This window comes from Papio anubis, chromosome 16 (genome assembly GCF_008728515.1).
Source record: "Papio anubis isolate 15944 chromosome 16, Panubis1.0, whole genome shotgun sequence".
Classification (NCBI taxonomy): Eukaryota; Metazoa; Chordata; class Mammalia; order Primates; family Cercopithecidae; genus Papio; species Papio anubis.
The window spans coordinates 16,597,171-16,669,259 of record NC_044991.1 but is presented as its reverse complement, the minus strand read 5'-3'; the positions used below and the strand labels follow the sequence as shown (position 1 = coordinate 16,669,259).

Genomic DNA, 72,089 nt, shown 5'->3' with positions numbered 1-72,089 from the left:
GAAATTGAGTTCTTGCAGCACTGGCAGAAAGGGTATGGTGGTTACATGCACCAGCTCTGGAATCTGATCACACCCAAGTTCTAATCTGGCCTCTGACACTAACTGGATATCTGATGTTGGAATCAGAGTTTCCTCTGGAGAAGCTGTGGGTCTGTTTTCTCTCAGGTAGTAAAATAAAGCAGATCATCTGGTTTCACTGAAGCAAGGGGATGAACTGAAATAATGCATGTAAAATCACTGGTGATGTCTAGCATATCACAGGTGCTCAGTGCACGCAGCTGTCGTTACCGTCATGGCCCCTGTTAGTAGAGCCCTTACTATGGGCCAGGCTGTGTGCTAAGTGCTTTACTTAGAGTTTTCCAGTTGTCTTGGTCTGTTCAGGCTGTTGACAAACTACTGTCAACTGGGTGGCTTATAAACCACAGAAATTTATTTCTCATAGTTCTGGAGGCTTAGAAGTTTAAGATCAAGGTGCTGGCAGACTTGGTGTCTGGTAAGGGCCTGTTTCCTGGTTCCTAGATGGCTGTCTTCTCACTGTATGCAGAAGGGGGAAGGGAGCTCTCTGGGCCTCTTTTAATAGGTGAATTAATCCTATTCATGCGGGTTCCATCTTTATTACCTAATCACTTCCCAAAGGCTCCACCTCCTATTATAATCACATTGGTGATTTTGTTGCAACATGTGAATACTGGGTGGATACAAGCATTCAGACCATTGTACAAGTGAATCTGCACAACTCAATGACAGAGGTAGTATTATTATTATTATCTACCTTTTATAGCTGAAGATGCTGAACAAAGGCATTAAGTAAAGTTCACAAGGTGATACAGCTAGTAGGTCACTCCAGCAGTGGTTAACTTCAGAACACTCTGGACAGTGCCTTGTCTCCTGATGGCCACAGAGACCCTGCTGCTCCCCTGGGCCAGGTCTGGGCATCAACTAAAGACTCACCCAATGTGACATCTGCCCAAACAAAGTCTGAGACTTTCTTCACAACTTCTGACCTCTTCTTCTGACCCTTCGGTCCACTGACTGTTACTTTAGGCCTGCAGTTTGCCTTCTGACCCTCCGTTTCTGTATCTGTCAAATGAGGGAGTTGTACCCAAGCACTCCTGAGATGCTGAATCCCTGTGTTGTGGGAGAGGCTGTTGGAATGAACTGAGCAGCAACGAGAAGGCCTCTGGGTCCTCCCTGAGAGCCTGAGCATTTGGGAGGGAGCTCCTCACCTCACTTCGTGAGTCACTGCTTGTTTCCCGGAGAGCTCTGTCTTCTGGCTCTCCTCTCCACCCGCTGGCACCCTTGTTGGAAATTCATTCCCATAGGATTATCTGGCAAAGCACATGGCCCTGGGCTCCAAGGGGTCCTCAGGACGAGCTTCAGCTTCAGGCAGAATGGGAGCATGGCTCTGTGATTCCAGTGAACAGCTGAGATTGCTTCCGGGCAGCAGTGAAGCCGGGATATTTAGTGGAGAAAGATTCTTTGGCCCTTCTTAAATTTATTGCACTTGGCGGGGGTCAGCCCCTCCTTCACCCCCAGAATCCATCGCAGTGAGGGAGGTTGTTCTCACCTCTGCACAGACAGGACTCAGCAAGGATGTCGCGAGCTGCCTCAGACCAGGTATCTGACCTCAGGTTGGAGGACTTGAATTCCAGTTTTGACTCTTTCATGGCCAGTGTGGTGGTGTTGGCCAAGTCACATTGTCTCTCTGTGACTCAGGTCTCATCTGGAAGATGGAAATAATATTTTTCTTACAGAGTAATTGTGAGAAACATGAAACAAGGAGCAGGTAAAAGCTTCACACGAAGCACCCTGGACCTGTGTAAGTGCTCAGTGCATGTGAAGAATGAATGAAAGTAGAGGGATATTTGGGCCCAATGGGGAAGACTCTTGGAGGAGTCAGACCTGTCCCAGGAAGGGGTCTGCTGGCTCTGAAGGTCATGAGATATCATTTACTTGGTCAGACTGAGGTAGGACAGCCACTTGGCACTTGGATAAGTTTCTTATATCTGTTTTGTTCATGGCTCTGTGTTGCGTATATTTCAGCACCTGGCACAGCACAAAATAGGTGCTCAAGAAATGCTTGGATGAACGAATGACTTGGCAGAACGAATTGATGCAGTGGATGGGGTGCAGGGTTAGGCTGGAGAGTGTTTAAACTTGCTTGCAGTTCAGAGACTTCATGAATGTTTGAACTTTAGACGGGTCCTTAACAACAGTATTCTCTGTGCTTTCATGAATTAACCACTGTCCCGCCTTAGCCATCTCAGGCAAATGCTGGTCTGAGGGAGAAAGACAAAGAACATCTCTTCCTCTGAGTTACCTGGAGAGTGTGTTTGGAGAAGGAAAGAGGGCTTTTTATGGAAGAAATGATCTTTTCTGCCCTTTGTGCCACCTGCCCACCCCCACTTCTGAGGATCAGGACTCTGAGACAGGGAGAGGGGAGGTTCCTTCCTGTTGGACACACTTGACCCTCTTCTGTTAATTCTCTTGGGCTTTCTGAGACTGCTGAACATGCTTCAGTCTTCCCCTACAGCTGGCATTTGTGTCTATGCAGACAGCATAGTTGGAGAGATTAGAGGGAGGAGATACTGACAGGAGGGCAGAAACAACAGCTTCCTGCTCATCTCTACAAGGCAGAGTGATTTCCAGCCAGCTTCTTCCTCCCAGATGCCCCAGCCCTCCTAAGTTCTCTCCCTGGTCATCCACTCCTCTTATCTGTATTTCCTCAGGCCCAGGGAGTATCTGAGAAAGGAGAACTGTAAATTATGCTGTCAAATTGGATGGTACAAGAAGGTGGCAAGGAGATGAGAGGCAGGGCCTTTCTAGATAGCAGCCAGATGAAAACAGGTTATAAATAAGGCATGGGGGTCCACTATCTGCACACTCTGTCCTTGACATCCGTACGCAGGCTCCATGTTCTTGGCAGTCAGCCAAAGGCCAGTCTACAGATTTATTTCCTTACCTCGCCTGGCATGAAATTGTCCTCTGGATTGCACCTGTGAGCAGCCCATTCACATTGCCTGGTTTTTGACCCAGTTCTCTTTTTCCTTTTTGTCTAAAAGGATGAGCTGTGTGATGAACTGAATGTTTGTGTTCACCCCACACCCCCCAATAAACCCTGAATTCATATATCAAAACCCTAATCTCCAGTGTAATGGTATTTGGAGATGGGGCCTTTGGGAGGTAATTAGTTTTAGATTAGGTCATGATGGTGGAGTCCTAATGATGGGATTAGTGTCCTTATATAAAGAGGAAGAGACCACAGCCCACTGTCTCCCCACCTAATGAGGATACAGCAAGAAGGTGGCCATATGTAAGCCACAGAGAGGACCCTCACCAGACACTGAATCTGCTGGCACTGTGATCTTGCACTTCTTAGCCTCCAGAACTACGAGAAATAAATGTATCATTTATGTTATCTAATGTGTGGTATTCTGCTCTAGCAGCCGGAGTAGACTTAGACAAGCTGCAAATGCCACCTGGATTGTGGGCTTCATGAGGTTGAGTCTGATTCATCTTTGAAACCCTCTGAGTCTAGCTCAGTAGATGTGGTTACACAATAAGCATTTGTAAAATGAATGAGTGAACAATTTTTTTCCAAAGGCAATTGCCCGTTCTTACTACCATCTTCTTTCTCCAGAGTGTTCCCGATCTTCTTTAGCTTCATGTAAGTATGAATATGTAAACGTGCATATGGCTGCAAATAAAAGAAAACCTGGATGATCATGGATGACACCATTAAGCATTTGTTGTTTTCTTAACAAGACAGGAGATAGGTAGTCCCAAGTTTAGTGCATTGTCTCAACAATGTCATCAGGAACCCAGGTCCTTCTGCCACTTCCTATTTTGCTATCCACTGGATACTTCCCATGAATCCTGTTGAGTTATGTGAACCTTCTCTTTTTCCATACAGATTTTTTTTAGGATGAAGATAAGCCTTTAGTGCACTGGTTGTAAACTGATGGCTTCATGACATGTGTGTTTGGCTTTCAATATTTTTTAAAAAATTCAGTTAACTTCCAACATTAAACTAAAAAGCTTCCACACAGCAAATGAAAAAGTCAACAGAGTGAACAGAAAACTTGCAGAATGGGAAACAAATATTTGCAAACTATGTAACCAGCAGGGATCTAATACTGAGAATTTATAAGAAATTCAGACAACTCAACAACAACAACAACAACAACAAAATCAATCTCATTAAAAAGTGAGCAAAGGATATGAATAGACATTTTTCAAAAGAAGACATACAAATGGCTAAAAAGCATATGAAAAACTGTTCAACATCACTAATCATCAGAGAGATGCAAATTAAAACCACAATGAGATATGATTTTGCACCAGCCAGAATGGCTATTATTAGAAAGACAAAAAATAACGGATGTTGGCAAAGATGCAGAGAAAATGGAACGTTTATACAGTGTTGGTGGGAGTGTAAATTAGTACAACCTCCATGAAAAACAGCATGGAGATTTCTCAAAAAACTGCAAATAAAACTACCATTCGGCCCATTAATCCCTCTACTTAGTATCTACCAAAGGAAAGGAAATGCTTGTATCAAAAGTATACCTGCACTTTTATGTTTATTGCAGCACTATTCACAATAGCAAGGATATAAAATCAGCCTAAGTGTCCATTAATGGATGCTTGGATAAAGCAGATGTGGCACATATACATAATAGAATATTACTCAGCCATGAAAAAGAATAAAATCATGTCTTTTGCAGCAACATGGCTGGAACTGGAGGTCATTATCTTAAGTAAAATAATTCAGACACCAGAAAAACAAATAGTGAATATCCTCAGTGATAAGTAGGAGCTAAACACGTAACACATGGATATCGAGTATAGAACGACAGTGGAGACTTGGAAGGGTGGGGGTGCAGGAGGAGGGTGGGTGATGAGACAGTCCTTCATGGGTACAATGTAGGTTTTTCAGGTGATGGATATACTAAAAGCTTTGGCTTCACCATTATGTAATCTATCCATGTAACACATTTGCACTTGTACCTCATAAATATATACAAATGCAACCTTTTTAAAAAATACGGAATGTTTTACATAAAACTCCAGAATTTTGAATTCACTTTAAAAATTACAAAATCTGGAAACATGGCATGGCCACAGCAAACAGGAACTGGTGGTGGTTGCCCTCTTTAAATAGGATGAGTGTGGTCCAGTTGTCCCAGGTTCCACCGCTCCCTATTGGTTACCCCAGATCAGCTTTACTCATTCATGTTACCTAAAAAATCCCTGCAGGTAATTGAGTCTGAACCCCTACTTTAAAGGATTTTCACTCCTTTGGCCTGTGGTTTAAGGCCATTCATGCAAAAGCTTTGGTGGCTACTTACCCCCAGATTGCTCTAGACTACATCGCCAAATCTTCAATTGCTGGTTCTTTGTGAATTCCACCCATTGGCTCTATAGGAGTCTCTCACTGTCCCACTCTTTGAACTGATGTTTTAAACATCCCACTTCAAAATGTGAGGCACTATCAAGGTTTTGTATGCATGAGACTATAAATTAATACACTAATGTTGTAATAGATTCGGAAAATGCAGAATAATGTAAAGCAATGAGAATCAATCATCTTTTCACCACTCATAGAAGCCTATTAATACTTATGAATGTATATATTAATATCATATTGGATTTATTGGACACTTACAATATGTTAAGGTCTATTTTAAGTGCTGTACATACATTATTTTATTCAATTCTCCAAACATCCTTACAAGGTAGATATTATTCTTATCTTCCTTTCACAAAGGGCAAAGTTGAGTCATAAAGAAGTTTAATACATTTCCTAAGGACACACAACTAATACATGTTGAAGTCTTGCTTTAAATCAAGCAGTGTGGCTCCAAGATGCACATTCTTGTAGATGACACCACACTACTCAGTATGTGCATGCATGCCTATTTCATTCATAGTTTACTGGAGATTGCATCAACCACTCTGGGAAATAGTGCAATGGAAATCCCCTGCTGAGTTTTTAAGGAACTCACTGAAATGACCCAAGTAAGCCCTAGTATTTGGGAGCAGTTCCCTTTATTTTTCTATTTCAATTGCTATTCCCTCTTAGCTTCCTCCTCGGCAACCAGACTCCTTGTCTTGTTGACTCAAGGGGTCAAGACATTGGCAAGGCATACCTTTCTACATTTGGTGTTCCTTATTAGTAATTTGCTATAGTACCATTATGATCTTCTATTACATGATATGTACTTTTCAAGCACAAAGGCAACAAATAAACTTCTTTTGAATGAATGAATTTAGTGAGCAAATACTATGTGACAAGAATGAAGGTCTGAAGGGAAGACAGATAAGTAAACACACATATACAATAGTGTGATCTATATAACAAAAGAAATGTTCTTCTATTGTCTATTATCCATTGACAAACATGACAATGTTTTTGGAAGTTTTTTCATTATACTTTAAGTTCTGGGATACATGTGCCCAGTGTGCAGGTTTGTTACATAGGTATACACATGTCATGGTGGTTTGCTGCACCCATCAACCTGTCATCTACATTGGGTATTTGTCCTAATGCTGTCCCTCCCCTAGCCCCCCACCCCCTGACAGGCTCCAGTGTGTGATGTTCCCCTCCCTCTGTCCATGTGTTCTCATTGTTCAACTCCCACTTATGAGTGAGAACATGCAGTGTTTGGTTTTCTGTTCTTGTGCTAGTTTGCTGAGAATGACGGTTTCCAGCTTCATCCACGTCCATGCAAAGGACATAAACTCATCCTTTTTTATGGATGCATAGTATTCCATGGTGTATATGTGCCACATTTCTTTATCCAGTTTATCGTTGATGAGCATTTGGGTTGGTTTCAAGTCTTTCCTATTGTGAACTGTACCTCAATAAACATATGTGTGCATGTGTCTTTATAGTAGAACAATTTATAATCCTTTGGGTATACACCCAGTAGTGGGATTGCTGGGTTAAATGGTGTAGGGTCAGGGGAAAGAAGCAAAGGAAATGAACTTTTATTTCAGAGCTATTGTGTGTCTGGCACTTGACATTCATGATCTCACAATGCCCTGTGCAAATGGGCATTATTAGTTTCCTTTTTTTTTTTTTTTTAGATGAGGAAAGAAAGACAGAGTCATGTGTCCAAGGGCACACAACCAGAAGCAGCAGACTGGAATTCAGATCCATGTGGAGCTAACTTTAGAGTTCATTTTTTTTTCAACTCTTCCGTAACATGCTATATTAGATAATGTCACTAATTATAATTGAAAACATAGCCATCACATAATTTTGTCAGAAGAATTATGAATAATCTGTTGAGAATGTTCTGTGTCCTTTCTTATGGGCATCACTGGGAGATACACGTCATCATGTAAGTGGTTTAATTTATGGGTACACTCACTTTATGTCACCGAGCTGACCTTGATAAAGCTGGGTAAGTTAAAGTTTTGAACATAGAGTAACTTGGAAGCACATTTTTGTCCACTCAATTTAAAGTTGGAACCCTAATGTATTGTAAATCAATTTAAAGGGGGAACTGTATTGTATTCCTTTGTAACACACGTGTATTAGTTTGTTTTGTGTTGCTACAAGGGAATATCTGATTGGATAATATAAAGAAAAGAGGTTTATTTTGGCTCACAGTTCTCAGGCTGTACGGGAAGCATGGTACAGGAAGCATGCTTCTGGTGAGGGCCTCACAAAGCTTCCAGGCCTCAGTGTGAGCTTTTCTCATGCTGTGAGAGAGGGGGCAAGAGAGAGGAGGACGTTCCAGGCTCTTTTAAACAACCAGATCTCATATGAGCTCACAGAACAAGAACTCACTCATGACCATGAGGAAAACACCAAAACTCATGAGGAATCTGCTCCCATAACCCAAACCCCTCCCACCAGGCCGCACCTCCAACATTGGAAGTCACATTTCAACATGAGGTTTGGAAGGGACAGAACATCCAAACTCTATCAACATGGAATATAATTGCGTGTCAATCACTCTTTCGTGAAAAATCTGATTTTCTTTTCTTTTTTTTTCCAAGACAGAGTCTTGCTCTATCACCCAGGCTGGAGTCCAGTGGCATGATCTTGGCTCACTGCAGCCTCTGCCTCCTGGGTTCCAGCGATTCCCCTGCCTCAGCCTCCCAGGTAGCTGGGATTACAGGCACGCGCCACTATGCCCAGCTAATTTTTGTATTTTTAGTAGAGACAGAGTTTCACCATGTTGGTCAGGCTAGTCTTGAGCTCCTGACCTCAGGTGATCTGCCCGCCTCGGCCTCCCAAAGTGCTAGGATTACAGGCATGAGCCACCACGCCCAGCCAAGATCTGGTTTTCTTAAAGGGAGTTACCCCTGTTGTTATGATGTATAACTGTACACAACTACAGTTCTAAACCATCTTTGATTTAAAAAATTCTCCCCTGATTTATTAGAGCAGCATTATAGTACCATTTATGATCTTCTATTACATGATATGTACTTTTGAAGCTCAAAGGCAACAAATAAATGTCTTTTGAATGAATGAATTTAGTGAGCAAATACTATGTGACAGGAATGAAGGTCTGAAGGGAAGACAGATATGTAAACACACATATACAACAGTGTGATCAATATAACCAAAGAAGGCTTCTTCTATTGTCTATCATCCATTTATTCAAAAGCGTTTAATATTTAGCTCCAACTATGAGCCATGTTGTAATGTAAAGGCTGGATACACAATGAAGAGAAAAAGATATGTGCCCTTGTTCTCTTGAGCTTATGGTTTTTCCACACATATCTGCACAAGAGGCAGCATATTATAGTGTCCACATGCGTAGGTACTAGCCCCAAACTGCCTGGGTTCAAGTCCTCCTACTTGCTAGCTCTATGACCTCGGGTAAATTATTTAACATTTCTGTGCCTTAGTTTTCTCTGGTGTCTTATGGACCCCAAAACAGTATAATACCTACCTCATAGAGTTGTTATGAGGATCAAATCAGTTAGTATTTGAAAACACTTAGATTAATGACCTTCTCATAGTGAAGGCAAAATGGCATTTGTCAATGAAGCAAGTAGAATGGTATGGAATAAACCTGAATTGTTCTACTTTTGTCAGATCCACATTCCACCTGTACTATCTATTATCTTTAAATGGACACATTTTAAAACTTAAATATTTATGTACTACCAAACATCACAACTAAGCCTCATTTTGCCAGGTGGGATACATTGTCATAAATCTAGTGATGGCACAGGGCACTTCCTCTGTGAAGCCCTGTTTGTCCTCCAGGCAAGATCAGCAATACTGTCCTCTGTGCTTTCACAGTGCTTTGTGGCAAGCTCTAGTAAGCGCTCATCAGAATGCCTAGAGCTCAGTCCTTACTCTTGGCCAGTTGGCCCATAGGAGGCTGATCCTTTGGTTTGCCCTACCCTTGTGGTCCCAGACCTATAAATATTGGAAATCAGAAAAATTCCACTTTATGAAATTTTTAAGACATAGGGACAACTTGGAAAAGCTCTTTGTATGAAGCGTTCAATAACTATCAGATATCTTTATAGGGGTATCTGTGTGCTAATGCGTCCATCAAGAGAACATACACAGAAGTGACGCTTGCCAGGTGAGGAACACACCCACCTGAGATTGAGGGGGCTTTGGAATGAGCATGGGGCAGAGCTAAGGAGGGTGTGTGTCTGGAGAAGGTGGGAATGAAGGGTCATGGAGCTTTGGAATAAGCATGGGGCAGAGCTAAGGAGGGTGTGTGTCTGGAGAAGGTGGGAATGAAGGGTCATGTTGTGAAGCTGTTTCTGACTCCATCTTCATGAGGTAGGAAGGAAAGGAGCAGAAGCTCATGCATTCTGCCTGAATGGCCAAGAGTGGGGGCTGAACTCGAAGATGTTGCTGCAGAAGAGAAGAAATGAATACCTTTTATCTTGGGGGTCTGGAGGAAGCCACGTTTCTGTTTATTTCAAAGGGTTTGGAAAGGGGTTCACCAGGTAAACAGTAACAAAAATTCATCCTAGGTAGAGGGAACAGCACAGAACAAATGCACACACCACCATGAAATATTTGGTTGATTATTGACATTTTGACAGTATTTGAATGTAACAGGTCACCTGAAGAGTTTCTAGAGAAGAGAATATAGAAGTAGAGAATTAATCACCAAGGTCCTTGAGGGTCCCAAGATGCTCCTGGATGTATTAAGAAGTTGAATAAGAACGAAAAATTCCCCATGCTGAACCACTCCTGCTGAGTGCATTCTGAAACAAATTTTTTTAAAAAGTAGGTTTCTTTTTAATACTTCTGCATTAACCAGTCTGAGGAATCTGGCATTTAAAGACATAAATGTTTCTGAAATACCCCACCACTGCAAAATATCTGAAAATGTTTCTTAATTGTTAGAAAAAAACTATTTCTGTACGTGCCTGGAATGATTTTTTTTAAACACCACCCTTCAACAGACCATCGTTCCGGCCCCAAGTGGTTGAGGATGGTGGTGCTAAGTGGTTTAATAGAGATGCTGTTGTCTCTCTCTTGCATATCACGCCTCCACTTCAATGTATAATTTTACTTTTTTGCTGGGTAAGTGCCCTAAAAGGTTGCTATAGATGTATATCCCAACACGTGAAAGAGTGTCAGATGATCAGTCAAGCTGCCTCTATATAACCGGCCTGGCAAAGGCATTTGAACATCCTTTTGCCAAAATCTACTTGGATCCCTCCCATTTGAATGAGCTTCACGCACAATCACCACAGCCATCACCTTTTCAATCTGCCTCAAGCAAATACATGTCCTTAAACAGCTTCCTCTGGAAAGCAAACTTCCCAAGGGGAAGCAAGAGGAAGGTCATGCTTACTTTACGGTGGAAGGCAAATGGAAACGTGTTGGATTCCATTCTGAGCCTTGGACAGTGGGCCTCTCTGCTGCCGTACCCACTCCAAGAAATACCCCTTGCCCTGGCCCTTGGTGTTCACTGACCTTGTCCTTTCTTGAATGCACATATTGATTAGAGTTGGTACTGGGCAGTTTAGTTCTTGGATATTGGTTGTCTTGAAGTTCTCTCCAATTGTCGTTGTCATTGCTATAGGCATCAAAAGTGCTTATAGCTCCAGAACATGCCAAACTCTCTCATCTGTCTGGGACTCTGCTACTGCGCCTGCACCCTCTCACCCCTGTGTGCTGCTCCTGCTACTTGAAATGCTCATTCCCTCTCTCTGCTGCTAGACTGTAGTCGTCTGCCTGGGTTGCTTCAACAAAATGCCATAGACAGGGTGGCCTCAACTACAGACACTTATTTTTCACTTTTCTACAGAAGAGAAATTTCAAGATTAAGGTGACAAGAGATTCAGTTCAGGTGTCAATTGTTCTGGAAGGCCTTACCTAATTCCCTCGACATCGGTTGCATTCCCTCTCTGCAAATTCCTCTATCACAGCTCAATTGAGCTGTGCCACTGCAGACCATTTATTTGCCTCTTTTCCTCACTAGATTGTGAGCCACTTGAGGGTGGAGGCTTGTCCTTCATTTTTTGTACTATGCAGTGTACGTAGGAGGTAGGAAGTGTTCAAATAACGACTTAATGAGAGTAGGAGCAATTACTTTTAGAAGAAATGCATAATGGATGAACTACTGTCCACTCCTGGTAATACCGCCAATCACTACTCTTTGTAGGGCTTTTACTGTTTTCCTTGTTTCCTAGGGAGATAGAATTCGTGATGCTCGATTCCTCCTTGGATGGCTGTTTCTAACCCTTGCCTGGTCAGACCTCATGCAGCTCCCGCTATGCCTCTTGTTCCATCTGTGTCAATATGTGTATGTGTAAGTATGTGTGTGTGTTTCTATAAGTTCTTCATGGGCTGTATAGCAGTGGTTCTCAACCCTACTTATATGTTAGAATCACTTAGGAGCTATTATAAAGTTAATGCCATTAGCAGAACAGATCATGAATGTCAATTTATATTCCAGATACCACGAAAGCAACTTTCATTTGGGCTTCCTAGTTAACCAACCTCCTAACTAGGCTAGAGGAAGGAAAATAGCTCCAACATCTGTTCAGTGAGACCTCGAATTTTCAGCCAATGTGTTCAATTGAGTCCTTGTTTGATCACCCCAAAAAAGTCATCAGTTTAAGTCAAAGTATATTTCTGAGTTCAGGAAAGCAGATTCTTGGGACAGACTCTCTAAGAGTGACTATTCATTGGGCAGGATGGGAGAATCCTTTTATTCATCAGTCTCCTACAGTTTGCAACTTCTTGTTGTTGTTTTTTTTTTCACTTTTTCTAACAATCTTAGATCTCTGGGCAATATGCATGCTTCTGGTGGACAGGGAGGAAATTCACATACATCGAGATGAAGAGAAGAAAAGTACAAGATCAAATGCTTGTGCTCTGTTCACAGCTTTATTCTGGCATATAGTAGCTGCTCAGGAAATATTTGTTGAGTGGTTGAGTGACTAAACATTTTCTCCTTACACTTCTTTCTTTGGCAAAATTTTGTGTTTCTCCCTTCCTCAAGAACATTAAGGTTTGTCTAGGAATCCCCATTACCCTAGACCAAATATAGGGTGGTGGTTCAGGCAGGTTACTGAACTGTGGTTTTTAAGCCTGGAAGCAGTTTTCTTTGTGGATGGCACTTTCACTAAGTGTGGTTAGTATGTGAGCCTAGACACCTGATGAGTGTTCACCTCCTTCATTTGGAGCTACCCACCCATTTCTGTTTCTTCCATTCTACATTGTAAGCCACATACCCTGATCACTGCACTCCAACTTCCTAGGGTCTTTACTGTTCTCCTAGTCTCCTAGGGCGATAGAAGAAGTGATGCTTGATTTCTCCTTGGATAGCTGTTTCTAACCCTTGCCTGATCAGACTTCATCCTACTCCTCCTGTGCCTCTTTCTCCATCTGTGTCAATATGTGTATGTATGAACATGTGTGTGTGTTTCTTTTCTTTTTTTTTTTTCTCAGGCAGAGTCTCACTCTGTTGCCCAGGCTGGAGTGTGGTGGCACAGTCTTGGCTCACTGCAATCTCTGCCTCCCAGATTCAAACAATTCTTAGACCTCAGCCTCCCGAGTAGCTGAGATGATAGGCACATGCCACCATGCCTGGCCAATTTTTGTATTTCTTTCTTTCTTTCTTTCTTTCTTTTTTTTTCTTGAGACAGAGTCTCACTCTGTCTCCCAGGCTGGAGCGCAATGGCGCGATCTCAACTCACCGCAACCTCTGCCTCAGCCTCCTGAGTAGCAGGGACTACAGGTGCCTGCCACCATGCCTAGCTAACTTTTTTGTATTTTTAGTAGAGACGGGGTTTCACCATGTTAGCCAGGATGGTCTTGATCTTCCGACCTCGTGATCCGCCCACCTCGGTCTCCCAAAGTGCTGAGATTACAGGTGTGAGCCACCACGCCCAGCCTAATTTTTGTATTTTTAATAGAGATGAGATTTTACCATGTTGTTCACTGGGGCCTGCTGGGGGTGGGGTAGGGGGAGAGAGAGCATTAGCAAAAATAGCTAATGCATGCAGGGCTTAATACCTAGGTGATGGGTGCAGCAAACCACTATGGCACATACTTACATATGTAACAAACTGGTACATCCTACACATGTACCCCAGAACCTAAAACAAAACAAAAACATCTACCCTTTGTTTCAGTGCAGTTGACTTCAGATTGAGTTCTGGCCTCTCTTCCCAATTGCAATAGGCTTGACTAAAGCGTGCCTTGCTGGGTTTTTTTTTGTTTGTTTGTTTTTCCCAAAATATTGATATACCTAGTTGAATTTCTTCTTTTCTGTTTTGTTCCAGGTTTCTAGAACAGGCACGGCAAATGAATTACTTGGAAAATATCACACAGTTAATATCGACCATAGAAGCCATGTTGCACGTCAATAACAGTGCAGATGCTTCTGAAAAGCCAGGTGTTTCCCCATCCACATTTTATTTATTTTACTATTATTATTATTTTAAATTATTTTTTCCACAAGTTATTGGGGTACAGGTGGTATTCGTTACATGGGTAAGTTCTTCAGTGGAGATTTGTGAGAACCTGGTGCACCCATCATCCGAGCAATATACACTGCACCATATTGATTGTCTTTTATCCGTCACTCGCCTCCCACTCTTCCCCCCAAGTCCCCAAAGTCCACTGTATCATTTTTATGCCGTTGTGTCCTCCTAGCTTAGCTCCCACATATCAGTGAGAACATACGATGTTTGGTTTTCCATTTCTGAGTTACTGCCTTTTTGCTGAACTTTACTCAGTGCACTTTTTAATTCTGACACCAGGTATACAGTAAGTGTTCAATAAATGTTATGTAGTAAGTCTATTATTATGCTGCACTTTCTGACCTCAAGAACTTGTTATGGTCTTCAGGTGAATGATGTGTGACATGACCAAGGTAGGGCCTGGCACCAAGTTAGGGCTCATTAACGGTTAATTACCTGTGATTTCTCCATAACTGTGTGCAGGATGTGTGTAAATCATGAGCATGTAGAGGTACGTAAGAAGTAATCACTGCACCCACCCCATGACCTCATAGTCACAAAGACTGTCACATAACAAGCATTCTATAATCATGTGGCAAGAGTTTAGAAGAAGTTGTACAGTCAGCTAGGGGAGTACACAGGCAGTGACAAAGCTCAGCCTGGTGACTGGGGAAGACTTCATTTCACCAAAGAGGGAACAACAGGAAGAGGAAAAGGGAGGACACAGAGTCAGAAAGGCGTGTGGCACGTTGGGAAGCAGGGAGCTGTTTCCTGTAGCTGGGGTTCAGTGTATAGAATTTGGATCGGGGGCCGGGAGCAGTGGCTTATGCCTGTAATCTCAGCACTTTGGGAGGCCAAGGCAGGTAGGTCACTTGAGGTCAAGAGTTCAAGACCAGCCTGGCCAACATGGCAAAACCCCCATCTCTACTAAAAACACAAAAATTAGCCAGGGTGGGAGGTGCCTGTAATCCCAGCTACTTGGGAGGCTGAGGCAGGAGGATCACTTGAACCCAGGAGGCAGAGGTTGTGGTGAGCCAAGATCACGAGACTCCGTCTCAAAAACAAAAACAAACAAACAAAAATTGAATCAGGGAAGTGGGAAGAGATGAAGCTGGAAATGCCAATTGGAGCCTGATTGGTGAGGTCATTTTATGGCCACAGCATTCGCAGTTGATAAGCAGACATGTTGCATGGAAGGCTTTTAAGTAATAGGTGCTATAGCCAGTGTTTGATTTAAAGAGGTCAATGCTGACAGTGTGTAGGTTAGATTGAAACGTACAGGGTTTTCATTAGGAACAGGAAGGTTAGCCAGGGGGGTTATTGGAATTGTTTGGATAAATGATGACACAGGACTCAACAGTGGCCGTGGAGGTGGAGAGGTGGGGAGGGATGTGAGAAATTTATAAGATATTGGCAGGGACGAAAGTGGAGTGTAAGGTAGAGGAAGGGATCATGCGAGGTTGGGAAATGGCATAGATTACAGTAACATTAACCAGAGCAGAGAGCGCAGGAGGAGAGGCTGCATTGGAGGCAGAAGTGAGGCAGGGAGAGAGATGATGGATTCAGCTTTGGACTTACTGCATTTGAGGGGTTTGTGGTATATTAAGGTGGAGTTGACAATTAGACCTTTACATTTGAGTCTGGAGCTTAGTTTAGAGATAAATGCCTGGGATTGCTTGGCATTCAGGTTACCACTGAAATTCCAGGCACGATTGAGTTCTCCAGGGGGAGTATGATGAGAATAAGAGAAAAGAAAATATAAAGGGGCTAAGATAGGTGGACACAAAGAATCCAAGTTTATGAGACTATGTCCCCATAATTGGAAGCACTACTAATAAGAACCATTCTTCCAAAAGAAATTGACACAGTTCAATGGGACCAAAAGAGACCACATCCTTTTAGGGAGTCCCGTTAGACTACAAACTCCATGAGGTCAGCCAGCACATCTGCCCCAGTGCATAGCACAGTGCTTGGCACATAAGCATCCCTCCTCTGTGTTATGAATGAATGAATATTCATTATAGTTGGAATACAGAAGACCAAGAGAGACCTGAAGGCTGTATCCTGAAAGGTTTGAAGAGTCAAGTGGACACCACAAGGGTCTTACTGGTTTGAAAGTTCACAACTGTGGCGTGGACATTAGAAAAAAAAGTAAATTTCAGCTGTTACATCAAAGAAGAGCTTTCTGAAAAATGAAGGATTGAGGGCCAGGTGCAGTTGCTCACGCCTGTAATCCCAGCACTTCGGGAGGCTGAGGCGGGTGGATCGCCTGAGGTCAGGAGTTCGAGACCAGCCTGACCAATATGGTGAAACCCCGTCTCTACTAAAAATACAAAAATTAGCTGGGTGTGGTGGCGTGTGCCTGTAGTCCCAGCTACTCAGGAGGCTGAGGCAGGAGAATTGCTTGAACCTGGGAGGCGGAGGTTGCAGTGAGCCAAGGTTGTGCCACTGCACTCCAGCCTAGGCAACAGAGAGACACTACATCTCAAAAATAAATAAATAAATAAATAAATAAATAAATAAATAAATAAATAAACAAAGGATTGAACAGTGAGTCATGAGTTTGATGTCCCCAGAGGCCATTAAGCCTGAGGCTGGGTGGTCTTCAGGGATGCCAGAGAAAGGATTCCCTATTGCCTGAGGGTTTGAGGTAAGCCCCTCTGAGATCCTTGCTGCCCTGAATTGAGACCTAACTTGCAGGATTAATGGAAAAGACTTGTATATTAGAATGAAGTTCATCAACATTCAAATACCAGGTTGGTGGCTTTTTAGCTGTGTAATCTTGGGCAAATTATTCACTCTTCCTGAGTTCCAAGTTCTTCATTAATACCGTGGGCTTACGATGCCTATAGTAAAGGTTAGGATTAGGTTTTGCTACTTATCACAGAAAAGCTCAGATACCACTGACTTGAATGAAATAGAAATGTGGTTTTTATTACTCCCAGAAATGTAGTGTGCAAGTAGGGATTCTAGGGCTAGTGTGCAAGTTTATTTTTCTGCCCCATCATCCTCATGTTCATCCATCCTCATGTTCACCTCAGGATTCAAGCTACATTTAAGGACCATCCCTACCCCTACCCCCACATTCTAGGTTGCAGGCACTGTGGAGTTGGGGCGGGGGAAAAGACAAATATAGGCCTGTTTTCCTGCTGAACCAGTTTCCTTCTGCTTTATCTAATTGGCCACAGCTTAGTCTCATGGCCACAACTGACTGTCAGGGAGGCTGAGAAATGTTCTCTTTGCCCCTCCTTCCCCACACAATTATGACTCTGTCACTGAAAAAGAAGGTAGAATGGACATGTGAAAAATAGAGGTTCCTCTTCAAAGATTTTCCTCCCCGTCTAATTAGGAATAAATAGTAACGTCTCTTAAAAGCAAAATTTATTCAAAGACCTGTGCTAATATTCTTAAATATCTGCTAGCCGTAATCAATAAAGTCATGTGCTTTATATTCTTAGTTTCCACAATGTAGCCTAAATATTTGCCCTGGCATGCTCATACAGTCCAAGCAAGCATTAAGTCATAGCCTGTTCCTCTTCCTTATTTGAAGGTGTTTTTACCTTTCTCAGCATTCCACAAGTTACTTCCTCCTTCCTTTGTTCTCCTCTGCCTTTGCCTGTTTTAAAAAGTTTGAAGTTGCTAGCCAATCAAGACAAATACAGAATGTGAGGTCCTGTTCCAGCCAATGGAAACCGGACACAGCAGTAAGGCTGATGCGTCAGGTTATAAATGACCCTGTCTCCTTTGTTCAGTGTACTCTTGTGGCAAAACTGCTGGCGAGTGTACCCTTTCTGCAGAAAGTACAAAAATAGCCTTGCTGAGAAAATTAAATTTATGTTCAAGTGCTATTTCTTTACGGCACTGAAGAACAGGCATTTCAAACAGATATCACGGCACAATTGCCACTGTCTGCTCCTCCCCCTGGCAGAGTTCCATGTGGGTGAGAGAGATAATCCAGTATATATCAAATGCCTGAGCATAGTAGCTGCTCATTAAATTGTCATTCTATTCTTACTCTACAGTAATTTGCAAGCAGATGGAACTTCAATATGGCAATAGAGAAAGAATCAATTAGACCAGAGTCTCCTCAGGAAGACTTTCTATAGGTAAGACAGAAAAAAGAATTGTAGTTTCCATTAATTGGCAATAGTAGGAAGAATATTACAGAATAGGGAAAAATAGGAGGATAATCGTAATGACCATTTGCTGAGGTTATGTGCCAGCCACTGTGCTTAGTGCTTGGCCAATGTTGTTCTCATTGAATTCTCATAACGACCTTATGAGATAAATGCTATATTTGACCCTGTTTTACAGAAGAAGAAAATGAGACTTTGAACAGTCCACTGACTTGCCTGTGGTCAGGTGACTACTAAATGTTCAATCCAGAATTCATACTCAAAGATATCAGGTTTTGAAGCCTGTAGTTCTAACCATGAGGCTGTATTACCAACACCATTCATTTATTCCTGCAAGCATTCATTCATGCAATGCATATTTATTGAATTTCTACTCTATGCCAGGTGTTGTTTAGAGCCTTCAGATACAGAGGGGAACAATACAGATAGGGTGTCTGTTTCAACAAATTTATATGTTGGTGGTGGAAATAAGTAAGTAGAAAAAAGTAAGTAGAGCCCTAAGTGAACAATATAATTGCAGGCAGTGATAGATGTCATGGAGGAAATAGAACAAATCGAAGACTTGGCTGGTGGGAGAGGCTACTTTCAACAGGGTCCAGGAAGGCTTCTCTGAGCTGGGGACTGAATGGTAAGAACCAAACAAGCAGCCAGGCACAGTGGCTCACGCCTGTAGTCCCAGCACTTTGGGAAGCCAAGGCAGGTGGATCACCTGAGGTCAGGAGTTCAAGACCAGCCTGGCCAACATGGTGAAACCTGTCTCCACGAAAAATACAAAAATTAGCCGAGTGTGATGGTGGGTGCCTGTAATCCCAGCTACTCGGGAGGGTGAAGCAGGAAAATTGTCTGAACATAGGAGGCAGAGGTTGCAGTGAGCCAAGATCATGCCAATGCACTGCAGCCTGGGTGACAGAGAGAAATTCCCTCTTAAAAAAAAAAAAAGAACCAAACGAGTAATGATTTAGGTCAGGGAGATCCAGATAGAGGGAGCAGTGCATCCCAAAGGAATGTACCTGGCTTGTTTGAGGAAGGAAAGGAAGACAGCTATGCCTGGGGCAGGAGAAGGAGCACCTGTGATCGCAGAGCCTTAGCCATTGCAGAAAAAAAGATTAGATTCTTTCTGGAACAAGGACGCTGGAGAAAAGGACAAGGCACTGTTTCTTTCTTGTGTTTTTAGAGTAGTTCCCTCTTATCTGTGGTGAATGCATTCTAAGACCCTCAGCGGATGCCTGAAACTGCTGATAATACTGAACCCTGTACACACTGTCCTATGTTTTTCCTGTATATACATACTTTTGACAAAGTTTTTAATATAAACTAGGCACAGTAAGACATTAACAACAATAACCAATAATTATTAGTAGTGAAGCAAAAATCAAGTAAAATAAGGATTACTTGAACACAAGCACTATGAAACCTCAAGAGTTGAATTGATCACTGAGATGACTATTAGATGACTCTGGGGGTGGTAGCACCTGCAGCATGGATACTCTGGACAAAAGGAGGATCCATATCTGGCCAGGACCGAGTGACAATTTCTTCATGCTACTCAGAGCAATGCACAATTTAAAACGTACAAATTGTATATTTTGGCCAGGCATGGTCGTTCACACCTGTAATCCCAGCACTTTGGGAGGATGAGGTGAGAGGATCACGAGGTCAGGAGTTAGAGACCAGTCTGGCCAAGCCCACATGGTGAAACCCGATCTCTACAAAAAAATACAAAAAAGTAGCCAGGTGTGGTGGCAGGTGCTTGTAATCTCAGCTACTTGGGAGGCTGAGGCAGGAGAATTTCTTGAACCCAGGAGCCGGAGGTTGCAGTGAGCTGAGATCGCACCCCTGTACTCCAGCCTGAGCGACAGAGCAAGACTCCGTCTCGGAAGAAAACAAAAATGAAAAACAGAAAACAAAAATTGTATATTTCTGGAATTTCCCATTTAATATTTTCAGATTGAAGTTGACTGAGGGTAACTAAAAACCTGAAAAACCAAAACCATGGATAGATAAGGGGAGACTGCTGTATTTTTAATTTTTTCTTTATTTTTTGGTGTTGGGCATGTCAACCCATGAGACAAGGAGAGTGACGTTTTGTTCTGTTTAGGAGTCCATCTGATTGCACGTGGCCCTATCTGGTTCACCTCATTAGTGACTATACCGGGGTGGACTTTTCCTCTTTCCAGGTTAAACAAGTGTTTGTGGTTGTTGTGGAGAGTGTGAGAATGATGGAAGGAGGTCAGCAGTCACCACTGAGGACTGAGCACACCCTGCATGCATGTTCCTGTGCAGGACGAAGCTGTCCCTGGTCAGGGAGCTGCAGAACCACAGCTCCTGCAGAATGGGTAAACGCTAAGAGCATCATTTGGAGCTGTCCAAGGTACAACACCAGCGTGTGGCTACTTCAGCATCTTACCCTTGAGGGGTAGACTCTGAAGTTAAGGAAACACAGGGTGAAGGTTTTGCTTAGCAGATGGACTTTAGATCCTTGGGCAATCCCAGAGTCTGGAGCCCAGGACCAGAGTGTCTGGTGGGAGAGCGATGAAGCCCAGAAAGGGAGCCAAAAAATGTCCTTCAGAAGACCTGCAATGAGACCATCTTTATTGCATTTTGTGTGGTCCTGGATCATGACAGTTGAAAGGCTGCAGAGACAATTGAGAAGAAAAAGTGGGCAAGATTGAAGAATGTGAGAGGTATCAGTCCTGAATGCCAGAAAGGGTAAAGGGACAGAAGTCAGCTGTTCAGGAGAAGGAGCTGACTTTGGACTTCAGTGTAGAGTCCTGGCAAAGCACCCGGGTAACATGATGTATTTTGGAAATGAAGCAGGGCTGATAAATGCAGCTTTAGGAATCTCCTGGTGAAAATTTCAGGTCAACAGTAAAGGTTTTTGCAGTCTAGTGAGCCACAGGGTTCAATTAAATCAGGTCTCTAAGGTGGTGACCTACTAACCCACACCTCATGCTGGCCTTGAAAACTGTCTGAACAGGGCTAGGCTGGGGCAATGGGAGCTGCTGCTTTGGGGTTGGGAATGCAGGGACTGTGAAGGGGCTTGGCTCTCTGAGGGATGCAGGAAGGTCACACCCTCCTCTTTGTGCCACCTTCTGTGTGGCTGACCCCTTCATCTTTTAACAACCCATTTTTCTTAAGTACTAAATGATGGAAGACAGACAATTAAGCCAGAACCCAAGTACTTCGTCTGCTGTTAGTTTCCTTAATTGTATTTCCTACACATTCTTTATAAATAGATTTAAGCAAGACACTATGTTCTTTAAATTGTGCATTTTTGTTGCTATGGAAACGGTTGCTTTTATTTCCACCCCCCACCCCCCAGCCTAGCCATAAAGTAGAAGTTAGCACCTGTTTTTATAGACAGGTGAATTATCTACTAATCCCTTGTCTTTTAAGGAAGTCTCAAAGAGCGGGTCAGAATAACCTGCTGCTGATGTCTCTTCAAGAGAACCATCCAGTAAGCAGCTGTGATTTTCAGAAGATACAATCCATTATTGCTAACCTTTCATATAAGCGACTCATAGATTCATAGACTGTAGGAACTGGAGAGGAATCTCTAAAGAGATAATTCTCATAAAAACAATTTGGAATCACCTTATAGTATGCATTCAATGTGTTAATTAGTTTCTAAAGGAACTCTGAAATCAAATCATTTGTTTGAAAACATTTATTGAACATTAGTACTGAACTGGAGTAGATACAGGTAATCATCCTGGAACACTGCATTGTGCCTGTCACATGAAAGAGACTCAGCAACTATTTCTCTGTGAATGAATAAAGTTGCCCCCTCCGCCAGGCTGGTGGGAGAGATGGACATTTTACAGGTTATAATGTTCTATGCCATGTGCATGGATATGGCATAGGAGCATACAATGGGTCACATCTCTGACTCCTCTGTTTTTTCGCAAGAGATGAGGAAATTAAAAGTAGAGGATTGGCCGGGCATGGTGGCTCACACCTGTAATCTCAGTACTTTGGGAGGCTGATGTGGGCAGATCACCTGAGGTCAGGAGTTCAAGACTAGCCTGGCTAACATGGTGAAACCCTGTCTCTAAAAAAAAAAAAAATTAGCCAGGCATGGTGGCAGGCTCCTGTAATTCCAGCTACTCGGGAGGCTGAGGTGGAAGAATCGCTTGAATCTAGGTAGCCGAGGTTGCAGTGAGCCGAGATTGCACCATTGTACTCCAGCCTGGGTGACAGAGTGAGACTCGTCTTAAAACAAAAAGTAGAGGATTAGAAGAGAAGATGTTTGTCAAAATCTTGTGGCTAGTCAGTGTCAGAACCAAGTCTAGGACCCGGGTTTGCTGAATCCCAGTCTGACAGCATTTTCCTACATCACATGGACTTTACAACGGGGCTTCTGATACATCAACAGCCACAGGGTTGACTGGGGCTATGGACTGATTCTTTGTGGAAAGGAAAGGATCAAAGCAGCCTCAGGGTCTGGCTAGCAGAACTCATGGGCAGCCCCTTCAGGGGACAACGGTCAGGGTGAACCTTTCCATTTTAAGACCTATGTTGCTCTACTGAAGAAACAGTTTTCCAGGGAAGAGAGCCTCACTGACCAAGCTGAGGTCCAGGGCTGACTCCTTAGCCAGGGGAAGTTTGAGAATTTTGAAGGACAGTTCCACGCATACTGCGTCCATTGCAGCAGTGTAGTTCCAAATGTGAAGCAGAGATACTTTCACCAGAAGAAGCAGGAATGCATGCCAGACTGTCAGGAGAAACGGGTGTCCGATAAAGACTTTCTCCAGCTACATACCCGTACGTCCACACTCAATTAGCAAGCAGCCCTATTATCTCACCTTATCCATTGCTAACTGCTTGGTCCAGGCTAGCCTGTCTCCCATGGACCACTACCTTGCTCCCAGTTATCTGCCTGCTCCACGTTGCCCCCTGCAGTCTGTTCTGCACACAGCAGTTTGACAGAGCCCTTTAAAACACAAATGCGATCAAGTTACACCTTTACGCACAACCTCTCCACAGGAATTCTATCCTAGCAATTAAATCCAAATGCAAAGTCCACACATTTCTCTGCAAGGAGCTACCTGCCTTCCCCTTAATCTCTCTGCCCTCCTCTCCTGCCGTTCTCTCCGTGGCTGTCTGTACTGCAGCCCCACTGGTCTTCTTCCCATTTCCTGCACCTGCCAAGATTTTCTCATCTCGGAGTCGTTGCATTTGCTCTTCCCTCTGCCTCCTAGTGGCATTGTTTATTCCCTTATTTAATTCGAATCTCTGTTCCTATTCCATCTTCTCAGAGACAGTTTCCATTTCGTGTTACCTGAAAAAGCTGCCTGCCAGCCTGGACATTCTTTAGCCTCTTAGCTTTATTATTTATAGAAATATATATTCTTTCAGTGTTTCTTTTCTCATTAGAATGTAAGCTACACAGGATTTCTTTTGTAGCTCAAGAGCCCAGGAAGGAGTTGGCACTAGTGGGTATTGTGGGAAGAATAAGTGAGCATACATCTATGTTTAACACACACATACACACACACACACACACACACACACACAGATCTTTTTTCCTATGATTTCAGGTGGTCCAAAGAATTTTCTTACTCCAAGTAAAACTAAAGTCCTGGCTGGGTGCTTCCAGGTCCTCTGAAGCTTGGGAGTCCGTGCATCTTAGGTTAGAAACCTCTGCTATGATCCAAGTATCTCCATTGCTGAGCGAAAGGGGTCCTAGTGATTCAGGAACTCCCACCACACTGTTCTTCCTCCCCAAGCTGGCTTTTCAAAGGGTCATTCCATTTTCTACCCTTGAGTGACAGTGACACTAACAGAACTACAGAAGAATTACCGTATTAGGTTGGTGCAAAAGTAATAGTAGTTTTTGCCATTAAAATCAATGGCAAAACCACAATTACTTTTGCACCAACCCAATAAAAATAACAAAAATTAACACCTGTCCAAGGCACATAATACAGTATGTTCATTATAAGGGGCCTAGAATATCATTTGCTAAATACAAGGGCAGGACAAAATTTCAATTCAATTCAACAAATATTTATTGAGCAATCAATGTGTGTCAGCTCATCTGCTAGGTGCCAGGAGAATGGCAGCAAAGAACAGTAGCACTTACTCAGGAGGCTTACATTCAGGAGGGAGTAGCAGACAATGCCATAGAACTGGTTATAGGTCTACTGGAGCATGAATAATAAGGTGACCAAGACAACAGACAAAAATAAAATCAGGGAAGGGGAACCGGCAATGTCACTGATGGAGAGTGTGCAATAATAAATAAGGTTTTTAGGGAAGACCTTGCTACTAGAACAAAGGGTTGAAGAAAGCGTGGGAGGATGTGAAGATAATCTGGAGAAAAGCATTCCAGGAAGAAGAAAGAACAAAGGCAAAGGCCCTGAGGTGGGAGTCAGATTCGCCAAAGCTAGGAGGTACCTGTGGCAGGGATGGAGGGAGCAGTGAGAAATGAGAAGGAAATGTGGTCAGTTGAGAAAATGTATGGCTTTTGGTGCCTTTGCAAAGACTTTAGGGTTTTTTTTTTTCATTTGTGTTTTGTTGTTGTGTTTTGTTTGTTTGTTTGTTTTTGTTTTTGAGACACAGTCTCATTCTGTCGCCCAGGCTGGAGTGCAATGGTGCGATCTTGGCTCACTGCAACCTTCGTCTCCCAGGTTCAAGCAATTCTCCTCCCTCAGCCTCCAGAGTAGCTGGGACTACAGGCACGCGCCACCACGCCTGGCTAATTTTTGTATTTTTACTAGAGACGGGGTTTCACCATATTGGTCAGGCTGGTCTTGAACTCCTGGCCTCATGATCCACCCGCCTCGGCCTTCCAAAGTGCTGGGATTACAGGCGTGAGTCACTGCGCCCGGCCAGGACTTTAGTTTTACTTGGAGTAAGAGGAATTCTTTGGACTTCTATGAGCAGAGGTGCAACATGTTCTGACTTGTGTTTTAACAGCAGCATCCTGGCTGATGTGTTGCGAGTAAACTGTAGAGAGCAAGCAGGGAAACGGGGAGATCATTAGGAAGATCAATCATCATCAAACAAACAAAACCCACCTTTATTCTCTTTCCTGCTCTGGTGGGTCTCCCTTGTAGTCAATATCCTGGGAACTCAGAAAGATTTCATTAGTGTGGATGAATAAGTTTAGCTTGGGGAAAGAATTGCCGTTCCCTCTGGGTATGTCCCAAACTTCCCATACAGAGGAAATCAAGATGTGTGTGTTCATTCCTTCCAGGTGGATGGTCCCCTGGAGAATCCGCTCCGTTGGAAGATGTAGAATATTCATGTAGGTATACAGCTGGCGAGAGACTGGGTGATGGGGAAAATGATAAGAAAGGGCTCTTAAATCAGGAGCCATCTCACAAGTGGAAATTAGTTAAATTCAGTCAATTGCTGACTGATTTTATGTTATGGAACTCAAATGCTCTGAGGCCCAGTCAATCGAAACCCTGTTTCGAAAATGAGCCAGTTATGGATGGATCTGCTGTTCTATTATTAAAAGAAATGGATCTGTTCAGAGAGTTACATACATAACACCACGAGCCTGCTTGGTGGATGAATGTACTTGGTTTTTCTTTATTGCCTAAGAGCTGGGATTAAATTCTGGAGAAAGTCAGAGACCTGCAGAATTTTTACTGATGAGGCATCCTAGGTATCACGTGATCACCTTCATTTACTAATCCTAAAATTGAGGCTCAGAGAGGGCCAGTAAATTGCTATGGTGAACACACCCCAGATTTTGGTGGCTTCCTGCAATAAAGTGTTATTTCTTGCTTTCATCACAGACCAGTGTGGCTAGGCAGGGGCTCTGTTCCACAGAGTCCCTCAGGAACCCAGGCTTCTTCTACTATACCTCCTGGTTCCTCCCATCTGCAAGTCATCAAAGACATCTCGGTTTAGCTGGAGAAAGAGTGTAAGGATCATGAGAGGTTTGTATGAGTCAGACTTAGAAGCGGCATGTATCGGCCAGGCATGGTGGCTCATGCCTGTAATCCCAGCACTTTGGGAGGCCGAGGTGGGTGGATCACCTGAGGTCAGGAGTTCAGGACCAGCCTGGCCAACATGGTGAAACCCCGTCTCTACCAAAAATTAAAAAAATTAAAAAAAAAATTAGCCAGGCATGGTGGCAAGTGCCTGTAATCTCAGCTACTCAGGAGGCTGAGGCAGGAGAATCGCTTGAACCTGGGAGGCAGAGGTTGCAGTGAGCCGAGATCACACCATTGCACTCTAGCCTGGGAGGCAAGAGCAAAACTCTGTGTCAAAAAAAAAAAAAAAAAAAAAAAGGAAGAAGAAGAGAGAAGTGGCACGTATCATTTATGCTCACTGGCCGAACTGAGTGTCGTGACCACAACAGGAAAATACAGTCTAGCTGTGCATCCCTGAAGAAGAGCAGGTGGATATTGGTGAGCACTGGCCATACCCACCAGAATCAGTGGGTACTAAGCACTAAGTGACGGTGCCAGGCCAGAGAAATGCCACAACGGACAACAGAGGATATGCCCAAAGCTTCTTTTGATTCTGTCCTTTCTTCCCTTTTCCCTTTCTCTCTCCCCTCCTCCCTCCCTCTCTGCTTCCTTCCTGTCTGTCTCCATCTATCCTTTCCTTCTTCCCCACTCCTTCTGCTTATCACTCCCTTTCTTTTCACAGATATTTGGTGAGCATCTGCTAGATGCCAGGGTTGGCGAGAGTCAAGCTGAAGCAAGCATGAACCCTCAAGGACTTACCATTTCAAGGCAAGAAGTAGACACAAATACAGTTATGCATAGCATAATAATATTTCATCAATGACAGGCTGTGTGTCTTGATCCCATAAGATCATAATAGTGTGTTTTTACTGTCCCCTTTCTATATTTAGATATCTCTAGATACACAGATACTTACATCGTCTTACAACTGCCTATAGCATTCAGAGCCGTCACATGCTCTACAGGTTTGTAGCCTAGGATCCATAGGCTACACCATACAGCCTAGACGTGTAGTAGGCCAGACCACTGAGGGTTTGTGGAAGTGTGCTCTATGAAGCTAGCACAATGACGAAATCTCCTAACGATGCTTTTCTCAGAGTGTATCCCCATTGTTAAGGGAGGCATGACTGTCCTTAGAGCTGAGGTGGAAGTGACAGATGCCACAGGGTGGCCAGGGTGCTCTGGAGAGAGCCGGAGGTGAGGAACAGGAGACAGTGGGTGGACTTCCAACGGCGTCATTCCCTAACTGTGCCTTCTGGACCCGCGTAACCTCTCTGAGCTTATTTCCACACCTGTGCAATACAGACAGCAATATCCTTCAGGTGGTGGTGGGATGGAATGAGCATTTCTGAAGAGGCTGCTACAGTGTATTGTTCTGCTCCATGCATGTTGGTATTTTCTTTGGCCAGGAGGAGGGGGAGATAACTTCCTCCCGTTGAAGCAGAGAAGGCTGAGGATGCAGGTGGCATCTGAGCTGGGTCTTGAAAGATCAACTCTTCGCTGTACTGGGATATCTGAGGGTCAGCTCTGGGCTGATTGAAAATTTCCACATCCACATGACAGTGGCTTGGACCATGGCATGTTAATTTCCTATTGCCGCTGTACCAAATTGCCATGAATTTCGTGGCTTAAATAATGCAGATGGATTCTCTTTCAATTCCAAGAGTCAGAAGTCTGAAATGGGTTTTGCTGAGCTAAAATCAAGGTATTAGCAGGACTGTGTTCCTTCTGGACACCCTGGAGGAGAATTCAGTCCCTTGCCCTTTCCAGCTTCTGGAAGCAACCTGAATTTCTTGGCTGCTAATCCAGCCTGAAAACCAGCAGCATGGCCTTGCAATACTGTCTGACTCTGACCCTCCTGCCTTCCTCTTACAAGGACCCTTGTGATTGTGTTGGGCCTACGTAGATCACCTGGAGTCATCTAATCTCTGCGATGTAAGGTAGCATATTTACAGGTTCTGGGGATCAGAATGTGGACTTTTGGTCAGGTGTGGGAGGGCAGTGTTATTCCTTCTACTACATGTGGCGAATCTGATTTTCACAGAGTTCTCACTCTATTAAATGCCTTGTACTGACTTGGGTACTGGGAAGAGTATTTCATGCCTTGTTAAGTACTGAAGAATCTGTACTGGGTACCACTTCAATGCCACGCAATACAAGTTTACTTCTGTAATTTCCTAGGTGCAGGATGGGGACAGAGAGGCATACAGCTGATGCCTCACCACCTGCTAATCATCCCTCCCCCCAGTTAGCTAATCCTGGAAATCCCACACTGTAGATATTTATTTCTTTAATTTAAGCCTTTGATTCTTTGAAAAGAATGTGTGGGAAAAAAAGGAAATGGTGGAGGGAGAAAGACAGTAACATTATTTGTTGTTATCAGTTGTTTGAATTTCAGTATGAATTAATTTTTGATTATTTTTGTTGTTGAGAACAAATATAATGGAGATAAGAAGAGACTAAAAGGAACTTTAGTGTTTAGTTGTGTAGAAGGAATGGAATCCATCAGACAATGTGTTGGGGGTGGGTTTGGGTGGAGGTAGGAGCTGGAGAACGTGATGCTGGAGGCTGAAGATCACGTAGCTCTTTCAAATATGGTCTCTACCAACCAGTCTTGGGCTTCGGCTTTTCTGGACTGTTTTGACTGGCATTTCTCACTAAGTGCACCTTGAATCAATATGTTTATCCAGAGTCTGCCGTTTGAGTGTGTAAGGTGCCTCTTCTCCACTGCTATGACCGTCACCATTGGATGCCCTCTAGTGGACAGGATCTAAACAACTCAAAACACACACCCGTGTCTCAGGATCCATACTCAGGTTGAAAGGGATCTGGAGGGGAGAACCCTCGGGTGTGACCCCTTCCCCTAACATGATTACCCAGGCAAAGGGACCCAAGCCACCTCTCTGTACTCTGGAGAGCTCCACAGTTCTGCCATCCTTTTTGGCACAACCTCAGGGTTGCATTAATGGAAACAGGACACTCATTATTGAGCTGGTTTTGCAGGGCTAGAGTAATGGAGAGCTGCAAGCTGGAAAATACATTGGATTAAAGACAGCATAGTCTTTCATCAGCACAAAAAGGAGCCATAGGTCAATATAGACTTTCTGCTTCTGCGGAGTTAGCCCTTAGTGTTCCATGTGGGGTGAGCAGGGCATGCCTTTGAGTGACCAGCAGAAAGTGGCCTAAAGGAGAGAGGTTATCAGTGATTCGCTCCAGACCCCAAAATATGATACTCAGGAACTATATTAGATGGCTCAGGCTGCCATAACACAATACTAGACTGGGAGGCTTAAACAACAGAAATTAATTTTGTCAAAGTCCTGGAGGCTAGAAGTCCAAGTTCAAGGCGTGGCAGCGTGGGTTTCTTCTGAGGCCTCTCCCCATGCCTTGCAGATGGTCACCTTCTCACTGTGTCCTCACATGGCCTTTCCTCTCTGTGCAGGCACTCCTGGTGTCTCTCTCTCTCTTCTTATAAGGACACCAGTCCTGTTGAATCAGAGACTCGCTCTTACGACCTAATTTAACCCTAACTACCTCCTAAAGACCTTATTTCCAAATACAGTCAGATTGGAGTTAGAAGTCCAATGTGAAAACATAAATTTTGAGGAGGATACACAATTCAATCTAATAACATGGATGGTATTTCTTAGGGAAAACATATATAACTTGTAAGACAAATGTCTATTCAGGAAAAAAAAAAAAAACAGCTACTGGAGAAAAATTTCTTTCTGGAAAAAGTATCCTATGGAAACACATACTTTCCAGCAAAAACACACTGGAAAACATACACATTGGAAATTTTTTTAAATTAAAAATGCCCCCTCCCAATAAAATAAATTCTCTGGGGAGAATTTTCGTTATGAAAATGCTCACTGTGAAAGTATTTTTTTGTTGTTGTTGTTTTTTTTTTTTTTGAGACGGAGTCTCGCTCTGTCGCCCAGGCTGGAGTGCAGTGGCCGGATCTCGGCTCACTGCAAGCTCCACCTCCCGGGTTTGCGCCATTCTCCTGCCTCAGCCTCCCGAGTAGCTGGGACTACAGGCGCCGCCACCCCGCCCAGCTAATTTTTTGTATTTTTAGTAGAGACGGGGTTTCACCGTGTTCGCCAGGATGGTCTCGATCTCCTGACCTTGTGATCTGCCCGTCTCGGCCTCCCAAAGTGCTGGGATTACAAGCTTGAGCCACCGCGCCCAGGAAAAGTACCCATTGGAAAAATCATTGCCATAAAAGCAAGGGAGGGTGATGACATGCTGGAGAAATATTCTTTCTAGGAAAAATGCCTACCAGGAAAAATTTTACTAGGAGAAATGATGACTCAAAAAAGATGCACGAGGTGGGCAGATCATGAGGTCAGATCAAGACCATCCTGGCTAACATGGTGAATCCTCGTTTCTACTAAAAATACAGAAGAATTAGCTGGGCGTGGTGGCACGTGCCTGTAGTCTCAGCTACTTGGGAGGCTGAGACAGGAGAATCGCTTAAACCCAGGAGGTGGAGGTTGCAGTGAGCTGAGATTGCGCCACTATACTCCAGCCTGGGTGACAGAGCGAGACTCTGTCTCCAAAAAAAAAAAAAAAAGGATGCACAGAAACATAATCCTGAATGGAACAAATACCCACTGGGAAAATATGCATAGAAAAATGTTCATCGTGAAAACAGCCTTTGTTTATGTACCTGTAAAAATCAGGAAACTATGCTTTATTTTGTATATACCATGTGTCATGCATTCTTCTCAGAGTTTCCCACCTATTAAGTTATTTATTCCTCATGAGAGCTCTATGAGGTAGGTACTGTCTATGCTCCAATTTACATATGAAGAAACTGATGCGCAGAGGTTGGGTAACTTGCTCAAGTTTGCACACGAAGTAAAGGGCAGTCCTGGCTTTGAACTCAAACAACCATTCATTGATGCAACATTTACGGAGCACCTCCTGTGTGTCAAGCACTGTGTTAGGGAATGAGTTCTAACACTGGCTGAAACATAAGCCTCAGTTTTAAGAAATTAACATGGGAGACAGATTCATAAGCAGACTATGAAACTATAGGGAAATGAGTCTTTGTACATGCACCTTCACATTGGAAATTGAAGCAAAATGCTCCCACTAGACTGAAATTTCTTTGTGTGTTTATGAAAGAAGCTGCTGTCCTGGGTCTGCAGCAAACCACAGCTCCCCTGAGAATAACAGCCACTGGGAAAACAAACACTCAGGAGAACCCTCATGGGTGCATTGGGAAAACATAATCCCAGGAGAAAGTATTCATCAAAACATGTACCTGATGGGATACTTATTTGAAACCTAGTCTGGTAGGAAGTCTTCTCTCCTCTTTCCAGTCCAGGTCTTTGCTCTTGGCCACATGAGCTCAGAGATGGCCAAGTAATGCAATGGCTTGAGTAGTGAAATGGGCTGCAGGAGCCTTGTTGCGAGGAGGGAATTTGGATGAGATCTGGTAGAAGTTCTGAGTTCTCTTAATTTTTAAAAACCATTACTGGTTTATGGTCTAACCCCACTCATATGTTAGCTCCATGAGGTCAGAGCTCCCTGCCCATGTAGTTCATCTATGCATCCCCAGTACTTACAAAAGTTGGTGCTCAATAAATACCTAGTTCCAAAAGAGGGGATGTTGATCATAGTTACAGCAGAGATGTTAACTGCATGGATGCTGGAGATGACCTAACCTGAATCCCACTTCTACCATTTCCTGGCTGCACAGACTTGGCTAAGATACTTGCTAACTCTGAGTCTCAGTTTCTTCATCTGTGCTGTGGGGACAATAATATTGTTTTGGTACAGCTCTTGGAGAGATTAAATGCCTGTTGAGTACTTAGCCTGTACTGGACACTAGGTAGAGGGTCAAAAAATAATCGGAACTTGTCCCTTCCTTCAGGAAGTTTATGGTCAGGTGGGCTATCCCCCAGCTACCAGCCCTTCCCACAAAGCTTCAAATTGGAGGCAGGGTCCCAGCAAAGCTGGTTATTGAAGTCTGGAATCTGCAACTCAAGTTTTCTTTCTTCCTTGTTGTCTCTAGAGATTAAGTGTGCTGTAGGGTTCCATCTGCTTCTGTAATAAAACATAAATTATTAAAACCATAAAATATTGATGAACTGTTTTATAAAACAGAGAGACTTTAATGTATTGATTATGAATTGAGAAAGCCTTAATGAGTTTCAGGAGGAGAAATAATTGGGCAATGATGCTGTGCCGATTCCTTCTGTGCCCCTGAACCAGAGGCAGTTACGAAAATAAGTTCCTCTTGTCCCATTTTGCATCACTGTCATCTTGCATTTGTGCCATGGTACATTTAAAACCTATGCTTCCATGAACATTAAAAGCTAACCAGAGAGAAAGAGAGAGAGGAAGAGAGAGAGAGAAAGGGAGAGGAAAATTCCTTGTTAAAAATCAACAAAGTATTTTAAGTGGAAACTTCCTTGCTTTTATTTAGCTCCCTAGGTGGCTCCCAGAGGCTCTGGAAAAACTGACGGTTAACATTGTAGCGGTTTCAGTTTTAGATGGTTCATCCAGCAACAATCTCTTATTAAAGTTCAGGAAGATTTCTCTCTTCCTTTCATTTTAGGATGAAGGATCCAATAGCCAGAACTGAACTTGTAATAAGGCAGGACAACACACTTATTTTACAGTCGAGAAAACTGAGTTCCACGGAGAGATAATATCTTGTCCAAGATCCCACAGTTCATTAGTTTTTAAGACTTGGCCTGGCACCTGGGTCTTCTGACTCTGGTGTTGGTGATTCTTCTTCTGCCACTTCTTGAAGGAGGACTTTCGGATGATGAGAGTTGTTTCAATGTGGAGCAGGTTTTTGGGTTTTAGTCTTGCTGAATAGCATGGAAGCAGACAGACTAAATGGCCTCTTGACCTCTTGGAAGGCATGTCACAGGGGGATTTGAAATTCCATGGACTAATACAGTCACTGCATCAGTCATCCATAACTGGCCTGCTGGTCTTCAGAATCTCCCAGGTCAGGCTCAGGCTGGCAACTGCAGACACAACCACATCGTTGTGATTCTCAGGAATATCCAGTGAGGGGAAGAGGCTGCATTCATTACTGATGCATCCTTCACAGCTCCTATGTGAGATGGGAAGGATAAATGTAAGTATCCATGAAGGACTCTAGGCTCAGAACGTCAATGGAGTCGCCCAGGTTCATACAGCTCATTGATGGCAGAATCAAGGGCTAGGACCATTATCTCTGGAGAAGTAGGTTACCATTACTGTACAAATGTTAAATACCATACTGCCTTTTTATTATATTTGGAAGAGTTCACTGCAAGGGCAAGAGGGATGTGTTTTCAATGAGACCGGCCCCTGCTGGTCTCATTGAAAACACATGAGGTGAGGGGTTGGTGGCTGATTTCATTTTGCCTTCGCTTGTTAGGTCTGATGTTTGTCAGAAAAGTTGTTGGGAAGGACACGGTAACATTTGCAGCTAACATTCATTGAGCACTTTTGCTGTTCCTGACAACTATGCCAAGTGCCTTTGCTCCCATGAGCTCATCTCTCTTTCATAGCAACCTTTGAACTAGGGAATCTTATCAGTCCCATTTTATAGAGGAAGGAATTGAGGCACAACAAGGTTAACTGAGTTAGACTGTGAAGCGAGGATCTGAGCCCAATGACACAGGCTTGGGAGCCTACGGGCCTAACTGGGTAATAATTGCAGATATGTTTCTTCTTGTCTTGAATCATGCTGCTTCGTTTGGTGGTACTGACCTCTTGTTTCTTCTTGAAGCTGTTGCTTATTTTGGCCTCAACTGTGACCACTTCTGGGTCTCTTTCATTTACCTCCTTCCTGCTGCCAGCCACAGCCTCTGGTAGTTCCGCAGTGTTCTCTCATAGCCTCCAATTACTTTCACTAGACGTGGGCTCCTTGGGCAATCCCAGCAAATTGCATGCATTTTACATTACCTTGCTATTAACGACACTGCTGACTGTCAATTCTGTATTGCCAGCCCTGAATTCTTCCTAGTATCAGGGTAATCCTGGTCTCATAAAATGAGTTAGAAAAGTGTTCCCTTTGCTTATATTTTCTGTAAGAAATTGTGTAGAATTGGTGTTATTTCCTCCTTAAATGCTTGGGAGAATTTGCAAGTGAAACCATCTGGGCAAAGAGATTTCTTTTTTGGAAGGCTTCTTAAAACTCTGAATTCAATGTCTTTAATAGTTATAATTCTGTTCAGGTTATTTCCTCTTGAGTGAGTTGTAGTAGTTTGTGGTTTTCCAGGGAATCGGTCCATTTTTGACGATTAGTCAAATTTATGTGAGTTGTTTAGTAGAGTTGTTCATAATAACCCCCTTTTAATCCTTTCAATGTCTGTAGGGTCTGCAATGATATTCTGTTTTTTATTTCTGATATTGATAATTGGTGGCTTGTTTTCTTAAAATCAGTCTCACTAGAGGCTTATCTGTTTTTTAATCTTTCAAAAACAGTTTTTGGTTTCATCGGTTTTATTTTTTTCAATTTTATTGACTTCTGCTCTTTGTTTTTTCTTTGTTGCTTGCCTTGGGTTCATTTTGCTTTTCTTTTTTTTTAGGGTTTTAAGGTGAAAATTATTAATCTGAGTCTTTTCTTCTTTTCTAATGTAAACATTTGATATTATAATTTTCCCTCTAAGCAATACTTTAACTGCAGCTCACAGATTTGGTATAGTATATTTTTATTCAGTTCAAAGTATTTTACAATTTTTCTTGACACTTTCTCTTTGATCTATTGATCATTTAGAAGTGTACTGATAATATGCAGATGTGTTGAAATTTTCCAGACTTTCTGTTATTGTTTAATTCCATTATAGTCAAAGAATATAACCTATATGATTTCAATTCTTTTTAATTTGTTAAGGTTTGTCTTATGGCTTAGAAAGTAGTCTACCTTGGTGAAAATATTCCATGTGCGTCTGGATAGAATGTGTATTCTACTGTTGGGTAGAATGCTCTATAAATATCAATTACATCCAGTTATTAATGTTATTGTTCAGTTGTTTGACATTCTTGCTGAGTTTTTGTCTATTAGCTCTAGCACTAGAAGTTTTAAAATATCAAACAACAGTTGTATATTTGTCTATTTCTATCTCCAATTCTGTCAGTTGTACTTCATGTATTTTGAAACTTTTTGGCTTGCATATACATTTCGGATTATTATTTTTTGTGTTGAATTGACCCTTACGTCAAGCTTTGCCCCTGTTTATTTCCTGATAATTTTCTTTGCTCTGAAGTCCATTTAGTATAGCCACATCAGTTTTCTTTTTATTAATGTTTGCATGATATATCATTTTTAGTTTTTTTTCTTTTTTTTTTTGAGACAGAGTCTCGATCTGTCACCCAGGCTGGAGTGCAGTGGCTGGATCTCGGCTCACTGCAAGCTCCACCTCCCGGGTTCACATCATTCTCCTGCCTCAGCCTCCTGAGTAGCTGGGACTACAGGCGCCCATCACCATGCCTGGCTAGTTTTTTGTATTTTTTAGTAGAGGCGGGGGTTTCACCGTGTTTAGCCAGGATAGTCTCCGATCCCACATTGACCCTGGTGATCCGCCTGTCTCGGCCTCCCAAAGTGCTGGGATTACAGGCTTAGGCCACTGCACCTGGCCAGTTTTTTTTTTTTTTTTTTTTTACTTTTAACCTATCTATATCATTATATAAAAAGTGAGTTTCTTATATACAGCATATACTTGGGTCATGTGTTTTTATACATACTGAAGATCCTTGTCTTTTATTTATTGTATTTAGACCATTTACATTGAATGTAATAATTGATATGTTTTGGTTTAGATGTGTCATTTTATTTTTTTATTTTTTGTTTCCTTCATTTTTATTCCCCTATTTCCCCCTTCCTGTCCTCTTTTGGGTTATTTGAACATTTTAAAATATTCTATTTTAATTTATATGTGTAGATTTTGACTGTATCACTTTTTATAGCAATGTTAATGTTCAAAAAAGGGATAACAATATACATACTTAACCTATCATGGTGTACTTATAATCAAGATTTCATCACTCCAAGTAGAGTGTAGGAACCTTACCATCATATAGGTCCCTTTACCCTCCTACCTTTATTTTATCTCATATATTACATCTAAGTTTATTAAAATTTTCATCAGAAAAATGATTTAGTTTTACTTTCAACTGTGAAATACATTTTTAAAAATGCAAAAGGAGAGAATTGTATATTATATTACCCTGATATTTGCTATTTATTTAGCCTTCCTCCATCCTTTTTACTTATTTTTAATTGACAAAGAATAATTGTATGTATTTATAGGCTATGGTGAGAGGTTTTGATATATTTATACATTGTAGAAAACTTAAATCAAGCTAATTAACATATCCATCACCTCACCATCTTCATTCTTAATATTCCAAGATTCTCTGGGTTCATGTCACTTCTGTCTGACAAATTTCTTTTAACAAATAATCTGTACTACAAACCTCCATAACACAAGTTTACCTAAATAACAAACTTTCACTTATACCCCTGAACCTAAAATAAAAGTTAAAAAAAAAAACCCAATTAACAATTCCTTTAAAGCAGGTTGCTTTCAAAAAGTGTTATAGAGGAATTTGGTTTGTCTTCATCTGGGAATGCCTTTATTTTCACTTCATTTTTGATATAGATCACTAGCTGTAGAATTCTAGATTGCCAATTCTTCTCTTTCAGCATTTCAAAAATATTAGAGAACTAATACTACAAAAATATATATTATTACTGTATTAGTAGTACCACATACTACTATTAGTAGTATTACGTAAGTAGTAATATGATAGTACTAATATTATAATACTAAATATTATAGTACCAACATTAATAGTGCTATTATAGTTCTGGTCTCCATGATTTCTGATGAGAAATCTTGTCATTTGAATTATTGTTTCCCTTTAGGTAATATGTTGTTTTTCTCTGGCTTCTTTCAATATCTTTATCTTTGCCTCCAGTTTCAGCAGTTTTTTGTTTTGTTTTGTTTTGTTTTTGTTTTTGTTGTTTGAGATGGTCGCCCAGGTTGCTCTGTCGCCCAGGCTGGAGTGCAGTGGTGTGATCTCAGTTCACTGCAACTTCCGCCTCCTGGGTTTAAGTGATTCTCCTGCCTCAGCCTCCTGAGTAGCTAGGATTACAGGTGCATACTACCACACCCAGCTAATTTTTGTATTTTTAGTAGAGACGGGGTTTCACCATGTTGGTCAGGCTGTTCTCAAACTCCTGACCTCGTGAGTCACCTACCTCGGCCTCCCAAAGTGCTGGGATTATAGGCATGAGCCACTGTGCCCGGCCCAGTTTCAGCAGTTTGAGTGTGATATATCTGTATGTGGATTTCTTTGCATGAATCCTATTTAGGATTTAGTGAGCATGTTCAATCTATAGGTTTTAACTTTTGCCACACTTGGGGAGATTTTTAGCCTTTATTTTTTCAAGTATTTTTTTCACCATCACACTTTCTCTTCTCTTTGGACTCTGATGACATGAATATTATACGTTCTGTTTTGCTATGGTGCCACAGGTCTCTGAAGGTCTGCTTTTTTTTTTTTTCCCAATCTTTTTCTCTCTCTGTTTTTCAGATTGGATAATTTCTACTGATGTGCCTTCAAGTTCACTGAACATTCCCTCTGTCGTCTTCAATCTGCAATGGAGTCCATCCAGTGAGTTTTTCTTAAAAAATTCGATTATTATATTTTTCAATTCCTATGTGATTCTTTTATATATCTTCTATTTCTTAATGAGGCTTTCTTTTTTAATTAATTTCGAATTTTTTTATGATTGCTAGTCAGAACATTTGTGTAATGACTACATTAAAGTCTTTGTCAGGTAATTCCAACATCTGTGACATCTGGGCATTGACATCTTGCCAGATGTCAATTGATTGTTTACCCCATGAGAGTTAAGCATTTTCTGGTTCTTGGTATGCTGAATAATTTTGGACTAGATCTGAACATTTTGAATAGGATGTTATGCAACTTTGGGCCTTATGTAACTCCTACATATATATTTTTTTTCCAGCAGGAAATCAATCTGGTTAGCTTCAAGTAGCAAGTTTCAAACCCCTTCTGTGGACTGTGGTTCCAATATCAATTCAGTTTTCAAACCTTGGTAGTGTTATTTAAATACACCAGATGTCTGTACCACCCAGTGGTCAGTCTAAGAACCTGGGGTGTGGTATGTTAGTTCAGTTCTGAGATCATTAGGTATGCCGATTAGGATCAAATCCATGCAGGTACAGCTTGGATAGGAGCACAGAAATTCGTGAACCACTTTATGCAGTCACTTTCTTGAGCTCCTCTGTCTTATGTCTCTGGCACTTTACATTTGCCTCAGACTCTCTTTTTCTTCCTTTAGCTGGAAAGCTGGGGCTTTCATTACCTTGTTCTGTCATGCACTTAGCTGTGCCTGTATCCAGGGTTGAGCTGCAGGAGGACAAAAGAAAGGAGACTAATGTAAGATTCTTTCTTAATAGTAGGGACACTGGGTGTGGAGTATTTAGAAAATATAACTTTTCTGTAAATCTAAAAGTATTCTTTTTTTTTTTTAAGCAATCAGGGTTTGCCTCATCTCTTGAGTCACAGGTCCCCTCCCTCAGAATGCTGGCTCCTGTGACCTCCTGTAGAGGCCTCTGTCCCCAACATCACAGGATTGTTTGTGGACTGGGTATGAGCAAACAGAGAGAAGGAAGAAGTGGAGATCTCCACATTCCCTCTGAGTGTGAGCAGTTCTCTTTCCTGTGCCTGGAGCCAGAACTAGAAGGTCTCTATTTGGAGCTCAGTCTGTTCACACACATGCTCGCTTCCCAGTTTCAACCTGCATTGCATTCAGGTGGAGGGATACTGGAGGAAAAGCAATGGTAGACTCACCTTGGTTTGGTGCTGCAAATTCCCGTCTTCTCCAATCCACCTGCTGAGACTTACTTTTCAGAATCTTTAGCTGCTCCATGAATTCTGCGTTCAGTTGAAGGAGAAAGGGGGAGTGTGTTGTTTTCATCTTTTTTTTTTTCTTTCAACTTTACCTCTTTAAAAATGTTTTAATTATTATATATAATACAGATAAGAAAAGTACATACAGTGTAAATATATTGTTGTGTGAGTATAAATTGATAACTGCGAAGCAACCACCCAGATTAAGAAAGAAAATATAAATGATAGTCCCAAAGCCTCCATGACAACTCACTCCCTTTCTGCTAGAAGTAACCATTATCTCCTGATTTTACAGTAGCTATTTCCTGACTTAACTGTTATTTACCGCCTATACCATACCTTAGTATGATTTAGTTATATCTTTTTGAACTTTATATAAATGAAATCATAGTTTATGTAATCTTTTGTGTCTGGCCTCCTTTCATCATTGTTCATGAGATTCATCAATGTTGTCTGTAGCTGCCATTAATTAATGATCACCTTTGTATTCCATCAAAAAAAATATATAACAATAGATTTATGAATTCACATGTCAATGGGCGTTTGGGTTGTTTCTAGTTTGGGGACTGTTATGAACAATGCTTCTGTGACATTTTTATACATTTCTCTCGAAGTGCATGAGCTGGGTTTCCCTGAGATAAATACTGACCCAGTGGAGTTATTGGGTCATATCATATATCTTCAGCATCAATAATAGTGGCAAACTGTTTTCTCAAGTTTTGTTCCAATTTACACTCTTATCAGTAGATGAGAATCCCTGTGGCTCCACTGGGGCTGTGTCTTAGTCATGTCTGTACCTATCACGCATGACACAAGTGATGTTCAATCTGCATTTGTTAAGCCGTTGAACTGACAGCTGGCTATGACTGTGTTGTGTGTGACTGGGATGCAATTCTTTTGTTCAGATTTTGAAAAGCTTTGGGTTACGCTCTATTTTCATTAGAAAGAAATCCAGGACATATCACAACAACGATCTCCTGTGAAAAAATGTGCCTAAGAAAGCTAATGATGATTTGTGAAGGGGAATGAAGATGTTGAGTCTTCTGAAGACTTTGATGGCATATCAAAGGCCATCATCTTGTTACTCGAGAGTGATAGGTTTGGTGGAAGACCGTGGACAGAGGGATAGAAGCAATATAAAAGAGGAATGATTTCAAGAACCACAGGACAGGAAAGAAAAGAATAACTGAGTAAATTCCATGGTTAAGGAATAGCATGGCAGGATTGGTTGCTGTGTGTCAAGAATTACAATTCACTCCATCAAAGCGATGGCATTCAAGACTAGATGGAAAGAATTCAAACTGTACAGTGTTGGAACAGATGAAAACACTCCATTTCTGGACTCCAATTTTGGGCATTGACTTTGTCTCAAACTATTTTAAACAGATGAATCTGAAAAATCTTTGAAATCTGGGTGACAGTTTAATATGTAGGCATAATCTTACATAGGCCTTACAAGGTAAACTACTAAATATATAAAATCCTTCTGAATCTGGTTCACATGAAAAAGTTGCTATCAGAAATAGGATGTTCAGAATTAAGTGAAAATTATCTTAGAAACTCACTGAAGGGATAAGTGTTTGGACAACTAAATAAAATCCATTCAATGTAGCAGCTGGACTAAATAATGACAGTAAACATTCATTATTATTACATTTATTTTAAATGCCAAGCTCTGTCTGCATGCTTTTTGTGGATTTTCTCAATGAATCCTCACAAAAACTCTATGAAGTTGAAAATATTATCCCTATTTTACAAATTGGGAAAGGGAGGCAAAGAGGGGTTTGAGTGACTTGCTCAAGATCACACGGCCAGTTAGTGATGCAGGCAGACAATATATAGGTAAAGAGATCCCGGAGCCTACATTCTACTCTCTCTCTCTCTTTTTTTTTTTTCAATTTAACTCCATTTATTGAGATATTGCACACAGCCAATGGAAGTGGGGATCTACTTGCTCACCTCACAGAACAACCAAATCACTAAGAAGAAACATGATAAAGACTTTTTTTTATTATTATACTTTAAGTTCTAGGGTACATGTGCACGACGTGCAGGTTTGTTACATATGTATACATGTGCTATGTTGGTGTATCGCACCTGTTAACTCGTCATTTACATTAAGTATATCTCCTAATGCTATCCCCCCCCCCCAACCGACGAAGACATTTTTTTAAAAAAAAATCTGAAGGTTAGAAATAGTGATGTGTGCTGCCTTTGGATATTACCATTATGAAATGAGAAAAAAGTTCAGGTTTTTTAAAGAATAAACTTCAGAATTGCAATTTTACAATATATACTTGGCACTGCTATCTAGTACTTGATTAAGAACAGACTCTGGCGTCAAACCCTTTGGGTTCAATGCCCAACCCTGCCATCTACTACCTCTGGTGACCTTGGGTAACTTTTATGACCTTTCTATGTCTCAGTCTCCTCATCTGTAAGACGGGGATGTTGGGGCTCCGAAATGAAGGCGCCCCCAAAATGAAGGCATGAGAAGCAAAATTCTTCTCTGACCTTGTCCTATTCTCCATCTCTCAGTCTCGTTTTCCCCTGAGGCTAGTCATAGAAAGTAGAATCCCTTTTCTCCAAAGCCAGCCATAGAATATAAAATTATTACTCTAATTTTTCCTCCTCCTTTCTGTGCAAAATCTATTCATAAATTGTCTGACCTACCTTGTTCGATTGTAGGGCAAAAGACCCCCATTCCAGGGAAGGCCCTGCGCTATAGCCAGAAAGATGCAATGCATGCTCAGCAAAGCCAAGGAGAATCTAGACAGACAGGCCTTTCTGGGTTCCCCAACTCAGTCTACTGCATTAGATCATAGCCTTTTTGTCCAGTCATATTTCTACAGGGCTATTCATTCATTACTGAAGCTAAGCATAAAAATGGACAATTTCCTCTGTATCGTTGGGCCTTCATTTTTTTACAAATTATATTTTAAGTTCTGGGATACATGTGCAGAATGTGAAGGTTTGTTACATAAGTATACACATGCTATGGTGGTTTGCTGTACGCATCAACCCATCATCTACATTAAATATTTCTCCTAGGCTCCCTACTCTTTTTTTCCTGGTTTTAAATATTAATATGTATACGGTAAAACTCACTTTATTTTGCTGTACAGTTGATGAGTTTTAACACATACACAGTTTTGTATAGCCACCATCACAATTGTGACACAGAACTACCTCATCATCTCAAAATTATCTCTCACGGTGTTCCTTCATAGTCCCACCCTTCCCTGACCCCTGGTTTTTGGTTACCACTATAATTTGTCTTTCTCCAGAAAGTTGTAGAAATGGAATCTTATGTAACCTTTTCAGATTGGCTTATTTCACTTAGTATAACACCTATGAGATTCATCTAAGGTTGTGACTGTAACTGTTTATTTTTAAGTTCTGGTTGGGTGTTCTGTTGTGTGGATGAACCACAGTTTGTTCCTTCATTCTTCTGTGAAGGACATTTTCATTGTCTCCAGTTTTGGGCAATTTTGAAGGAAGCTGCGATAAATATGCACGTACAGGTTTTTGGCTGAACATATTTTCATTTCTCTAGGGTAAATATTAAGAGCGTGATTTCTTGGTGAGGTGGTATATGTTTACAACTTTATAAGAAATTGTCAAAATCTTTTCCTGAGTGGTTATATTACTTTTCATTCCTACAAGCAATGCACAAAATATCCAATTGTCTCACATGCCCATCAGCACTTAGCAGTGTCAAATTTTTAAAAAGTATTTTATGTTAGCCATTCTCATGGGCACTAACTTTCTCTCTTAAACTAGTATAAACAAATGAATCTGAAAAATCTTCAAAACCTGGGCAACAGGTTAATAAATAGGGATAATGTCATGGTCTTACAAAAGTAAACTACAAAATGTGTAGGTGTGTCTCATGATTTTAATTTGCATTTTGCTAATGACTAATGATGTTGAGCATTTTTTCTTGGGCTTATTTGCCATCTAAATAACTTCTTTGACAAAGTGTTTGTTCAGATCTTTTGCTCATTTTCATCAGTTGGGTGTTTTCTTCTTGGTGAGTTTTTAAATTTATTCTAAATACATTTTTTGGTATGATATGTGGTTTGCAAATATTTTCTCCTGGTCTCCAGCTTATTATTTCATTTCTTAACACTGCCTTCAATGGATCAAAAATTTTTAGTTTTAATGTAGTATAATTTTTCAATTTATCATTTTATGGATCATGCTTTTGCTATTGTGTCTAAAAATGTTTTGTCTAACCAAAGGCCAAGATGGTTTGTTACAATGTTTTCTTTGGGGCTTTATATGATTATGTTTTCCATATACATATATATTTATGTATATAATCTATTCTGAGTTAACTTTTTATAAGGTAAAAGATATAGGTCAATGTTTATTTTCCTTCATATGGATACTTAATTGTTCCAGTTCCATTTGTTGAAAAGACTATTATTTGAATTGCCCTTGAAACTGGAATTGAAGAAATCCACATAAATTTACTCACATTTTGTCAAAGAAACAGATGACCAAATTTGTGCACATCAATTTCTGGACTTTATTTCAGGGGTTGGCAAAGTTCTTCTTAAATGACTACATGGTAAATATTTTAGGTGTGTGGGTCATGAAGTCTCTGTTGTGTGAAAGTAGAAACAGACAACAGATTTAGGAATGGGACGGGCTGTGTTGAACATGGGAATTGAGAAAAAGGGAAGAGTTGAAGGTAACCCTCAGATTACCTTTTAACCTAAAGTTATTTGAGCTTTCTGTTGCTGGAATTCTGGATAAAGAGTAGTTAACTATATTAGCCACATATGTGTCCTGTTCCACAATACATAGGCTAGGGTTCTCAAATTTGAGTATGTATGAGAATCACCTGGAGGGCTTGTTAAAATAGACTGCTGGCCCGACACTGTGGCTCACGCCTGTAATCCCATCATTTTGGGAGGCTGAGGCAGGCAGATCACAAGGTCAGGAGATGGAGACCATCCTGGCTAACACGGTAAAACCCCGTCCCTGCTAAAAATACAAAAATGTTAGCCGGGTGTGGTGGTGGGCACCTGTAGTCCCACCTACTTGGGAGGCTGAGGCAGGAGAATCACTTGGACCTGGGAGGCGGAGATTGCAGTGAGATGAGATCACGCCACTGCACTCCAGCCTGGGCCACAGAGTGAGACTCAAAACAAAACAAAAAAACAGACTGCTGAGCCCCAGAGTGTCTGACTCAGTAGGTCTTGGGTGATGCATGAGAATTTGCATTTCTCACAAGTTCTCAGGTGACATTGATGTTGCTGGTCCTCGTTCCTGCACTGACTGCCCAGTGAATGCACCGTGCCATGTTTTCCACCCTGGGGCATCTCTGGATTTGTGGCATGGGATTGTAGGATGCTTGTGGGGAAGGTGCCTGGCATTCAAACATGTGCTACCTGGAAGTGCAAGGCAATTAGTACCCCATGGCGTGGCGGACTCTTGAACCACAGGGGATACGAGCTGGTGAAGAAATGGTGGTGGACGATTCTGAGATGCATTCTCCAGTCCTCCTCTGAAGGTCCCAGGGGTATTGTGCCCCAGTTGTCCGCGGTGGTAACCAACTTGATATCACGCATCATGCCCTTGTTCTGTGTTTCATTATCTGTAGCTTCCCATTCTGCTCCCAGGATCACTTTCCAAAACAAACTGCCTGCACACAAGTCCTTGACTCGGGGTTTGCTTTCCAAGGGGAGCTCAATCTAAGGCATTTGCTGTGGTTCCCAATCTCAATCAATGAAACATCCTAATAGTTACCTGGCATGAGAAACACAGAGTTCCTTAGACTTGGTGGGCAGGGATTAGGTATTACTCATTTTTGTACTCACTGCACACATGGTAGTGACTGGCATGTAGTGGTGTTCAGAAAAGTATGGAGAAATGAAACAGTTGAAGTATTCTTAGACTTATTAAATGAGAGTCGATAGACAGGGATGAGCAGGAATGAGTGGCAGATGTGCAAGTCTGGGTGGAGAGAGAAGGCTAGCTTGCGTGCATCCAGTGGAGCACCAAGCAAGATGGCAGCTAACAAAATGCTCATTAAGATTTGAGGCTATGGAGATCTCAGCTGGAATCCAAACTCCACCATTTCTTAGCTTTGTGGCTGGGGGCAAGTTTCCCTTTACACTTTGTTTCCCACATCCATAAAATAGAAGAATAGTAATACCCACCTCATTGAGCCACAAGTGTGAGGATGTATAGAAAGCACCTAGCATGCATCTTGGCATATAATAGGTATTTGAGAAAAGTTAATTCCTTCTATGTCTGGCCACTTACTCATCAAGGGTACAGTGGCAGCAGGTTGGAATGCAGGACATCTAAGATTTGTTTCACTTCCAAGACTGTAGGAGATTGTGACAGGGGCCAGGTACAGGTTATTAACATTAATAATGAAAATAAGAATGCTTATCTGTAGTAGCTAATGTGAATATAGTGCTTGGTAATGCCAGGCACTGTTCCAAAATATATATTTGATTCTAATTTAATTCTCAAGCTACTCTATGAGATAGATTACAGTATACAGTACTCCCAATTTTACAAATGATAAAACCAAGGCACAGAGACGGTGAGTGACTTGATCAAAATCACATAGCTAGTAATAGGTGGAGCTAGGATTGAAGTGAGGCAGTGTTTCTCTTAATGTTGTGCCATCTTGCTGGGGGTTGACTGCTATTCCTCTCAGCACCTAGACCAGTGTGGTGCATTACAGGAACTACTACGGTTTATACGGCAATTTTATGTGTATCATTTAACTGAACATTACAAGTGGAGAAGGGGAAGAGTGTTACAATATCTCCTATGGAAGATATGTACAAAAAATAGCTTTTTCCATAGCTGGTATGTTCATGCCACTTGACCCCACTCCATATTGTTAAATGCCTCATGTTGAATTAGCTGTGTACTGAGTTACATAGAAGTGAGAAGGACATCACCTCTGCCAATGAGGAGCTGCCTCTACCCTTAAGAAGGGTGTAAGAGTGAACACATGTGTAGAGAAATGCTGTGTATAAGTTGTGGAGGTCATTGTGTGGGGAGAGCACAGCAGGAAGAAGTCGACCATGCCTGGGAGGTCTGGGGTGGGCTCCAGAGGAGGCCACCATCATGCTGGTATCTCCAATGCCACCCTTCTTCCTCATCTGCTCTCTGTTATTGAAATTGCTCTCTTAGCCTCTTCACCTTCCCCCAAAGAAGGACAGGTAGAGAGAGACAGAGAGAGAGAGAGAGAGAGAGAGAGAGAGAGAGAGAGAGAGATTATAGCCTGAACATGTCAACAGGTAAGAAGTTAAAATGAGAATTATTGGTGTTTGCACAAAGCATTTGCCTCCTGTTCATCCCTGGCTATTTATTTGAAAAATTGCCCCAAAGAATGTCAGGTTGTGGAATGAGCAAGACTGAGATGCCCAGGCATTGCTTGGCCCCTTTCGTGCTATTTGTGTACATGGGAAATGCAGAAATCCAGTGAAAAGCCTTTTGTTTTAAACTGGTCTGTTTGATGCATCTGAAATGGATAGATTATGCTGCTGGCTTAATACAGACAAAAATCTGTCTCTGTACTCCTCTCACAGAGCCTGGGCATCACTGTTTCCTTTTCCATGAAAGGTAGGGGGCAGGTAGACAAAAGCAAGAGGTGACTGAACCCTGCTCAGGGGAGTCCTTTTTCTACCGCTGTTTTCTTGATAGGGACTTTCAACGGCACCTCCAGACCTTTTACACCTCCTACCTCCAGAGCGATGGAGTGAATGACTGGTTGGGGGACCACATTTCTGCTTAGATGGATGTAGCCAAGGGGACTAATTTGATCTCTCTCCTTCCTCCTCCACATGATCAATAGAAGACGAATGTCTGGGTAAATGCCTCTGCTCCTCAGATGCAAGCATCCTGCTGACGTACTGGTCCTAGTTCTGGATTAGGAGGTTAGAAGATAATGGATCCATGTAACAATCCCGCCTAAACCCAGATCTCCCAAAATGGGTTTTGTGCCAGATGACTTTTGTTTGCACCTTCAGGTTCATTTCCTACCCTTTTCTATTCTTGCTGCATCCCAAACTACATCCTGCATCAACAGACTACTTTGCCCTCTGGTTTCAGACTGAGGAAGTCTGGAAGGAGATTAAGAAGCAGGAGGAGAGTAAGGTCAGGGGATTTATTCCCTCAGCTCTCTCTCTCTCTTTGCCTGTCACCATGGGTTGGCTGAGTCTCTTAACTGGAGTCTGTGGCTCTATCAGGTAACCTCCCCCTCCCCGGTCTCTTCCCTCCCAGGCATAGTACCAGCTTCTAATGTACCTGGTTCTGGTTGCTTTTTCCTAAACCTTTCCCACACCCTTGGAAATAGTCACTTCATTAAACTCTCCTCTGTAACTTAGCCAGACTGGTTAGCTTCCATCAGTGGGACAGATTGCATTTCCCCAATATGGCTACACCAATCTATATCTCATCCCACATGTGCCCCTACAATGTGATGTTGAGACTCCTCCAGCAAGAGGTGGGAAGTCTATGCTCCTTTCCATTAAATCTGGGCAGGACTATGAAAATAGCAGAAACGATGCCATGTAACTTCCAAGGCTAAGTCATAAAAGACAATATGCCTTTAGTCCTCTGGGGGTGCTTGCTCTTGACCCCAGCCAGCATATGGAGACAACAGGTATCAGTATCCTGGCCATGTGTCCCAGCTGACAACAGCATCAACTGCCAGGTATGTGAGCAGATGATTCTAGCTCTCAAACTTTGAGTTGCTCTAAATGATGTAGAGTAGAGCAGCACTGAGCTGTCCCCAGCCACCATCCAGGCCTGTCCAAATGGCAGCTTTATGGGCAAAAAAGATACATATATATATTTTGAAAGTCACTCAAGTTTATAGTGGCTTGTCATATAGCGATAGATAACCAGATAGTCGGCAGTAAAGTTAATATTTGACCTCTATTTCTATTCTTGTGTTTTATTTCTCTCCTTGTTTAGAAATCTGGGCAGGGAAGAGAAGTAGATTTATTGGGTGGCCTCAAAGATGCCAACATTCACCTGCCACATTCCAGTCCCTCTAATGGAGATTTTACAACGTCTCCTCATGTATCCCTCACCACAAACCCAGGTGGGAGGCGTTATTGTCCACATCTCCCAAGCCAAGAGATCGTGGAGGCAGGTGAAAGATGAAGTAACCAATCCAAGATCACTCTGAGAGTCAGTGAAAGAGTCTGAGGTATAACCTAGATTGGCAAAACTCCAAATCCCCTGTTCCTCATATGGTGCAAAGCTGTTTTATCTTCTTATAATATGTTATAAGAAGTGCTATTCTCTGCCAGGCGTGGTGGCTCATGCCTGTAATCCCAGCACTTTGGGAGGCTGAGGTGGGCGGATCACGAGGTCAGGAGATCGAGACCATCCTGGCTAACACAGTGAAACCCCATCTCTACTAAAAATACAAAAAATTAGCCGGGCGTAGTGGTGGGCACCTGTGGTCCCAGCTACTTGGGAGGCTGAGGCAGGAAAATGGCGTGAACCTGGGAGGCGGAGCTTGCAGTGAGCCGAGATTATGCCACTGCACTCCAGCCTGGGTGACAGAGTGAGACTCTGTCTAAAAAAAAAAAAACCAAAAAAAAAACTATTCTCCATTGTGACTCGCTCACCAGTTTTTGGTCTGTAGACTCTGCATCCTTTTTATTTTGAAGGGAAAGGAATACTTTCTGATGTCCTGGCTGTCATTTATTGAACCCTGTTTCACCAAGTCGTTGTGTGATGCTCTTGGAGTGTGTTATCCCACTGGGCACCCCTGCTTTCCCAAGTGGCCCCTCAGAACCTCAGGCTCTCAATGTTCTTCATATACACTAATGGTGTGCTCCTTGAGGGCAGAAGCTATGACAATTTGTTCTATACCTCCACCTAGTGCCTATAGTTTCACTTAACAAGAATCTACAGAATGGACGGGGCGTGGTGGCTCATGCCTGTAATCCCAGCACTTTGGGAGGCCAAGGGGGGTGGATCACCTCAGGTCAGGAGTTTGAGACCAGCCTGACCAACATGGAGAAAACCCATCTCTACTAAAACATAAAAAACTTAGCTGGGCTTGGTGGTGCTTGCCTGTAATCCCAGCTACTCGGGAGGCTGAGGCAGAAGAATCGCTTGAACCTGGGAGGTGGAGGTTGCAGTGAGCTGAGATGGTGCCATTGCACTCAAGCCTGGGCAACAAGAGCAAAACTTTATCTTAAAAAAAAAAAAAAAAAAAAAAGAATCTGCAGAATGTCTGAATGCATGTTTGTTTGTTTTCATCAGGTAAAAGGTTGGATCTGGGCATTCTTTCCTTCTTTCATTTCTCATCTTAAGGCCTCCTCCGTCATTGTATCTGACCTCTAGGCAGACAGAATTCACCATGCTGGGGACGTGTGCTTCATTCTTGGGCCAGAGAGCCCATCCTGCCTGGCGTATAAGCTTCAGTTTGCTGACACCATAGTCCCAAAGTGTCTGTCACTCACCAGCTTAGAATCTAATTTTTAGTCTTTTTCACTTTTTCAATGGCTGTCTCCACTATACCAAACTGCTGCTAGAGGAGTTTTCCTGAAAAAAACACATTCGATAAGTGTATCGTCCTGCTTCATCTGCCATAACCCATTAGTTTCTGCAAGAAACACCCATCACTTGCCAAATGTATTAGGATTCTCTAGAGGGACAGAACTAATAGGATATATGTATATATGAAAGGGAGTTTATTAAGGAGAATTGACTCACAGGATCACGAGGTAAAGTCCCACAATAGACCATCTGCAAGCTGAGGAGCAAGGAAACCAGTGGTGAATCAGCCAGAGTCCCAAAACCTTAGAAGTAGGAAAACCGACACTGCAGCCTTCAGTCTGTGGCCAAAGGCTCAAGAACCCCTGGCAAACCACTGGTGTATGTCCAAAAGTCCAAAAGCCGAAGACCCTGGAGTCCGATGTTCAAGGGCAGGAAGCATCCAGCACAGGAGAAAGATGAAGGCTGGAAGACTCAGCAAATCTGCTCTTTCTACTTTCTTCTTCCTGCTTTCTTCTAGCCCCACTGGCTGCTGATTAGATGGTGCCCACCCAGATTGAGGGTGGGTCTTCCTCTCCCAGTCCACTGACTCATATGTTAATCTCCTTTGGCAGCACCCTCGCAGAAATACCCAGGAACAATACTTTGCTTCCTTCAATCCAATCAAGTTGACACCCAATATTAACCATCACACCACACATAAGATCCTTCATGAACCCTCTAATGCTCTCCGGAGTTGAGGGCACCCTGGACTTCTCATCACGGCCGGGACAAAAACCTGACCTCTGTGATTTTGTGACTTTGTTCTTACCGTAACATTCTCATCCTTTCTTCTCTGCCTGGCGAGTTCCTCAGCTTAAATGTTACCTCTACTGTGATGCCTAACTCCACCAGGCAGGTAAGCTCTTCTCCACTCTGTATATTCACAGCGTTTTGTTAATGACTCTATTCTAGTACTTAGCATATTGTTTAGTCACTTGTGTGTTTACATATCTTATGCCCCCATTAGTCTGCAAGCTGTTTGAAGGCCAGGATTGTGGTTTTGTTATTAATGAAGCTGGATGATCCTGCTTCTGCTATGAACCATAATTTCATAATAATTAAGAGTTGAAACTTTGGAATCAAATTACCTGAGTTGAAAACCTGGTTCTAGCCTACACTTACTGGTTCTGAGACCAAAAAAAGTTACTTAACTTCTTTAAGCCTCAATTTTACCTCATTTCATTTTCTCTTTTCTTTTCTTTCTTTCCTTCCTTCCTTCTTTTTTTTTTTTTTTTTTAGAGCTAGGGTCTTGCTCTGTCACCCACACTGAAGTCTAATGATGGGATCCTAGCTCACTGCAGCCTTGAACTCTTAAACTCAAGCTATCCTCCTGCCTCATATTCTCAAGTAGCTGGGACTACAGGTGTATGCCATCATACTCGACTAACTTTTTTTTTTTTTTTTTTGAGATAGGGTCTCACTATGTTGCCCAGGCTGGTCTTGAATTCCCAGCCTCAAGTGATCCTCCTGGATCAGTCTCCCAAAGTGCTGGGATTACAGGCATGAACCACTTTACCAGCTTTCTTTTTAAAAATAAGAATAATAGTACTTATTTATAAGATTGTGAGTATTAAATGATTTATCCCATATAAAACTCTTGGCACACAGTAAACACTTAAATATTACCTGTGAGTATTATTATTCACACAGAACAATTACCATGTGCCAGTTCAGTTCATCAAATCTCACAGAAATTCTCTTAGGTAGGCAGCTATTATTATTCCCATTCTACAGCTAAGGAAACTGAGCCTCAGGGAGAGTAAGGAACTTTTCCAGGCTTGCGTGGTTGATAGGTGGTGGCATATCCAGGCTGGGATGCTTACGAGGGGCTCAGTACAAGCTTGTCAAATCTATTTGAGGAGACTGTTCAGTCTTTATCCTTTCTTGTGACCAGTGCAGACTTCCAACTGCCTTTGTTGCTGGAGCCAGAGTTCAGCCCCAGGGAGTCGGTCCAGTTTTTCTGCACTGTAGCCTTCCACGTTGTTCAGGTTCTGAGCCTGACTGCGTATGGGCTGGGTTTGTTTGTTTTTGACTCCATTGAGAAGATATCTTCCGGCCCATTCCCGGGTCGGTACACAATCTCATTTCATCTGCCTTACAATTAAGATTCAAAAGCAGGCGGCAAGTAAATCCCTCCCTGTGTACCGATTCCAATCAGCAATTATGCTCTTAATGACCAGCTAAAAAGGAATTCACAAAAGCAAACCACAGTATTAAATATAGAATTGTATTGATGCTGATCTGCTGAGAGCACTTTCTGTTCCTTTTCCAGAGCGATGTCTGAGAACAATGATACAATCTTCCTTCCCCAAACATTTTTTGCCCTTTTAAGTAGAGTCATCTCTAAAATAAACATTTGTGGGCCAGGTGTGGTGGCTCATGCCTGTAATCTCAGCACTTTGGGAGGCCAAGGCAGGTGGATCACCTGAGGTCAGGTGTTCAAGACTAGCCTGGCCAACATAATGAAACACCATCTCTATTAAAAATGCAAAAAATTAAACTGGGCAGGCACCTGCAATCCCAGCTACCTGGGAGGCTGAGGCAGGAGAATCACTTGAACCCAGGAGGCGGAGGTTGCAGTGAGCCGAGATCGTGCCATTGCACTCCAGCCTGGGCAACAAGAGTGAAACTCCGTCTAAAAAAAAAAAAGAGAGATTGTAAGGAGGTAGCCATTCCCCAGAAGACATGAAAACACCATTTTAAAGCCACAGTGCAGGGTCACATCATATTCTCTGTGAATTGTCATAATGTGATGAGGCTGCAAGCTCTTCCTCCTCAGACCCACCCGTCTGGTGATTAAGACGTCGTCTCTATGGATGAGTCCAGGTGAGCTGGTGCTTGTGCCAATGCATTATGGGAAAATGGAAGAAGAGACATTTGAAAACCAAACCAAAAATTCTAACAACCTTGTTGATGAACACTTATGCTAGGCCAACCTCTGTGCTGAGATCTTTGGGACCTAGGAAGAGTCCTTGGAAGGGAACCACTGCCATTGTTCCCTTTTAACAGATGAGCAGAGTTCAGAGAGCTGATTTAGCCAAGGTCACCTAATGATGGCCTAAAAATCTCCACCCAAGTGTAACTGATTTGCAAACTTTGACTTTTGACTACAAACTCACAAGAGAATAACCCTGAGTCCCCCAGTTGTGGTGATGGGAATGCTATGAGCATGTTTTGACTGAGTGTGTCCCGGAATGGTATTTAGTGCTTTCACAAACATTAGGCCACCTTAGCCTAACAAGCACCTTCTTGGGTAGGTACTGCTGAATTTTTTCATCATGGTGGCCCAGCTCCTAAGTGGAACAGCCTGGGCTTGTCCTAGTAGATCACACTGCCTCTCTGGTAAGGCGATTGGGGTCTGCAGTGGGGATGGGCAGGATGAAGCTTCTGCTCTTTTATGGGGTGAAGTGGGTGAGAGTGGCCCCTTCTTCACTGAAGTTGCATTCTCCATTTGCAGAAGGCCAGCTAAGAATAGAAACTCACTCTCCACTCTTTCCCATGGAGCTCAATGGCCCAGGGAATAACATCAGAGAGACTATATTAGTTTGCAAGCACTTCTATAATAAAGTACCATAGACTAGGGGCTTACACAACAAAAATTTATTTTCTCATAGTTCTGGAGGCTGAAAGTGTGAGATCAAGGTGTCAGTAGGGTTGATTTCTTTCAAGACCTGTCTCTTCCTAGCTTGCAGATGGCTGTCTTCTGTCTGAGTCTTCACCTTGTCTTTTCTCCATGCATGTCTGTGTTCAAATGTCTTCATCTTACAAAGACAGCAGTAGTATTAGATGAGGGCCCACCCTCATGACCTCACTTTACTTAATTATCTCTCTTTACAGACCCTATCTCCAAATATAGTCACATGCTGAGGTATTGGGAGTTAGGGCTTCAACATACAATTTAAGTCATAGCACAGACCCAATAGAGTTTTTTTTTTTTTTTTTAATCAAACATCCGTAACTTAATTTTTAGTAAGTCCATATGGCAAAAATCCCCAAATCTCTCTAATCGTCAGGTTCCACATTTCTGAAACTAGCAGATAGTTGTGAGAATAAAACGGGACAATATATTTCAAGCACAAAGCTGTTTAGGTTCTCAAAGCATTAGTTCCCAGCACTGCTGTACAGACTCTCTCCCCAACACCACAGCTGTGGCTAAGTCCTGATTCTACTCCCAAAATGTTTCTGGCTGTTCTGTGGGTGGCTAAAGGCTAGGGTCAAATGCATTTCATTTGGGGAAAAAATGCTGCTTGAATTTGTGGTAGTGAACTTTTTCTTGCCCACTCTCTCTGGCTTGCACTTCTATGGTGGTAGAGACAATGCTAAGTATTCACAAAATCTTGTTTAATATTCATCTTCTTGTGCATGCAGGCAGAGTACCATTCCCCGATATCCTGCAGGTAGGTTAGAGACACATGACTGGGTTCTCGCCAACAGCATGTGGGCAGAGGTTACATGATCTACTCCCAGGCCATGCCAATATTTTGGATCATTTCTGACTAACAGAAAAGTTATAAGGATACTACAGAAACTTCCCATGTATCCTTCACCCAGCTTCCCCGGATGTTAGCGTCTTGCGTAATCAGGGCACATTGGTTAAACCTAAGACATTAACATTGGTACTTTGCTCTTAAACAACAGACTTCAGATTGCGCTTGTTTTTCCAGTGATATACTTTTTGTATATTCCAGAATCCAATCCGGGATAACATATTGCATTCAGTTATCATGTTTCCTTAATCTTCTCCAATCTGTAACAGCTTCTCATTCTTTTCTTCTTTCATGACTTTGACAGTTTTAAGGAGAACTGATCAGATATTTTATAAAATGTTCCTCAGTTTTAGTTTTTCTGATGTTTTGCTCATTGTTAAATTGGGATTATAGGATACAATCTTATAAGGAAGAAAACTACTGATGTAAAGTGTGTTTCTTATTGCTTCGTGTAGGGGTACATGAACTCCACGTGACTTAGCACTGCTGGTGTTAACCTTAACCCCTTGGTTAAGGTGGTATCTGCCAGTTTTATCTAGTTTAAGGGTAGTACAGATACTCCTTGACTTGCGAGGGGTTATGTCCTAATAAACCCATTGTAAATTAAAAATACTATAAATTGAAAATGTGTTTAATACACCAAACCTACCAAAGATCATAGCTTAGCCTAACCTGCTTCAAACATGCACAAAACACTTATGTTAGCCCACAGTTGGACAAAAGCATCTAACACAAAGCCAGCTTTGTAACAAAGAATTAAATATCTCATGAAATCATGTAATTTATTGAATAGTGAAAGTGAAAAACAGAAAAACTGTATGGGTACTTGAAGTACAGTTTCTACTGAATTCATATTGCTTTTGCAATATCTTAAGTCAAACCATCATAAGTTGTTTCCCATCTCCATAATTTAATCCTAGGAGATGAGTCAGTACGTCCAGCCTACTCTCAAGGGTTTATTCTAGCCTCCCCTCTTTGCTTATTTTTAACTTCTTTTCTCTGACAGTAAAAAATGTAGTTTCCATTATTTACAATTTATTTACTTATTTGTTAATCCCAGTATGCAATCAACACACCATTTTTCAAGGTTAATTAGGTCAACTCCCTTTTTTTCCTACTCCCATCAGTGAGGTTATATGATACATTTGTATATTTGTAATACAGTTAGATTTATTCTTCTTTCTTTCCTTTTTTTTTTTTTTTTTTTTTTTTCCCCCAGGTTTTTTTCTTTTCCCCCGCTCTCAGTACACTGCAACCTCTGCCTCCTGGGTTCAAGTGATTCTCATGCCTCAGCCTCCCTAGTAGTAGCTGGAATTACAGGCCCCTGCCATCATGCCTGGCTAATTTTTGTATTTTTAGTAGAGACGAGGTCTTGCCCTTGCCATGTTGGCCTGGCTGGTCTTGAACTCTGGACCTCAGGTGATTTGCCCGCCTCAGCCTCCCAAAGTACTGAGATTACAGGCGTGAGTCACTGCGCCTGGCCTAGATTTATTTTTCATAGCCTGGATTCCATCCTGGTTTCCCTGGACATCCTAGTTGCTTTAAAAAAATACTGTGTACAGTACGATTGACTCCGTAAGAATTTTGACTAATACATACAGTCATGTAACCACCACTTCAGGGCCACAGAGAATCATTCCACAACCCTGAAAAATCCCTTCTGTGGACTCCATGTTGTCATCCCTTCCCCTTCTCCTAACCCTTGGCAACCATTGATCTGTTTTCTGTTCCTAAAGCTTCGCCTTTCCTATCATATAAATAGAATCATATGATATGAATGCTATGAAGTATTTTGGTTCTGGACTTCTTTCAATTGACAAAATACATTTAAGATGTATCTATGTTGCTGTTGAATCAACAGCTTGTTAACTTTTTTTTAGAGCTGAGTAGTATTCTATTGTATGGATGTGCCACAATTTGTTGATCCATTTAAAACTTTGCATATTTTTTCCTGTCCAATAAAAACATTGCTGTCATTATTATTGTAAAGACCTCATGAACGTCCTGTTTTTGTCTTGCCCTAATCTTGAAGTGGGACTCAGTACCTCTTTATAATCCGCCCCTGAAAAGAATCCTCTTTTCAAAGCATTAGTGAGCAATGAAAAATTTTGCTCAAGATTTTGTAGAGGGAATTCAGAAGGGCTTCACATGGTACACTCTACAGCAAACACCAAATTGTTTGGTATTTCCAGATACCCCATCAACTGTGTGTGTGTGTGTGTGTGTGTGTGTGTGTGTCTTCTTTCTCTTTTTTTTTTTGAGATGGAGTCTCACTCTGTTGCCCAGACTGGAGTGCAGTGGCACCGTCTCGGCTCACTGCAACCCCTGCCTCCCAGGTTCAAGCAATATCCCTGCCTCAGCCTCCCGAGTAGCTGGGTCTACAGGCACCCGCCACCACGCCCAGCTAATTTTTTGTATTTTAGTAGAGACAGGGTTTCACCATGTCGGCCAGGATGGTCTCGATCTCCTGACCTCCTGATCCAACTGCCTCGACTTCCCAAAGTGCTGGGATTACAAGCATGAGCCATCGTGCCCGGCCTCTTACTTTCTCTTTTACCCTACTCAGGGCTCCAACATCTAGGTGGTGCCTTCCAACTCCCAGACTTTCTTCCTCTCCCCTTTCCATTACTCTCTCTCATTCCCTGTCTCCTGATAATCTAGAATAATTTAGCTCTGATTCCTCCAAGCTTACCTTCCACAACCATCACCCTGCTCAGCAAACACAAAACCCTGTATTCACCAGATTTTGTCTTTCTCAGTAAGTAATGCCCATGTTTTCTATCATATTATTTTTTACAACTTCCTACTGTTGATGTGAAGGCTACCTGAATGAATAAGGCAATGTCTATGAAGCCTTTTACACAATAGCTGGCATATAACAAAGCATTAAATAAATTATAATTTTTATTATTGTCATTTTATTATCACTACTCCTGGTAAGAGATGGCTAATGTAGGAAGTTACGAAATAAAGATGTATTCCTTAGATCTTTCATGGCTTGTTTTACTTTTGACAAGAAAAGAGACTTCTAGAAAGAGGCCTGTTCAAGGCCTCAGAAAGACTTCAGGAAACCAGGAACCCCTACCTCTGAAGCAATTCTTGAAAGCCTTGGTAGGAGTGATTATTGATTAAGCCTCTACAGTTGATCGACCCCAGGGGTGAAGGTTGCCTGCTTACTAAGAAGAAAACCTGCTGACCACTGGCCTTGCTAGACACTGTTAGGTTCCTGGAGAGGTTTCCTGGCCGAGGGTGAGAGACAGAAATTTGCCCATCTGTTAGAAATGTTGGAGGCCCAGCCCAGCTTGAAAAGCAGGGCCATGTACATAACCTTGGGCCTTTGCTCACATCTTCACTATTCTGATCCTCACAGTCTGTTTTGAGATTCTGGCTTGCTTACTGTGCAGCTGGATGGTATCAACAAGGTGTATTTTTAGTCTTACATGATCCCTTTTAAGTTAGAACCAAAGTTGTCATCTTCCTCTTAACACAGGCCTCTCCTCTTCTAGGGTTCCCTTTCTCAGGAAGACCAGCACCATTTACGCAGGCATCCCCTTCAGCCTCCCTGAACAGTTTTCTCCCTGATCTAGTCACTTTTTCCGTCCCGTAGATTCTACCTCTACAGCATCTCTCGGCTCCATCCCACTCCACTGCCTCTGGCTTCCTTTATGCTCCCATCAGCTCTTTTCTGGCCCAGCTTTTGCTGGTCTCACTCCTGCTATAATAAAACAAAGCAAAACCTAAGTGACTCCCTCATCAGCCAGGTTATGCTATCTTATAAATGTAACGAAACAATGAACTCCAAAATCCCCAGGGCCTTCAGCAACAAAGGCTTATTTCTCACGCACACACTGCACACTTCTCACTAATTGGCCGTATTTCTCTGTTCCACATTACTCCAGGCCATACTCTGGAATGGAGCAGCTACCTTATGGAATAACATGGCCCTCCTGTCTGAGACAAAGAGAAGGGGCTGGGCATAGTGACTCACACCTGTAATCCTAGCACTTTGGGAGGCTGAGAGGGAGGATCGCTTGAGCTCAGGAGTCTGAGACCAGCCTGGACATATAGTGAGACCTCATATCTACTAAATATGAAAAAAAAAAAAATAGCTGAATGTGGTGGCGCATGCCTGTGGTTCCATCTACTCAGGGGGTGGGGGTCAGGGGTGCTGAGGCAAGAGGATCGCTTGAACCTGGGAGATGAAGGCTGCAGTGAGCCATGATTAAGCTACTACACTCCAGCTTGAGCAACAAAGCAAGATTCTGTCTCAAAAACAAACAAACAAAACAAAACAAAAAAGAAAGAGAGGGAACATTCCTTCTATGTCACAGGCTATGAAAAAAAAAAAAAGAACATGGTGAATTGTTTCTAAAACATTTTCCTGGAAGTAACACAAATGACTTTTTGTCATATTTAGTTGACCAAAACAAGTCTTACGACAAACCTGATTTCAATGGAATTTGGAATTATAATTTTTTTTTTTTTTTTTTTTTTTTGCGGAGTCTTGCTCTGTGGCCCAGGCTGGAGTGCAGTGGCGCCATCTCAGCTCACTGCAAGCTCCGCCTCCCGGGGTCACGCCATTCTCCTGTCTCAGCCTCCCGAGTAGCTGGGACTACAGGCGCCCGCCACCACGCCCGGCTAATTTTGTTTGTATTTTTGGTAGAGATGGGGTTTCCCCATGTTAGCCAGGATGGTCTCGATCTCCTGACCTCGTGATCCGCCCACCTTGGCCTCCCAAAGTGCTGGGATTACAGGTGTGAGCCACAGCGCCCGGCCTGGAATTATAATCTTAATCAGATGTCGGTAAGCAGTTGGATAGTCTGCCATACTCCTGTTATATAAAGTCCTTAGCTTGGCAACAATTGATATCCATTGGGGTTTTGCATCACATCTGGGATGAAATCCTTCGGCATTTGTATGTACTTTTCCATTAGGATCTAGGCACTCATTCACAGCGCCATTCTTCTAACCATCTATCCATGAGTTTATCTAACCGACATATTTTCAACCAATTCTTGTGTAAGTAATTGGGGCTACAGGGATACATAAGACACAAAACTTGTCCCCAAAAAGTTCACAGATGGAGAGATATATAAATAAGTGCACTAAAAGCTTGATTATAGAAAATTATGAACATATTCAAGTATGAATAACCTAGTATCATGACCTCCCTTGGACCGACATCCAACTTCAGCAATTATCGATTCATTGCCATCATCTTTGTCTCTATCCCCACCAGTATCCCCCATATTATTGTTTTCTAATTGGAATTTTTTTATTGAGATCATTGTAAATTCACATGAAGTTGTAGGAAATAACACAGAGATCTGTGTATCCTTCATGCAGTTTTCCCCAAGACTAGCTTCTGGCAAAACTATATACAGTACAATGTAACAACTAGAATATTGACATTGATACAATCTATCAATTTTATTCATATATTCTCAGTTTTACTTATATTTATTTGTGTGTGGATGTATTTTGTCCATGTTATTTTGAAGCAAATCTGAGACATTATATAATTGCCCCCTGCATTAGTATAGTATATATGTTTACAAAATAAGGACTCCTTAAAAAATATTATCATTACCCTACCTTAAAAAGTTAACCCTAATTCTTCAATGTCATCAAATATTAAGGTAGTATTCAAATTTCCGTTTTCCATAAATGTCACTTTTTAACAGTTTGAATAAGGCGCACACCTTGTGATTGGTTGACATGTATTTTAAGGCTCTTAAAATCTAATGTATACTTTTCTCCTTCCTCTCCCTCTCTCTTTTCCCCTTGCAACTATCTCTTTTGTCCTTTATAGTTTTCCATGAGTGATTATATCTACATGTTATATTTAAAAATGTTTCCCTGTCCTCTTTATTTCCTGGACATTGGCAGTTGGATCTCAAGGTGTGGTCAAATTCAGCTTCAATATTTTTTGGCAAGACTCTTCCAAAGGAGGCACGTAAAGTCTGGCTGTCTCTCTTTCTGGTGACATTGGTGTTCCTTGTTAATGTTGATTAATCAGGGGTTACGAAATTGCAACATTCTGATTCTATTGCTTCTTTCTGATTCAATATAAAATTACTGATTCCAGAAAAATCAACCTATGGCCTCTACCATTTGGTTACCAAGAAGGCAGGTATTTAAATAGTAAATTGAATTATCTAATATCTTCCAAAAATGACCAATTAATTTAAAAATTTTAAGCATCATTATGTATTCATGAGTGAAAATACATTTTTTTATTTTTATTGTTATATTTTAAGTTCTAGGGTACATGTGCACAACGTGCAGGTTTGTTACATACGTATACATGTGCCATGTTCTCAGCAAACTATCGCAAGAACAGAAAATACATTTGATGTATTTTAATCAATTGAAATTATTTTTCGTTCCTGTTCAATATGTTCCATTTTTGGCCTGTGGGAATCTCTTCAAATTGGCTTCTGATTTTTTTCAGCATTAATCTTGGTAGTCTTTGATAGTTTCCTAGGAATCTGGTATGGCAAAATGTTAGACTCTCTGTCCATTTCCTGCTCTAGACATAGAGTCAGTTATTCCTCCATGGAGTCCTGATATGTTCTACTCTATGTGTATGTGTGTTTAATGTTCACATGTAGTCCTTGTGTTGCTTTAGCTACAGTGATTTTGGCTAACTAAAGCTCACACTCACATGGCGGATACCCAAGAAGGGCTCATGAGAACAATATTCTGTTAGTCCTTTTTTGATAGCAACCCATTCGTTTAGCTGCCTTTTTGTTTTTGGCAGGGTCAGCTCTGTCACCTAGACTGGAGTGCAGTGGCAAGATCAAAGTTCACTGCCCTTAAACTCGTAGGCTTAAGTGACCCTCCTACCTCAGCCTCCTGAGTAGCTAGAGCTATAGAAATATGCCACTGTGCCCAGTTAATATTTTTAAATTGTATTTTGTAAAGACGGAGTCTCATGTTGTTGCTCAGGCTGGTTTCAAACTCCTGGCCTCAAGCAGTCCTCTCGTCTTGGTGTCCCAAAGTGCTGAGATTCCTAATGTGAGCCCCTGTGCCTGGCCCATTTGTCAGATTTTATACCTTTGGTTGTATGTAAAATTCTTGGCTCACATTTTCTTTCTTTTGGTACATTAAATATGTTATCTATGGTCTTCTGACATAATGTACTGCTATCAAAAAATTTGATGGTCATCTGATATTCTTTCTCTTATATGAGACTTACTCTTTGCACTTGGATACTCTAATACTTTTTCTGTTATTTTTTGACTTTTTAATAATAGCCATTCTGATTGGTGTGAGGTAATATCTCATTGTGGTTTTGATTTGCATTTCTCTAATCAGTCATGCTGAGCTTTTCTTTATACGATTGTTGGCTGCATGCATGTCCTCTTTTGAAAAGTGTCTGTTCATGTCCTTTGCCCATCTTTTAATGGGGTCATTTGCTTTTTCTTTGTAAATTAAAGTTTCTTATAGATGCTGGATATTAGATCTTTGTTGGATGCATAGTTTACAAATATTTTCTCCCATTCTGTAGGTTGTCTGTTCACTCTATTGATAGCTTCCTTTGCTGTGTAGCTCTTTAGTTTAATTAGATCCCATTTGTCAATTTTTGTTTTTGTTGCAATTGTGTCGCTGTCTTCATCATAAAATCTTTGCCCATTCCTGTGTCCTGAATGGTATTGCCTAGGTTGTCTTCCAGGGTTTTTGTAGTTTGGGGTTTTACATTTAAGTCTTTAATCCATCTTGAGTTGACTTTTGTATGTGATATAAGGAAGGGGTCCAGTTTCAATCTTCTGCGTATGGCTAGCCAGTTATTCCAGTACCATTTATTGAATAGGGAATCCTTTCCCTATTGCTTGTTTTTGTCAGGTTTGTTGAAGATCAGATAGTTGTTGGTGTGTGGCCTTATTTCTCGGTTTTCTATTCTGTTCCATTGGTCTATGGGTCTGTTTTTGTACCACTACCATGCTGTTTTGGTTACTGTGGCCCTGCAGAATGGTTTAAAGTTGGGTAGCGTGATGCCTCCAACTTTGTTCTTTTTGCTTAGGATTACCTTGGCTATTTGGGCTCTTTTTTGTTTCCATTTGAATTTTAAAATAATTTTCTCTAGTTCTGTGAATAATTTCAGTGATAGTTTAATTAGCACTGAATCTGTAAATTGCTTTGGGCAGTATGGCTATTTTTTTTTTTTTTTTTGATATTGATTCTTCTTATCTATGAGCATGGAATGTTTTTCCATTTGTTTGTGTCATCTCTGATTTGTTTGAGCAGTGTTTTGTACTTCTCCTTGTAGAGATATTTCACCTCCATGGTTAGTTGTATTTCTAGGTGTTTTATTCTTTTGGTGGAAGTTGTGAATGGGCAGTTGTGAATTGCTTTCCTGATTTGGCTCTCAGCTTGACTGTTGTTGGAATGGAATGCTAGTGATTTTTGCGCATTGATTTTGTATCCTGAGATTTTATTGAAGTTGTTTATCAGCTTAAGCAGCTTTTGGGCTGAGACTATGGGGTTTTCTATGTACAAGATCATGTTGTCTGCAAACAGTGATAGTTTGACTTCCTTTCATCCTGTTTGGATGCCCTTTATTTTTTTTTCTCTTGCCTGATTGCCCAGGCCAGGACATCTAATACTATGTGGATTGTTGACAGAAGGCATTCTTGCCTTGTGCTGGCTTTCAAGGGGAATGTGTCCAGCTTTCACCCATTCAATATAATGTTGACTGTGGCTTTGTCATAGATAGTTCTTATTATTTTGAGGTATATTCCTTCAATATATCTCAATAAACCGGTATAGTTCATTGAGAGTTTTTAACATGAAGAGGTGCTGAATTTTATTGAAAGCCTTTTCTACATCTATTGAGATAATCATGTGGTTTTTGTCTTTAGTTCTGTTGGTTTGATGCATCACATTAATTGATTTGTATATGTTGAACCAACCTTGCATTTCAGAGATAAAGCCTATTTGATCACAGTGGAAAAGTTTTTGATGTGCTGCTAGAATCAGCTTAAAACAGCATTTTAAAGTAATTTTTTTGAGTTATAGTTTTAGGATTTATTTTGTTTATTTTCATTGGCGTTTTTCTTCTAGCACTCTATGCATATGTTGGGTTATCTTTGATTATCTTCTGTATTTGTCACTTTCTCTTGTGAATTCTTATTTATTTCTTTTAATAAAAAATTTCTTCTGTTCATCTTCTGTCTCTTTTATGGTACTATCTGGGTCAGGTGCAGTGACTCATGCCTGTAATCTCAGCACTTTGGGAGGCTGAGTTGGGCAGCTCACTTGAGGCCAGGAGTTGGAGACCAGCCTGGCCAACATGGTAACCCTGTTTCTATCCAAAATACAGAAGTTAGGCTATTTGGGCATGGTGGTGCTCACCTGTAGTCCCAGCTTTTCAGGAAGCTGAGGCATGAGAATTGCTTGAATCCAGGAGGTGAAGGTTGTAGTGAGCTGGGATCATGCCACTGCACTGCAGCCTGGGTGACAAAGCAAGACTCTGTCTCAAAAAAAAAAAAAAAAGTACTACCTATTGTTTACTGTTCTGTTCAGTTTCTTCTATTTTAGTCTTCATTTCTGAGCTTTTTTTTTTTTTTTTCTGAGATGTAGTCTCACCCTGTTGCCCAGGCTGGAGTACAGTGGTGCACTCTTGACTCACCGCAACATCTGCCTCCCAGGTTTAAATGACTCTCCTGCCTCAACCTCCCGAGTAGATGGGATTACAGGGGCCCGCCACCATGCCCAGCTAATTTTTGTATTTTTAGTAGAGATGGGGTTTCACCATGTTGGCCAGGCTGGTCTTGAACTCCTGACCTTGTGATCCGCCTGCCTCGGCCTCACAAAGTGCTGGGATTACAGGCATGAGCCACCGTGCCCAGCAATTTCTGAGCTTTTTTTGTTGTTTCTAATTTTTTCCTGAGTTTTATCATTCTACATTTTAGTGTGTTTTATTCTGATATGTGATGTTATTTTTTAAATATCTTCCATTATTGCTTCTAATTAATTTTCATTTCTTTTGAAATATTAGGTTATAAACAATTTCATCTGTTCCTTCCAAAAATTTTTGTCTTGCTTTCATGATATGTAAGGACATTATTTTGCTCTTAGTTCACTGTTTTTATAATTATGCATGAGAATTAAGCATAACATTTTCTGATGCTCATTTGTATATGAAAGTTATTTTTCTGCAATTTTTGGAGGAAGAGGTAGGTCAGGATAGATTTTATAGCATTAGAGCTTTAGAGTTCTCTTTTATGCTGTTTTTGTAAAATGTTAGAAGGTCAAGGACTTAACTAATTCTCAGATCTCCTGGCTCCTTTTCCTTCTACTTTAGTCTGCACTTCATTGCCTTTTGCCTCTGTTGTTTCTGTCCTGCTCAGCTTCAACTCTATTCCTAGTATGTCTCCTCAATGTGAGACTTGATGTTGAAAGGGTATTTATCACATGTTGACCAGTTAGTTTTGGGCATTCATAAAGCACACTACTTCATCCCCTTTGGATCTTGTGTGAGCCCTCTTGTATTCACTTGCATATTATAGAGGAACAACTCTTCTATAGTGATATGGTTTGGCTGTGTCCCCACCAAATCTCAACTTGAATTGTATCTCCCAGAATTCCCACATGTTGTGGGAGGGACCCAAGGGGAGGTAATTGAATGATGGGGTCCAGTCTTTCTCATGATATTCCCGTGATAGTGGATAAGTCTCATGAGATCTGATGAGTTTATCAGGGATTTCTGCTTTTGCTCCTTCTTCATTCTCTCTTGCTGCCACAATGTAAGATGTGCCTTTCGTCCTCTGCCATGATTATGAGACCTCCCCAGCCACATGGAACTGTAAGTCAAATTAAACCTCCTTTTCTTCCCAGTCTCAAGTATGTCTTTATCAGCAGCATAAAAACGGACTGAAACACATAGCAATTGCTATTGTCAAGTTGATATACTGCATTAATTAATGAATATGTAATGAATTGGGAGTAGTTCTGGTCTCAGTCTGTCAGCGACTCTGTTGCTTCCTTCTACCTTACACACAGGTGCCGATGCCATGCAGCAGGAATAGCAGTGGTTTGTCATCTCTGGGTCTTATTTTGGTGTTTGTGTGGACATCTTGTCACCTGGTTTTGCTGTAGATATTGTCTGTGGAATTTTGGCTTTGCTATCTTAGTTGCTCCATTTTTTGTTTGTTTTTTTTTATGGGAAGGGATTCAAAAACTACCATATGTCAGTAGCTGTCTTTCCAGGACTGCAAAATGTGGTTTTAGAAGTGCTAAAATGGCTTAGGCACAGGCTGCTGCTGAAGTGCAGAGAAAGTCAGTGGAGAAGGGGGTGCAGGGAGGGTTTGACTTGGAGATAGAGGAAGGTACCTACAGAAGGTAAATTACGTCTGAACTGGGCTTCAGAAGGAGTCATTTGAATACGAAAAAGGCAGCAAGCTATGAAGGCAAAGGTAACAGCATTTGTGAGTGGTCAGGTCCATGAGATGGTATGTTGTGAGTGGGGAATGAAAGGTCCTAGCAGATGCTAAATGAGTGTCTGTTGGGCGTGGAAGTGTGGTACCTTTCTGAATGTAAGCCTCTGTTTCCCTGCCCCAGCAACCTTGTTTTCCAGGTTAGATTGGTTTTTATATATTGCTGGTTCTCACCTTTCTGGTCCCTGTGTAATTCTCATTATTCATTGCTTTTTACAATCCTCTCAGTTGAGAGCCATCTGTGAAGTTAATTTCAGCACTGTTTACTCTTTCCTCCCAAATCATTAATGAAAATGAAACGTTCAATGGAATTGAGCTTTGCAACCATTTCTGGGAAATTCCACTGAGGCTTGCTCTTGTTCCAGGTAATCATCTTGAAATCAAACATGTTATCACCCTTTGGTCAGTTGTTCATGAGGCTATTGAGTTTAAGTTTGTATTCAATTAAATTCACTTTTTTAAAGAGACTCTATTAGGTAATCCAGCTTTAGTTTTCAACAAAACAATAAAAAAGGTTTAATCTCACTAGTAAACAAAGATATGCAAATTAGGACATTATTGAAGGGTTTGTGTTTTTCACTAACAGTATTTGTAAACATTTTAAAAATTAGCACCCACTGCTGGTGAAATGTGTTGAAATTAACATTTCTAAATGCTTTTAGAAATCAATATGGCCTGGCTTGGTGTCTTACGCCTGTAATCCCAGCACTTTGGGAGGCTGAGGCAGGCAGATCGCCTGAGATCAGGAGTTCAAAACCAGCCTGACCAATATGGTGAAACCCTGTCTCTATTAAAAATACAAAAATTAACTGGGCATGGTGGTGCTCACCTGTAGTCCCAGCTACTCTGGAGGCTGAGTCAGGAGAATTGCTTGAACCCAGGAGGTGGAGGTTGCAGTGAGCCGAGATTGCACCACTGCACTCCAGCCTGGGCAACAGAGTGAGACTCTGTCTCAAAAAAAAGAAATCGATATGGCAGTTTACATCAAGGCTCGTAAAAGCGTTTACCCTTTTCTTCGTCCCCCCCCCCCACCTTTTTTTTTTTTTTTTTTTTTTTTTTAAAAAAAGGGAATTTATCCTGAGACAGTATTTCTGGAAGAAAGAAAGAAAAACCTTGTATGAATATGATTGTTGAAATATTTATCTTCACATAATAAAAATGGAAACAAACAAAATCTACTGGCAATGGGAGAATCGTTAAATAAATTAAGTTCCATCAACTGAATGAATAGAAAGTGATAAACACATAGAAGAATCTCAGTAATGGGTTGCTACTATTATTATTGTTATTAGTATCTTCGTTGCTGTTTTTATTCTTTGACCCTACATACATGTTGCTTTTTTTTCCCAGGGCACTCTGACTGCAACTCCAGTTTACTAAGAAGAACATATTTTGCCCCCTAAAATAATTATCAAGAAATGACATTAAACCAATAGTTGTAACTTAGTGCTAAACTGTGGTTTACTATAAATAAGAACTTTGTAATATTAATACACATCTTCAAAGATGAAATAATATATGAATCTTCATAAGAGAAGGTTACTTATTATGCCCTTAAATTGGAACCAACTCACATGTCCATCAACTGATGGTTGTATAAATAAAATGTGGTGTCTTCATACAATGAAATATTATTAGGTCATAAAAAGAAGGAGCGATACAAGCTATAGCATACATAAACCTTGAAATTATTATGTTTAGTGAAAGAAGTCAGCCACAAAAGTTCACGTGGCATGACTCCATTTATATTAAATGTCCAGAATATGTAAATCCATGGAGATAGAAAGTAAATTAGTGATTGCTTCGGGCTGAGGGGGATGGAAAAAGTGGGGAGTGACGTGGGGTTTCTTTTTGGGGTTAAAACAATGTTATAAAATTGATTATGGTGATAGTTGCACAACTCAGTGGCAATACTGAAAACCATTGAATTGTGCACTTTAAATGGGTGAATTGAATGGTATATGATTTATATCTCAATAAAGGTGTTACCAAATAAACTGACTGCACAAAGCCCAATTATCTCACCAACCTCTATAATAAGCAATGATTCGACCTTTGAAAAACTTAAATAGAATGTTGCAGCATTCATGTAAGCACATTCTGTAATAACACAATCTCAACTTTTCATAACTATTCCGTAGCATAGTAGATCTCTGATTTTAACATCCCCTCATTTTTACAGTTTTCAAGCAGTGAAAGCAGTTTCTGGCAATTTACAAGACTCTGGCAACCCACCTGCACCTTTCAAACTAAAGATTTTGAACTGTTTGGTCTCCTTGTAAGTTTAGAAACAATATCAGTTAAAATCAAATTTGGCTGAAAATGACAGATACCTTGAGACATAATATTAAATTAAAGATAATAGATAAAAGTTTATTTCTTCCTCATGTAAACGTATTTAATCCAAGGAGGACAAGGCAGTTGTATGATCACTGGGGACCCGTTCCTATCTAGCTAGTTAATCCACCATTTCAAAACAGTGTTGACCTATTACCCAAGCAGTGTACACTGTACCCTATATACCCAATAGGTAGTCTTTTATTGCTCATCCCACTCCCATCCTTCCCCATCCAGTCCCCCAAATCCGTGATATCATTCTTATGCCTTTGCATCCTCATAGCTTAGCTCCCACTTGTAAGTGAGAACATACAATATTTGGTTTTTCCATTCCTGAGTTACTTCACTTAGAATAACGGCCTCCATGATGGCTGCTCAGGTCCTGCCAACCCGTCAGCATTCCAACCAGGGAAAGGAAGGACAGAGAGGAGGGCACGTTTTTTTTAATGAATGGATTTATTCTAGAAATCAAACGCTACTGTCTTATGCCTCTTTGCTAGAACTTAGTCACACGCTATACTAGGTTGCCAAGGAGGCCAGAAAATGTTGTTATTTTGGGTGGCCATGTGCCTAGCTAAAATTTGGAGGGTTTAGTGTTGTAGAAGAAGGGGAGAATGGATTCTTGGGAACTACCAGTTCCTGATACAAAGTGTCTCTGCTCCTAATTTTTCACGTGCTTCCTTCAGATGGGGTAGAAATGCATTCCAAATTCTTGGCTTTGAATTTAAACTCTGTCCTAGAAAACCACCTAACCTTCATGCAACTCTTTCCTCTCCTACAAAGTGAGAAAATATTCTCATCTCATTTGACTGTGGGAAGGGTTAAGCATATTAATATATGTTGAAAGTGTTTTATAATCTATAAAGCAGTGCACACATGATAGATTTAACTTGAAAAAGAGTATACATAGGTAGGACATAATCGTGGTTTTAAAATGTCTGAAGCACTCCCTAGGGAAGTTAGAAACTTAAAAAAAAATTATCTATCACTCCAGGGGGCAAAATGGGTTCACTGGTGAAAGTCAGAGGGAGGCAGATCTCAATGGAGTCTGCCTTCTCTACGATCCAGGGCTGTTCAACAAGAAGATGGCTCCTTTCTGGCCAGGCATGATGGCTCACCTGTAGTCCCAGCACTTTGGGAGGCTGAGACAAGTGGATCACTTGAGGCCAGGAGTTCAGGATCAGCCTGGCCAACATGGTGAAACCCCTTCTCTGCTAAAAATACAAAAATTAGCCGAGCATGGTGGTGTATGCCTGTCATCCCAGCTACTCAGGAGGCTGAGTCAGGAGAATAACTTGAAGCTGGGAGGTAGAGGTTGCAGTGAGTCAAGATCATGCCACTGTACTCCAGTCTGGGCAACAGAATGAGACCCTGTCTCAATAAATAAATAAATAAATAAATAAATAAATAAATAGTAAAATGTTTCCTTTCTACATAACTGGGCTCTTTGTCTTTATCTTATCTTCTTGTGGAGGACTTTGACCAGTTGTTGGAGATGGTGTGTGTTGATGCCTCATCCATCTGCAAAGCAGGTAAGCCAGTGTCCACGGTCTCAGAACCACTTCCTTATTACCCCTGTCTTGCAGTGTGGCTTTCTCCTTCTTTCTTTCCTTCTGTGAATCTAGGATCCTTAACAGACAAGCTAGATGGTTTGCTAATATGCAGGATATCTAGGTTGGAAAGTGAGGTGAGGATGAAATCATTGACATTTTGGCCTAAGACAGTGCATTCTTTGAAAGCTCATCAAAGATAGATCTTGTGTCTTTAAAAAAACGCTTTATTTTTGTTTCAATAGTTTTTGGGGTGCAGGTGTTTTTTGGTTACATGGATAAATTATTTAGTGTTAGTTTCTGAGATTTCCATGCACCCATCACCCGAGCAGTGCACACTGTACCCAACATGTAGTCTTTTATCCCTCACCCCACTCCCATTCTTCCCCCTTGAGTCCCAAAATCCACGATATCATTCTTATGCCTTTACATCCTTGTAGCTCAGCTCCCACTTATAAATGAGAACGTACAGTATTTGGTTTTCCATTCCTGAGTTACTTCACTTAGAATAATGGCCTCTGACTCCATCCAAGTAGCTGTAAAAGACATTATTTTGTTCCTTTTTATGGCTGAGTAGTATTCCATGGTGTATATATACCACATTTTCTTTATCCACTCATTGGTTGATGGGCACCTAGGTTTGTTCTTAATTTGAGTCCATAGCCCTGAGCCTCAGCTGGGGTCGGAGCAAAGGAAGACCTGCTGAACTTGTTTTGAAACTTAGGTCTGTTGCTGAATAGCTATGGGACTAATACAGTTCCCTTTCCTCATCTGTAAAAATGACACTATTAAAAGGTGAGAACATTCAGTGCAATGAAAAAACTCATTATACATGCCTGTATCAGTTTCCTGAGGCTGGTGAAACAAATTGCCACGTACTGGAAACTTACAGCAACAGAAATGTGTTCACTTACAGTTCCAGAGGCTAGAAGTGCTGGGCTTCTTTTGGAGTTTCCAGGCAGGGAACCCATCCTTCTCTCTTCTGTTTCTCATGGCTTCCAGCATTCCTTTGCTAGCGGCCACATCACTCTAATCTCTGCCTCCATCTTCAGAGCACCTTCTCCTCTTCTCTCCATCTTTTCTGCTATCTCTTTTAAGGACACTGTCATTGGCTTTAGGACCCGCTGGATAATCCAGGATGATTTCATTGCAAAATATTTAATGCAATTACATCTGCAAAGACCCTTTTTTTGAAATAAAGTAACATTGAAAGGTTCTATGGACTTGAACTTGGACTTATTTTGCTGGGAAGAGGGATGCCATGCAATCTGCTATAGTGCTCTTCATCAAGCTTACCTTCCCAGCAGAGTCTAACATCCCACATAGAAAGGAACAACACACACTGGGGCAAAGGCTGGGAAGAGGGAGAGGATTGGGAAAAATAACTAATGGGTACTAGGTTTAATAGTTGGGTGATGAAATAATCTGTACAACAAACCCCCATGATGTAAGTTTACCTACATAATGAACCTGCACTTGTACCCCTGAACTAAAAATAAAAGTTAAAAATTCGGGAGGCTGAGGCAGGAGAATGGCATGAACCCGGGAGGCAGAGCTTGCAGTGAGCCAAGATCGTGCCACTGCACTCCAGCCTGGGCGACAGAGCCAGACTGTATCTCAATTTTTTAAAAAAAGTTAAAAATTGTTCACCGAAACAAGTATTGTTATTGTGCTCTCATTTAACAAAGCCTTGGTATTCTGGTCATGAGCTATGTTGGTTCATCCCTGGGGATACAGAGATGAAGAAAACCCAGTCTCTTTAGAAGCCTAGTCCAGTGGAGTTAGTTCACTTGAATAATCCTAGAAAATCTGTAGGAGAATAACACATGTGCCTCCATGGAAGCCTTAATTCACGTACTAATGCATTCTCCAAACAATCATCACGTGCCTTCTACGTACCAGGCTCTTTGATAAGTGCTGTGGGAGATTCAAAGGTGGCTAAAACACAATATCCACTGTCAAAAAGCTTATAATAGAGAAAGGGATTTAAAATATATAAAAATAATAGTTGCTCATACTGGAAAGATAAATAAAGTGAGATTGGACTTTAGGACCAATGCAATGAAAAGAACGTGTAAACACTGGAAATAAAGACTCCTTAAGCTCGTACCTTCTTAAATACACCATGCAGTTAAAAAAAAAAATACTCATTGAACGTTGAATACTCTCAGCTCAGAGATAATCAAGAGACAGTTCATTCTTGAGAGTGCAGGTTTTCAGAATGTTCTGAGAAAGAGTGAATGATTTTAAGGGGAGTTAAAGTTGAAGTGTAGTTGGGAATCGAGGGAGGGGAAGGGTGTGGAAATATTCCAGTAGTATTATTAAGAAAATTGATTGAAACTACTCCAGTAAAAGTAGGAGGAATTACATCAATAAGACAAATAGTACTTCCAGTAACTTTGAACTCAGTATTGATAGAAGGGTGGATGGAGAGATCTGGGAAATCAATGAAACTATCTCTAAAATTTCAAGGCAATTGATTGAAAGGGAGTAAGGAAAACAGGCAAAAAAAAAAAAAAAAAAAAAAAAATGCCTTTCATCATTGCAAATGAGGCCACACTGTTGATCACCTGTTCTTAAAGTCGGACTCAATGCAAGCTTCAGGAGGAAAAAAAGGGTGTCACATAATCTGAAAATAGGTTAGGCTGCTCTGTTGTATTTATAGGAAGAGAATGATCTAGTTCATGTATTCTAAGTAGTTCAACTTTTATATATGAAATCAAATCAGCCCCATTCAGAATGATAGACTCTTTACTGTCTTAAATACCCATCCTATCATTCTGCTTGTGTAGAAAAGAAAAAATCAAAATGTTCAATCAAAATGTTCTGATGCTAACAC

General features: G+C 41.4%; 2 long non-coding RNA genes across 2 annotated transcripts; both read left to right on the top strand.

The window, feature by feature from the left end:
- The first annotated feature begins 8,209 nt into the window (after positions 1-8,209).
- Positions 8,210-26,758, top strand: LOC103888330. The gene is made up of 5 exons (XR_002515371.2): positions 8,210-11,762; positions 13,744-13,856; positions 17,946-18,029; positions 25,261-25,311; positions 26,673-26,758. It is a non-coding gene; the product is annotated as an uncharacterized LOC103888330 (long non-coding RNA).
- Positions 26,759-37,546: 10,788 nt separating this feature from the next.
- LOC110740448 lies at positions 37,547-68,880 on the top strand. Its single transcript, XR_002515372.2, has 3 exons — positions 37,547-37,627; positions 65,592-65,728; positions 66,714-68,880. It is a non-coding gene; the product is annotated as an uncharacterized LOC110740448 (long non-coding RNA).
- The last annotated feature ends 3,209 nt before the right edge of the window (positions 68,881-72,089 follow it).